General features: G+C 42.5%; 3 protein-coding genes and 1 long non-coding RNA gene across 10 annotated transcripts in view; 1 reads left to right on the forward strand and 3 right to left on the reverse strand.

The window, feature by feature from the left end:
* znrf3 (zinc and ring finger 3) overlaps positions 1 to 9,741 on the reverse strand; it is a 63,894-nt gene extending 54,153 nt beyond the window's left edge. The window contains exon 1 of the mRNA XM_063017881.1: positions 9,345 to 9,741. Within this exon, the coding sequence (XP_062873951.1) occupies positions 9,345 to 9,599 (255 nt within the window). The 5' untranslated portion in view covers positions 9,600 to 9,741. The remainder of the gene's footprint in view (positions 1 to 9,344) is intronic.
* Positions 9,742 to 24,852: 15,111 nt separating this feature from the next.
* On the reverse strand, positions 24,853 to 51,463 carry LOC134335606 (uncharacterized). Of its 4 annotated transcripts, XR_010015625.1 has the most exons (6): positions 51,213 to 51,463; positions 49,365 to 49,435; positions 44,837 to 44,870; positions 43,901 to 43,919; positions 25,170 to 25,286; positions 24,853 to 25,031 (listed from the first exon to the last, which is right to left on the reverse strand). It is a non-coding gene; the product is annotated as an uncharacterized LOC134335606 (long non-coding RNA). The 4 variants fall into 4 exon arrangements; XR_010015626.1 differs by lacking the exon at positions 43,901 to 43,919; XR_010015627.1 differs by lacking the exons at positions 43,901 to 43,919; positions 49,365 to 49,435.
* xbp1 (X-box binding protein 1) lies at positions 27,700 to 31,544 on the forward strand. The gene is given in 6 exon segments (XM_063017856.1): positions 27,700 to 27,949; positions 29,251 to 29,347; positions 29,438 to 29,554; positions 29,662 to 29,718; positions 29,721 to 29,828; positions 30,679 to 31,544. Coding segments are annotated over 6 exon segments (1,095 nt in total). The 5' UTR covers positions 27,700 to 27,806; the 3' UTR covers positions 31,252 to 31,544.
* A 6,613-nt stretch (positions 51,464 to 58,076) lies between the features above and the next one.
* The window catches only part of LOC134335549 (coiled-coil domain-containing protein 60-like), an 18,994-nt gene continuing 4,981 nt past the window's right edge, over positions 58,077 to 72,089 (reverse strand). The window contains exons 2-14 of one of the 4 annotated variants that reach the window (XR_010015611.1): positions 69,508 to 69,584; positions 65,912 to 66,076; positions 65,700 to 65,825; positions 65,505 to 65,609; positions 65,300 to 65,390; positions 64,077 to 64,275; positions 63,151 to 63,244; positions 61,927 to 62,004; positions 61,367 to 61,507; positions 60,443 to 60,532; positions 59,633 to 59,828; positions 58,533 to 58,670; positions 58,325 to 58,406 (exon numbers count right to left, since the gene is read on the reverse strand). Coding sequence is in view for 3 of the 4 variants with exons in the window: in XM_063018101.1 (XP_062874171.1) it covers positions 58,308 to 58,406; positions 59,633 to 59,828; positions 60,443 to 60,532; positions 61,367 to 61,507; positions 61,927 to 62,004; positions 63,151 to 63,244; positions 64,077 to 64,275; positions 65,300 to 65,390; positions 65,505 to 65,609; positions 65,700 to 65,825; positions 65,912 to 66,076; positions 69,508 to 69,584 (1,461 nt within the window). In the remaining variant the exon portion in view is untranslated. Of the gene's footprint in view, positions 58,671 to 59,632; positions 59,829 to 60,442; positions 60,533 to 61,366; positions 61,508 to 61,926; positions 62,005 to 63,150; positions 63,245 to 64,076; positions 64,276 to 65,299; positions 65,391 to 65,504; positions 65,610 to 65,699; positions 65,826 to 65,911; positions 66,077 to 69,507; positions 69,585 to 72,089 lie in introns of all 4 variants that reach the window. The other 3 variants (XM_063018101.1, XM_063018102.1, XM_063018103.1) reach the window with 3 other exon arrangements.

A 72,089-nucleotide genomic window follows, 5' to 3' on the forward strand; every position in this document is an offset into this window, starting at 1 on the left:
ACTCAAAGCAGGTCTGAAGTGAAGAAGCTGATGGATAAGTTACTGTACAGAAGGAAAAATCACGCTGATCACGTCACACACCGACTCACAGATGACAGAAACCGTCCACGTTCACTTAATCACACACGCCAATCACCTCAGCAAACCAGAACGCCTCAAACCTTCAGTACTGGGTGCTACTACTGAATATAAAGGTTCAAACCTTCAGTACTGGATGCTATTCCTGAATATAGAGCCTCAAACCTTCAGTACTGGATGCTATTACTGAATATAGAGCCTCAAACCTTCAGTACTGGATGCTATTCCTGAATATAGAGCCTCAAACCTTCAGTACTGGGTGCTACTACTGAATATAAAGGTTCAAACCTTCAGTACTGGATGCTATTCCTGAATATAGAGCCTCAAACCTTCAGTACTGGATGCTATTCCTGAATATAGAGCCTCAAACCTTCAGTACTGGATGCTATTCCTGAATATAGAGCCTCAAACCTTCAGTACTGGATGCTATTCCTCAATATAGAGCCTCAAACCTTCAGTACTGGATGCTATTCCTGAATATAGAGCCTCAAACCTTCAGTACTGGATGCTACTACTGAATATAAAGGTTCAAACCTTCAGTACTGGATGCTATTCCAGAATTATAGAGACTCAAACCTCCAGTACTGGATGCTATTCCTGAATATAGAGCCTCAAACCTTCAGTACTGGGTGCTACTACTGAATATAAAGGTTCAAACCTTCAGTACTGGATGCTATTCCTGAATATAGAGCCTCAAACCTTCAGTACTGGGTGCTACTACTGAATATAAAGGTTCAAACCTCCAGTACTGGATGCTATTCCTGAATATAGAGCCTCAAACCTTCAGTACTGGGTGCTACTACTGAATATAAAGGTTCAAACCTTCAGTACTGGATGCTATTCCTGAATATAGAGCCTCAAACCTTCAGTACTGGATGCTATTCCTGAATATAGAGCCTCAAACCTTCAGTACTGGGTGCTACTACTGAATATAAAGGTTCAAACCTTCAGTACTGGATGCTATTCCTGAATATAGAGCCTCAAACCTTCAGTACTGGATGCTATTCCTGAATATAGAGCCTCAAACCTTCAGTACTGGATGCTATTCCTGAATATAGAGCCTCAAACCTTCAGTACTGGATGCTATTCCTGAATATAGAGCCTCAAACCTTCAGTACTGGATGCTATTCCTGAATATAGAGCCTCAAACCTTCAGTACTGGATGCTATTCCTGAATATAGAGCCTCAAACCTTCAGTACTGGATGCTATTCCTGAATATAGAGCCTCAAACCTTCAGTACTGGGTGCTATTCCTGAATATAGAGCCTCAAACCTTCAGTACTGGATGCTATTCCTGAATATAGAGCCTCAAACCTTCAGTACTGGGTGCTACTACTGAATATAAAGGTTCAAACCTTCAGTACTGGATGCTATTCCTGAATATAGAGCCTCAAACCTTCAGTACTGGATGCTATTCCTGAATATAGAGCCTCAAACCTTCAGTACTGGATGCTACTACTGAATATAAAGGTTCAAACCTTCAGTACTGGATGCTATTCCAGAATTATAGAGACTCAAACCTTCAGTACTGGATGCTATTCCTGAATATAGAGCCCCAAACCTTCAGTACTGGGTGCTACTACTGAATATAAAGGTTCAAACCTTCAGTACTGGATGCTACTACTGAATATAAAGGTTCAAACCTACAGTACTGGATGCTACTACTGAATATAAAGGTTCAAACCTTCAGTACTGGATGCTATTCCTGAATTTAAAGGTTCAAACCTTCAGTACTGGATGCTACTACTGAATATAAAGGTTCAAACCTTCAGTACTGGATGCAATTCCTGAATATAGAGCCTCAAACCTTCAGTACTGGATGCTACTACTGAATATAAAGGTTCAAACCTTCAGTACTGGATGCTATTCCTGAATTATAAAGGCTCAAACCTTCAGTACTTCAGTTCATCAAACAGAAGAACATCCTGAGACCACCTCCACCACCACCACACTGAACATGGAGAATATTTGGAGTACTAGGGACTAAGATTGTGCCGTTTCTGTCCAAAACAAACCAGAGGAACGTCAGGAAGGTTCCGGTCAGGATTTGGCGCCCGTTACTGTTTGAAATCCCGTGGGTTTGTGCGGTTTGAAGACCCAGGGGTGCAGGTCCGCTCCAGGAGACCCGTCACTGCGCTCCACGGCTATTTTCAGTCTCGTCTGCTAACAGCCAGAGTTCAGAAGGTGAAACATCAGCGGCTTCGTGTTTTATCCTCGTCCAGCCAATTTTCTCAGCACACACACACGAACCGGCCGACACGGGGAGCGTGTGTTTGCTTTGGCCCCGGCGCCGCGCTCGGGGTCTCGGGGTGAGACTAGCAGGCAACATCAGGCCCGACAAGAGGCTTCTGTCCAGGTTCAGCACCGCCAAGGAGATCTCGGTGATACGAATCGTATTTAGGGTGTGATGTCAGGTGCAGAGGAGACGGAACCGACCGCGAGGAGGAAGAACCGCGTCAGCCGGAACAGGAGTCGAAACGGAACCTATTAGGACATCCAAAATCCACTTCAACCAAAAGAACTCTGGATCTTGAACCGGTTCTATTCTGGCTTTTAGAACTTTGGTGCTTTTTAGAGAACCGGTCACGTTTGCACCAGTCTTTGGGAGCCGAGGATGCGCCATCAACAGCACTAACACGATTATAGGAGCGTGTAGATTAACCGTGAGGATTTGCGCTGCTGTTACAGATGTTCGTTCTATGCAAAATGCATCGATCAGCGATCAGTGATATGAGACGACTATGAGTTAAACGTTTGCAGATGTTTAGTTTATTTGTTGGTTTAACAGCATGTCAACACATGGATCAGACACAGCAGCGCTGCTGGAGTTCTTAAACACCTCACTGTCACTGCTGGACTGAGAATAGTCCACCAAACAAAAACATCCAGCCAACAGCGCCCCGTGGGCAGCGTCCTGTGCCCACTGATGAAGGTCTAGAAGATGAGCGACTCAAACAGCAGCAATAGATGAGCGATCGTCTCTGACTTTACATCTACAAGGTGGACCGACTAGGTAGGAGTGTCTAATAGAGTGGACAGTGAGTGGACACGGTATTTAAAAACTCCAGCAGCGCTGCTGTGTCTGATCCACTCATACCAGCACAACACACACTAACACACCACCACCATGTCAGTGTCACTGCAGTGCTGAGAATCATCCAGCACCTAAATAATACCTGCTCTGTGGGGGTCCTGTGGGGGTCCTGACCATTGAAGAACAGGGTGAAAGGGGGCCAACAAAGCATGCAGAGAAACAGATGGACTACAGTCAGTAATTGTAGAACTACAAAGTGCTTCTATATGGTAAGTGGAGCTGATAAAATGGACAGTGAGTGTAGAAACAAGGAGGTGGTTTTAATGTTATAGTATAAAGTATAAAGTGTTTTAATCTGTGTCGGAACCAAAATAACCTTCTAACCTGCCGACACGGCTCGTTTCTTTGCACCATATTGAGGAAACCTCTTTCATCTGTTAACACGGTTATGCTAACGCTACCTGGTTAACAAGTGAGCTGTACCTAATCTGCAGCACTCCATTTATTATTATTATTTCTTTATATTTTGTTTATGCATTTTCTCCCTTTTTTTGCACGTCCAGTTGCCCGATTGCGGGATTGCTTCCTCTCCACCAATGCCGATCCCCGCTCTGACTGAGGAGAACGAAGCTAACCCACGCCCCCTCCGACACATAGACAGCAGCCGTATGCATCGCATCACCTGCATTTTGACGGGTGCATATGCAGAGGTCGTAGTTGCATTGAGCCGAGACTCGATACGATGTATTCGAGATCCCAGCTCTGGTGTTCTAACGTGTGTTTTACTCCTGCACCACCTGAGCGGCCGCTCCATAACGCTTTTAGCGGCGATCAATATTATATGATTTGCTGTTAACTAAAGCTACAGCTGTTGTATTAACTGTGTATGTATGGCCGTATATGAAAAATCCATACCGTACGAGGTCTACAGAACGTACCATCATACCCCCCAGCTCTACAGGATCATGGAATATTTTCTTCCCCAAGTCATGGTCTTTTTGGTTCCGTATCGTTTTAGTCCTCTCCACTCCTGTAGATCAGATGTTTAGTTACACGAGTGAAAATTAAACTAGCAGCCGGATTACCAGTGTTTAATTTGTCAGTATTTACACACGCACACAAAATAAATGTTAACATTTTAAAACTTTATTTATACAGTATATTTGATATGATAAACTGTACAGTCATTGTTGCTTCTCTATGCTCTAAAACCTGGATGACGCGTCACGGTTCGCACTGATATACCCTTGTATACCCTGCGAAGTCCAATATGCTGCGAGAACATTTCCATCACCTGGAACATTTGGTACAGGTGTGTTGGGAGTACACGGCTGACAGACGGGCGTCTCTGGGAGTTTCTGCCGCGAGGTGGCATCACGTTAAACTGGACGTGAACCTAAAGCGAAGCCGAGCGTCTGCGGCTCTCTCGACGTAAAGCCGCGGCGTCTCCCTGCCCGCGCTGAACACACACACGACGAGACTAAACATCAGAACATCCCGGCGGTGGCGTAAAGCGTCCGGCGCAGCCGCTCACACGCTGATCACCACATGTCAGTTTGATGGATGTGATCCACCTCGTCACAGTGGCGCTTTAAAGTGTTCATAATCACATGCTGGTGCGACATCCAGCACACACACACACACGCACACACACACACACACGCTGGGTGGAACCAGTCACAAATAAACCAGGAAAAAAGCCACATTTTTTCACTCCTCTCATGTCGACCACATGAGGTCAAGGCGAAGAAGCCGGAGAGAGGAAGAAAGACGCCGCGTCCTAAACAAAGAGCGCAGCGAATGCGCCGCAGCTCCAGAACGGGTCCCTCACAAACCAGCAAATGCCAGGGTTGCTCTCAGCCATGCAATTAGGCTGCATTTCACAAACGTCCAGACCGGAGCGCCGAAGATAACCGCGGCTCTAAAAATGCCCCCGGATCTAAATCTGAAGAGCGCCGGAGGCTCCAAGTGTTATGCAACGTGCGTGCATTCCACATTTGCTTCCCATCAAAAATCATCCCAGTATAACCGAACGCAGGAGCGTTTCTGCCACGCCGGCCTTCAGGGCACCGACATTTTACATCCATCCACCATCCGACTCTGAGAAACCGGAGCGGACCGAGCACGGTACCCAGGACCTCCCTAATCTCATGTCCTACACACACAGGTCTGCCATGGTGGGCGACCTATCACTGGAAAATCACTCCACGTGGTCAGACAGACAGGTATCACTGTTTACAGTCAAGCCAGCTTTATCTTACCAAGGTCTCACAGGCTGGAGAGCAAATAGGAAGCACCTGATCCGAAGTTCGATCGATCAGAAGATCAGCTTCATGGTCAGAGTTGGGGTATGTTTCTAAGCCCAACAACACTCTGTTGTATAATAAACTCGAGGTTTTACTGCGCAGCAGTAAAATATGCTAGTGCACCACTTCAAGCCCCGAGGTTCCAATCTCAGCGGTGCTATCGGACAGCCAGGCGTCCACACAGACATGAACAGCTATGTCTGACAGGAGGAAGAGGCTGAACGGCCTAGGTATTGGGAAGTGCACCCATCAGGTCCTGAGCCTGGATATAATACCAAGGGTGGCATCAGGAAGGGCTTCTGAAGGTATATAAACCAGAACGGTCCAGAGAGCGACCCCTGAATACACGAGCAGCTGAAAGAAGCTGTATTTGGGTATTACTGCCACGTGTGTGTGTCATGTAACGGCGAAACAGGTGTTTTCTTTCTGTCTATTTATTTCATCTTGAGTTTTAAAGCTAACAAAACCTACACTGTGATGAACACACACCTAGCGAGACGTCCTACCAGCTTCAGGGGCTCGGACCTGAGCGTATCGCTTTTAAAAAACGAAATATAAATATTTGCAGCCAAGTTCTCGTGATCAGGACGTCTGGAGGAGCTCAGAATCAAACAGAACCTTCATGAAAACCCATCCGAACCCACAGTACTGAGTAACTTGTTCCTACAACCCACCTACACTCCACGTGAACCTTTGAGGCTACAGAAGCACATTCAGAAGCTTGATAGGAACCTCAAATCAGAAGTTTGGACAGGTTGTGCAGATGAGCCGTATCCTGCTGTACAGAGGTGCAAAGAGAGCTCAAGGTGCGAGAGCCTCAAAAAGTGAAGACGATCCCACAGGGGCAACAGTTTGGGGATGGCAGTTTCCTGTCCAGGAAGATCCTCACAAGATCCACCCCTGGCCACCAAGTGCTCCAGGATTTGTTGAGCTTGGTGTGAAGGAACTCCAGCAGCCTGAAAACCTTTAGGATTCACTGGGGCATCAGTTTCACTCCAGGTCTCGACCTAAATGGACACAAAATCCCACAGGCGCAGTCCAAAGTCTAGTGAAAATCCATCCCAGAATAAACACGGGGCTCAGCTATGTAACTGCTGGTGCTTTTGGAACGTTTACGTTTAGGTGTCCACATGCTTTAGGCTGTAGGGTGTAGACCTAACAAAGCTGCACAGGTAGGAACGGAATACGAAGCTGCTGGGACACAGAAATCACTGTCTACAGTCGAGCAAGCTTTATCTTACCAAGAGCTCAGAGGCTGGAGAGCAAGAAGGAAGAACCTGATCCAAAACACCTCATGAACTGACATGGTGGTGGTGTGTTAGTGTGTGTTGTGCTGGTATGAGTGGATCAGACACAGCAGTGCTGCTGGAGTTCTTAAACACCTCACTGTCACTGCTGGACTGAGAATAGTCCACCAAACAAAAACATCCAGCCAACAGCGCCCCGTGGGCAGCGTCCTGTGCCCACTGATGAAGGTCTAGAAGATGAGCGACTCAAACAGCAGCAATAGATGAGCGATCGTCTCTGACTTTACATCTACAAGGTGGACCGACTGGGTAGGAGTGTCTAATAGAGTGGACAGTGAGTGGACACGGTGTTTAAAAACTCCAGCAGGGCTGCTGTGTCTGATCCACTCATACCAGCACAACACACACTAACACACCACCACCATGTCAGTGTCACTGCAGTGCTGAGAATCATCCACCACCTAAATAATACCTGCTCTGTGGGGGTCCTGATATGCAGAGAAACAGATGGACTACAGTCAGTAATTGTAGAACTACAAAGTGCTTCTATATGGTAAGTGGAGCTGATAAAATGGACAGTGAGTGTAGAAAGAAGGAGGTGGTTATAATGTTATGGCTGTTATGGTGACATCACAGCCCTTAAAGAAACCTGAACGGAGCCGCAAGTATCCAAAACACACAGAAAAATCTCCTGGAAGTCGTGATTATTGTTTAGACTTCATGAGAACGCACAAGATCCTAAACAGGAACTAAAAAGAACTGAAAAGAAAGTCCAGTGTGCTGAAAAACAAGCTTAATCCCACAATACAGAGACAAAACCGAGCCGAGCTGCTTCGAACTGTGAGATATTCATATTATACCATATAGAAACAGGACAGGGTTTAGAGCGGAACCTTAAAACTGGGTTTAGGGTCGCATATAAAATAAAAAAAGACTTTCAGACTCGCACCTCGTACCAAATGGAAGAATTAGTGGGTTTCTGAACACTGAAAGCACTACAAACGTATTATAAACCAACACAAGGGTTCGGACTGGAGATCAGAGGTCAGAATGATGACCATAATGCACCAGTGGCGTGTCCAGCACACTTCACGGACTCACATTTATCACTATCGAGTCTGAAAACAGTAAAACATCTCAACAAAAGTGTCCTGAACACTTCAGGCCTCACATTTCTGAGGATCCTGCTTGGAAAACCTTGAGGCACCATGAGCAAATTCACGACCGGAACTTTAACAGGGTGTAATAATGCATAAAAATTTGAAGCATCAGTACGATCAGTACAATCAGATGCTCACAACAGTTAGAAATCAATCACAGATCAGATAATCGAATCAAACATGTGTGTAGGGCTTCAGCCAGGAGCTCAGAGGAATATCTGAAGTGATCAGAGTCTAAACAAAACCTAAACACACTTTCTAAATCAGCCAAACTACAAATTATTATAAATTATATATTATAATCGAGTAGGTCAAGCTTCAGGCTGAAGTGTTTCAATCACCGCAGTGAGCGCAACAGCAGAACAATTCCTGCTTTTAAAAACGATCAAATAATAAAATATTAGATTAGATATGACACAGGAGATCAGATGAGGGTCTAAATGTAGAGGAAATAATCACAGCACCAGAAGAGATCATGAAAGGTTCTTCAGAGCTACACGGCAACCAAAACTCTCCTCTAAACGCTTCAATCTAACAAACAAATAAATAATAAACCAGCAAAACATGATTTAAAAAAGCTTAAGTTACTATTAAACCCAGTAAAATGCTTAAAGCGAAGAAGAAAGCACAAGATCAAAGCGGCTTAATCAAAAGCGTTGCTGGGGAAATAACGCAACATTAAAACCAAAACTCGGAGCGGATCTCTTTGATCTCTAAACAAACAAGCAAATTCAGAAGAACAAACAAACACTCCAGTGCCATGTTCATCCAGAAATCAAACAGACGCGTCCTGACCAAAACACCACAAAACCGAAATCCACGTTTCCGATCGAGCTGGAACCAAAAAGTACCGAACCGAAGCGGTTTAGGCTGCACAAGAGTCTACACATTCACAACGTCATGAAATGTGCTCACATGTGCAGAGGAAGAAGTTCCACCCTGAGAAGTCCAGAACGTCCACAACCAGCCTCAGAACTTCAGATCACAAATCAAAAGCAGGTTTATCGCTTCGGAAAACAATCAACGATTCCAAACGTTTTAAATAAAGAGTGTTTGAAGCCATTCAGAGCAGAAGAAAACACACGTCCAACAAGGTCCTGCTCACTGCATGGACTTCTGCTGGACTGAACTGCTGGACTGAACTGGAAATGTTGGTCTACAGAAGCATGTGGACGATCATGGAATCGAACTGAAACGCGTGTGGAGCTTCATGGTGACCAGAACACGTCCAACACACTTCTGAAGCCACATTTCCAAAACAAATACCTCGTTCCTCCAACAAAACACCAACTTGATCAATAATCGTTCTTCAGAATCGTGATCGTCATGTTCAAACGCGCACAGGAATGAAAAGAAAAGCCAGAAGAAGCGACCAAGACCAGCAAAAACACGCAGCCGCGTCAGATCCCTCCAGCTCCACAAACTTTTCCACGCGTGCTCCACAAGCCCACGAGCACGGAGGATCTCCAACACGGAGCTCCAGCATTCAAACCCCCGGGAGAAGAACCAGCTGAAATACCTGCACGATCTCCCCCTCGGCGCTGCTGGTGGCCCCGGCGCGGGAGAAGCGGCCCTGCAGCCCGGTGCTGTAGGTGGTGTAATCCCCGCTCGGACTCGACTCGAACAGCACCACCTCCACGAAGGCCGTGTCCTTGGCCGAAACGCCGAGCAGGAGGCAGAGCAACACCGACCACACCGTCCACACCGAGCCCGGGCACACGAGCACCATCCTCAGTCTCGACCTCATCATCCTCACCGCCGCCACCATCCTCATCCTCACACCTTCATCCTCAACCTCATCTGACCGGCCGGATCCGAGCTGCGGGTTCGAACATCGTTTCCGAATCCAGAGGGAATCAAACAGAGAATCGAAGTGAATCCAGTCAAAAGAAAACAACAGAAGCAGTGGTGCTGGATCAGAGCTGCACTGGTATGAGTACTGGTATTACTGGTGGTATTACTGGTATTAGTACTGGTATTGACAGTGGCATTGCTTCTCTCTTCTCTACTGCTGCTTTCTCACATTTCTCACCATTCTCTCTCTCTCTCTCTCTCTCTCTCTGTTCCTTTGATCTCTGGACACGTGATGTTGTAATAGATTTTTTTTGTCCTTCTCATGTCTCCACCCACCAGATCTAACCCGGCCCGCTTCATTCCTCCTGTTAAGGTCGCACCGCACAGTTCCTCCACGCACGTACCCGACCCTGTTTTACATCCACACCGGACGTGCACCTGTTTTCTAAAGCAAATAAACCATTAAATAATAATAAATCTGAAACATCACAACACTGCAGGAAACTGAGGAGATATAAATGTTCTAACTGCTCTCAGTATAATAACCTTCTCATGGCTGTGAGGGAAGTCGGGATCCAGACCACCTTAAGAGGAACGAACCTCAGCTCGTTATTGACAAGTTTACAGAAGCTACAGGTTCACGTTTTAAAGCCAACACATCCGCGTCCATTGTTTTTCTGGCTTTCTCAGCTCATTAGAGTTCAAAATAGTAATGACAAGATCATTTATAAAACGTGCATCAAAGAACTGAAGTCAAAAGTAAAAAAAAAAGGAATAAAATAAAAGAGGGAAAAAATCAGACACTGTCATTTTATTATTTAGATAATAATAATAATAATAACAATAATAATAACAACAACAACAACAAAACAACAACAATAATAATAATAACAACAACAAAACAACAATAATAATAATAATAATAAATCACTTATTATTATTGTAGCTATTCTTTCTATTATTGTTTCTATTCCTGTTATTCCTATTTTTATTATTATTATTATTATTATTATTATTCCTATTTTTATTATTATTATTATTATTCCTATTTTTATTATTATTATTATTATTCCTATTTTTATTATTATTATTATTCCTATTTTTTATTATTATTATTACTATTACTATTTTTATTATTATTATTCCTATTATTGTTATTACTATGATGATTATTAATCTTATTATTACAATTATTATTATTATTACTATTATTATTATTGTTGTTATTATTATTGTTATTACTACTATAATGATGATGATGATGATGATTATTATTATTATTATTAACAACTTGACAGCAGGTGTCAGTTAAAAGAAACTGAATCATCAATCATCTGTGCCTCCATGCCCCCTCTGCAGGCCAAATTTGGGAAGGTAGAAGGACATGATTCCGTAGCCGTGGTCTCCATGGTGGATGAGCTTGTTACAATACAATACAGCTGCTGAAGAATAATAGTAATAATAAAATAAAATATAATAATAATATACTTTAACATGTTTACGGAGAGCCACGGGCTGCCCTCCGTGATTAACCACCCTTTGTGCAGGCGCTGCAACCGGGCAGCAGAGGCAGTAAGTACAGCAGCGATGAAGCATCCCTGCTTGACTCTCTATCGTGTGTCTGTGTAGGAGTCCGACCGGTTGACAGCACAGCTGAGATTTGAACTCAGATCTCAGTGGTGGTGAACCAGCCCATTAGACCTCTGCGCTACCCATGCGCATAACGCCACTACAGTTGGTATTATGTTCCATCATATCAACCTGGTCAGGTGCCCAACAGGCAAAACTAGCATTGTCTGAGGGTATGGTGATCAAATGGGGTTTCTTATTGCTGCTGCAATTGTGACCTCTGCTGGCTGGTGAGCACTAATTAGGAACACCTATTTATTACAAACATTTATTATTTTATATTCATAAGTTTATAATTATTTTATATGATAGTGGGTGTTCTTCTTTTATGAGTGTAGCAGGAGCAGTAGGGTTGTTTGGATTTTTAAATTCAGTATAATATTAATGAATATTGATAATATTAATAAAAACTATAATAACAATATTAATAAAAATGAAAATGGTAAAAATTATGATGAAAATATCATAATTCATAATATTATTAATAATTAATAATGATAATAAAAGTAAAATATTGACAATAATAAATACTACTAATAGTAGTAGTAGTAATAATAATAATAATAAAGTGGTTAAATATTAAACATGTAAAATGCTGAAATGGTCCTGATATTAAAACACCGAGCTCATCTGTCTCCAGTCTGGATCTGTTCCATCGTCTGGAGTCGGTTTGTTCACAGGAAACCGAGGGTCCCTAATGACTTACTATAATAACAAGGTACAGTGTCTGGGGGGGGGGGCGTCTGAGAACCCCAAATCATCTTTGTACTTCATCACAGGAGCTGAAAGAGGTTTCGGTTAGATCCGCTTCTACATTTTACTTGGTGAGGAAATGATTTTTGGTCTGAACCAACATTATAATACAGACATGTGGGCACTCAGGTGGCGTGGCGGTATATTATACTCGCTTGCTACTGCAGAGATCCAGGGTTCGAATTCACAGCGGTGCTATCAGCCGGTCAGTGAGTCCAGGGAAGCGGAACCCATCGCTATGATAGACGTCGTACAATCAGATCCAGACACATGCAGATTCCACACATGCACCCCTGCATGCGCCTGCTTTCGATAACAACTCGGTCCATGTGTGAACGCTTCAACATGAGCTCCTTCACTCCACCATGTGCTCGTGTTCCTGAACATCAAAGCTCTGCTTCATTTTAGAGTCACCGAGTCTCGGCCGGAGAAGAGAACGTGGAGGCCTCAGACTGACGCTGAACCCTGTCCCCAACTCTGGGGCCACCTTTAACCCCTCAGAAGAACAAAAATGATATTTAATGTTTTACTGTTTTAATTTATTCCAAAAAAAACAGTAGCAGTGTAAAATGTAAAACTAACATATATGACTGTGAGGAGTCAGTATGAACAGATGATGAGTGAGTATAAAGAGTGTAAACTGAAGGCTGGGTGGTGAACAAGGATGGGTGTAAAGCTGTGAGTAAAACACTCAGTATTGTGGAGAGATGTCTACATACCTTTGGCCATATAGTGCTCATCATACAGACATGCTTTTTCTTCTTCTATGTCAGTTACAAGCTAAAGGGAAAATTATTACAGCAGACAATACATAACAGATGGATGGGTGGATGAATAAGTGGATGGATGGACTAATGAATGACAGATAGATAAATAAATGGATAGATTAATGGATGGATTGGTTTGTAGATGGATGGATGGATGGATTGATGGATGGATGGATTGGTTTGTGGATGGATAGATGGATGGATGGATGGATTGGTTTGTGAATGGATGGATGGATGGATTGGTTTGTAGATGGATGGATGGATGGATGGATTGGTTTGTGGATGGATGGATGGATGGATTGGTTTGTGGATGGATAGATGGATGGATTGGTTTGTGGATGGATGGATGGATTGGTTTGTGAATGGATGGATGGATGGATTAGTTTGTAGATGGATGGATGGATGGATGGATTGGTTTGTGAATGGATGGATGGATGGATGGATTGGTTTGTAGATGGATGGATGGATGGATGGATGGATTGGTTTGTGAATGGATGGATGGATGGATGGATTGGTTTGTAGATGGATGGATGGATGGATGGATTGGTTTGTGGATGGATGGATGGATGGATTGGTTTGTGGATGGATAGATGGATGGATTGGTTTGTGGATGGATGGATGGATTGGTTTGTGAATGGATGGATGGATGGATTGGTTTGTAGATGGATGGATGGATGGATGGATTGGTTTGTGGATGGATGGATGGATGGATGGATGGATTGGTTTGTGGATGGATGGATGGATGGATTGGTTTGTGGATGGATGGATGGATGGATTGGTTTGTAGATGGATGGAAGGATGGATTGGTTTGTGGATGGATGGATGGATGGATTGGTTTGTAGATGGATAGAAGGATGGATTGGTTTGTGGATGGATGGATGGATGGATGGATTGGTTTGTGGATGGATGGATGGATGGATGGATTGGTTTGTAGATGGATGGAAGGATGGATTGGTTTGTGGATGGATGGATGGATTGGTTTGTGGATGGATGGATGGATGGATTGGTTTGTGGATGGATGGATGGATTGGTTTGTAGATGGATGGATGGATGGATGGATTGGTTTGTGAATGGATGGATGGATGGATGGATTGGTTTGTGAATGGATGGATGGATGGATGGATGGATTGGTTTGTGGATGGATGGATGGATTGGTTAGTGGATGGATGGATGGATTGGTTTGTAGATGGATGGATGGATGGATGGATTGGTTTGTAGATGGATGGATGGATGGATGGATGGATGGATTGGTTTGTAGATGGATGGATGGATGGATTGGTTTGTGGATGGATGGATGGATGGATTGGTTTGTGAATGGATGGATGGATGGATTGGTTTGTGGATGGATGGATGGATGGATGGATTGGTTTGTGGATGGATGGATGGATTGGTTTGTGGATGGATGGATGGATTGGTTTGTAGATGGATGGATGGATTGGTTTGTAGATGGATGGATGGATGGATGGATTGGTTTGTGGATGGATGGATGGATGGATTGGTTTGTGGATGGATGGATTGGTTTGTAGATGGATGGATTGGTTTGTAGATGGATGGATGAAGGATAGATTAATGGAAGAATGGATACATGGGGGTCGCCTACATGTTGGAGGTTTTGTAGATTTTGTTCTAGATGTTGCCTAAGTTACGTCTCATGTCTGCTTGGAGAACCCCGAGATCTGTTGATCTAATTCCAGACCAAAAATAAAAATCAGAATAATTTTTGGTTTAGAATTGAGTGAAACTGGTCATGGAGACATGGGTTTGTGTCCTCTACAGATGCAATCGGACGTGTCCACATCCTTTCTGATGCTTACTGTGTCGACATGAGTGGTAGAGGAATACAGAAAGAACATCATGTTGAATCCACCACTGACCAGAGGAAAAGTTGCTTTAGACACGTTAAAAGAAGCGGCCAGGAACCATAAAGGAACTGAATCTATTCAGACTGGGACAAAAGGACGGAGTGAAATGACTGACAGCGAGAGACGAAGATCAAGAAGGACAAAGAGATGTTGTGTGGTTCTGAATGAAAGCAGATGTTCCTCTGTGTGTTCAGAAACTTCATAGTTCCAACCACATCAACACACAGCGACCAAAGACGACACGAACGGCACCATCACGCCTCCCTGCTCGACTCCATTTATTTTTCTTTACATGTGTCCCTCATGTTCTCCAGATCTTCTCCACATGCTGCTGCGTTCCTCCTCTCTATTGTACGTGATTCATCCCGAGGCTCATTCTTCTGACCGCTCTGACCAACATCTTCAGAGAGAAAGTACACACCACTATAAAACACTCCAGGCAGGCGTGTGATCCTGGGCCAGATACCGTCCCGTTCCTCTCACACACTCGGAAAAACATCAGATCTGCTATTTGTGAAATCGGAACCCCCAATTTGCCAAGAGTTCCAGAGTATAAACGTTTCAAAACACACAAGAATATTTGCACATCGCAAAACCAGAGGCTGCAAGATGGGAAAATAAGAAATATAATTAGACAGACTGGGATTCATGGGAGGGAAGCGAGGAGAAACATCAGCGCTACTCTGGATGGTCCACAAACCCTGGAGATAATGAAACAGCACCAGTTAAACAGGCGCTGGTGGTGGTGTGATGGTGGTGTGATGGTATTGGGGTGCATCGCTCCATCCAAAGGCGTGAATTTTATTTCTTTGTGATGGGCAACAAACAGTAATATTTCTCAAGAGCAGTTCCTGAAGGGGGCGCTAAAGGTCCTACTAAAATATTCCAGTTTGAACGTTAAACCAGTAACACCAGGATTGGCCTGTAGATGGCGCATCATCTTAGTTATCTTTAAAAATGGTAGTTATTTTTACAGTCATATTAGGGAGTCTTCCAGGTCGTCCAAGAAATCCTGAAATTGGGGGTGGGGTGGTTGGACTTTCCCCACTTCCTGGGAGTCCCCCCACCACACCCCAATCCCAGGATTTCCACTCCTGGCTTTCACTTGTTACTGAGAGAACCATGAATTCCACTTTCTGTCAGAACGTTCTTGAGAAGAACATAAGGTCATCTGTTTGTGAGCTGAAGCTGAGGTGGATTTAGCTTACACAGAAGCACAACGAGGCGGCACGGTGGCTAGGTGGGTAGCACTGTCACCTCACAGCAAGAAGGTCCTGGGATCGATCCGGGTCCTTTCTGTGCTGAGTTTGCATGTGTCTGCCCACGTGTCTGTGTGGGTTTCCTCTGGGAGCTCCGGTTTCCTCCCACAGTCCAAAAACATGCAGTCAGGTTAATTGGAGACACTAAATTGCCCTAGAAGTGAATGGGTGTGTGTGTGTGTGTGTGTGTGGCTGCCCTGTGATGGACTGGCGCCCCGTCCAGGGTGTTACTGTGTGCCTTGCGCACATTGCAAACCTGGGATAGACTCTGAGGTGTTTAAAAACTCCAGCAGCGCTGCTGTGTCTGATCCACTCATACCAGCACAACACACACTAACACACCACCACCATGTCAGTGTCACTGCAGTGCTGAGAATCATCCACCACCTAAATAATACCTGCTCTGTGGTGGTCCTGTGGGGGTCCTGAGTCCTGACCATTGAAGAACAGGGTGAAAGCAGGTTAAAGAAGCATGTAGAGAAATAGATGGACTACAGTCAGTAATTGTAGAACTACAAAGTGCTTCTATATGGTAAGTGGAGCTGATAACATGGACAGTGAGTGTAGAAACAAGGAGGTGGTTTTAATGTTATGGCTGATCGGTGTAAATGTGCGATTGATACCCTGTATGTGAGTGTTCCAGTAGATGGCGCTACTGGCTCTTTTAGGCGGTTTGACCTAAGCAGTGTGTAGATGCCGCCTCACCACAGGATGGCGCTGTGCAACAACAAGACACACTCTGTTAGAGTCGAGGACTAGAACAAACTACAGAATTGTTCTACTGTTCCTCGGTTTGTATTTAAATCCACACAATCAAGCATCACAGAAGAAGCCTCAAAATACAGAGCTCAGGGGTAGCTCAGTGGTTCAGGTACTGGACTATTAATCAGAAGGTTGCCGGTTCAAGCCCCACCACCGCCATGTTTCTTCTGTTGGGCCCCTGAGCAAAGCCCTTAACCCTCAGTTGTATCAGTCATAATTGTAAGAGGATTTAGATCAAAGCATCTGCTAAATGCTGCAAAAATACGGCCAGAAGTATTTGGACACCTGACCAAGAGCTTATCTGACGTCCTATTTAAAACAGAGTGACCTCTGTGTGATCTTTTCAGCTAGAACAACAGCCGCTCTTCTGAGAAGCTTCTCTCAAGGCTTTGAAGTGTGTCTGTGGGAATTTGTGCCCATTCGGTCAATGTGTACGGCTGGACACTGATGTCGATGTTCGGGTTCATTCCAGAGCTGTTGATTCTGTGTGAAGGCCACTAGAGTTTCTTCAAACTGAGCTTTATTCATGTCTTTATAGAGCTCGCACATGCTGGAACGGGAAAGGACCTTCCCTAAACTGTTGCTACAATGTTAGAAGCATGTCATTTCCTTTATATGGTCAAAAGTATTGGGACACCCCTTCTAATGATTGAGTGAGTTTATGTGTTCCAGTCACTAGCAGATGTAATAAATCAATGATATGGAAATGACATGCTTCTGACTTTGCAGCAACAGTTTAGGGAAGGTCCTTCACACAGACTCGTGTGCTTGTGTAATGATCGAGGAGAAGCTGGCTTGTCCTGTGCGCCTGACGTTGGATTATTCAAACAAACATTTACATGTGCGCTCCTCCGTATCTCTGTCTGGCTCCGTAACTTCAACTGACGCACCAACTGTCAGTGTGAATGATGTACAGACCTGCTGTGTAGCCGAAAGTATGTAGACGCCCCCGCTAATTATTCAGGTGTTGCAGCCGCACCCATCACTAACATAATAAATGCCATTAATAAACACGAGCGCTCGGGTGATGCTGTGGTAAATTCTGCTAGTCCACTATGGTGGTGTTATCAGCTGGTCGGGTGTAAATGGATAGATAGACAAACAGACAGATAGCTAGATAGGCAGAAAGACAGACAGACAGACAGATAGATAGATATTTAGACAGACAGGTAAATAAATATATAGACAGATAGACATAGATAGACAGACAGACAGACAGACAGACAGATAGATAGATAGACAGACAGGTAAATAGATATATAGACAGATAGACATAGATAGACAGACAGACAGACAGATAGATAGATATTTAGACAGACAGACAGACAGACAGGTAAATAGATATATAGACAGATAGACAGAGATAGATAGACAGACAGACAGATAGATAGATAAACAGATAGACAGACAGGTAAATAGATAGATAGATAGATAGATAGATAGAGAGAGAGAGAGAGAGAGAGAGAGAGAGAGAGAGAGAGATAGATAGATAGATAGATAGATAGACAGACAGACAGACAGACAGACAGACAGACAGACAGACAGACAGATAGAGATAGATAGATAGATAGACAGACAGACAGACAGAGATAGATAGATAGATAGATAGATAGATAGATAGATAGATAGATAGACAGACAGATAGATAGATAGATAGACAGACAGACAGACAGACAGGTAGGTAGATAGATAGATAGACAGCATAAGCATAGGAATGGGAATACTAGGTATGTATAATAATAATACATAATAATACATGTAGATTATAACATGCAGTCTACATACAGACGATTGAGGGGGGAGGTGGCCAGGTCCCTGTTGTCCGGGGTGCTTTACCTCATTGCGCCCAGTGATTTTGGGGAAACTGGACCCACCGTAAGTCTCGTCTCGCACCCAGTGCGTCCGTTACCAGGATGATGCATCTCAGTGATCTGATTAGAAAAAACCTTAAGCTACGACGCCGGTGAACCTTCTCCAGTCCTGATCAGCTTTCAAGAACAAACTGAACTTTCACCTGATTTGGACGATTTTGTGTGAACCTTCAGCGAATTTTGCCTGTTGTCTGTATTTAAAATGGATGCAAATGATCGTCTGAGTTTTTAAATACCGTGTCCACTCACTGTCCACTCTATTAGACACTCCTACCTAGTTCACCTTGTAGATGTAAAGTCAGAGACGATCGCTCATCTATTGCTGCTGTTTGAGTCGCTCATCTTCTAGACCTTCATCAGTGGGCACAGGACGCTGCCCACGGGGCGCTGTTGGCTGGATATATTTTTGGTTGGTGGACGATTCTCAGTCCAGCAGTGACAGTGAGGTGTTTAAAAACTCCAGCAGCGCTGCTGTGTCTGATCCACTCATACCAGCACAACACACACTAACACACCACCACCATGTCAGTGTCACTGCAGTGCTGCGAATCATCCACCACCTAAATAATACCTGCTCTGTGGTGGTCCTGTGGGGGTCCTGACCATTGAAGAACAGGGTGAAAGGGGGTAACAAAGCATGCAGAGAAACAGATGGAGTACAGTCAGTAATTGTAGAACTACAAAGTGCTTCTATATGGTAAGTGGAGCTGATAAAATGGACAGTGAGTGTAGAAACAAGGAGGTGGTTTTAATGTTATGGCTGATCGGTGTAAGTAAGAACATTAAGATCATGAGCTCAGGAAGCTAATCACGTTACGTTGCATCACTATTCACGCCTATCAAACAATCATTGAGTAATTCTGTTCCATACACACGTTCCTACAGGTCTACACACTGCAACACCCAGAACTTTATAACACTTTATTAACAATGCAGGGTACATCAGAAGAACGTCACATCCTTGTATCCTTACATCCGGATTTACAGAAAGACTCTCCTCACCGAACAGGGTTCAGAAATCTTGGGACGGTCGGAATAGAACCACAAAGATGCAGCTGAGATTCTGCTGGTTCCCTAACAACACTGAGCTCTTTACAAAAGTATGTGGACGCCCCTATTAGATGGAGAGATAAAAAACCTCCTGCTGCTCTGATAACCTGTTAACCTTACAGACTTTCTGTTGTCCATTTTGGCCACGTTTCTAAAACATTTCTGCACAAAAATACGGAACATTTTAGACACCATTTAAAACCACAAACATCTTTTTTTTTTATAAAATGTAATAAAAACATCCTCTCACAATTTGTGATTGCTTAATCTACTATATGGACAAAAGTATTGGGACGTCCCTACTAATTATTGAATTTTCATGTTTCAGACAGAGATATAAAGGATTTTCTATGATTCAGACCTTGCAGCAACAGTTTAGGGAAGGTCATTTCCCATTCCAGCATGATCAAGCTCTAGAAAGACATGAAGAAAATTTAAAGATTTAAAGAAACTCCAGTGTCCTGCACAGAGCCCTGAGCTCTGGAATAAACCAGAACATCAACATCAGTGCCCAACCTTACAAATGCTGTCATTTTTGACTAAATGGGCACAAATTCCCATACACAGACATACTCAGAGGAGCATTCTCAGAGGATCGGCTGCTGTTAATAAATATGAATTAAGAATTAATTATTAAGAATTTTCAAAACAAACTCAATCACTTTCCTACACTGTTGCCTTCCGATGCCTTTTCCAGCATCAAACCAACTTTTTAATGGCGTCAGCAAAAAATGCTCTCACATCATCACCACATGAAAATCTTCTTCCCCTTAAAGCTTCTTTGAGTGTCCAAAAAGGTGGACATCAGATGGAGCTAAATCTGGACTATAAGCGTCTCTCAGACACGCCCGATTACTACTCCTCCACCCTCACTACTTATAACCACAATATAAACGTGAGAAAACTTTTTAAAGATCTATCGTAATAATAACAATAATAAATCTAGATTTCGTACAATGACACCCCAGAGAAGTGACTGATGATCTAGTGTGAACTAGCCTGTAATTATAAAATGACGATGGCCCCCGAGTGAGTTGTGTGGGGATTTGTCAGGGGTCCGGACTTAGTAAGTGAATAAATTGTCGGAATGTTTGACCCAAAGCGCCTGTCACTGGATACTAGACCAGCCTGTAACATTCTAGAGTTCTCTTACACAGTGGGAACTGAGACGGCTGTGCAAACACAAACACCCACAAGGATATCTGCACTCAGATCCCAGCTCTGTATTACACTGGAGAGGGGTGGGAAGAGTACAGCAGGGTGTACACACACACACACACACAGGGTGGAGACCAATCAGACTTGGTAAACATAGCCTAAAGCTCCCCCAGCTGGGCTCCGTCCTGATGTGTGTGTGTGTGTGTGTGTGTGAATGGGTGTGACCCTGCAACACCTTGTCAAATAATACTAACTCCCGTGCAACAGCCGACTCCTTTTACACACACACACACACACACACACACACACTGAGGATGTTGACTGTGGCACCGTCCTGCTAACTGCTAATCATGCATCAAATCTGCAGTATGGGTCTCTGACTGCACACACACACACACACACACACATGTGCACCATGAACGCAGCAGCTCATTTTGCTGAAACGATTTTCTTTTAATGCAGTTTGTTATGACAAAGATGTGAAGGAGAGAAAACAGTTCTGCTGCATCCCAAACTTCATAATACTGTTCCAAAACGTCTCTGCCATAGCTGCAATCTACCATCATTCATTGTCACACATTTAATGATTTGTTTATTATTAGGATTTTAAGGACGGTGATGTTTTAAACGTTGGTTTTATTTACGACAGGACAGGAAGTTACAGGTTCCCATGATCCATTGGTTCAAGTTCAACATCAAACACAGTCACGACCGATTTTGTGTCTCCAGTTCACCTCTCTGGGAATCCACCTCGGAATCGAACCCTGGACCTTCTCACAGCTCTACCCACTGCTCCATTGTGCCTCCCATCTTTAAATGAAGCTAAAAATAAGCTTGAGTATACACCAGTATCTGCTTTACATTTCACCCTTTGAAAGTGAGATCATGTGACCACTTTTTCTTTCTCTTTCGGCTGCTCCTGTATTTGAGCGTCGCCACAGCGGGACGTCCTGCACACCCTCAGACGTAGCCAATCGTGTCTGTGTACACCAGACTGGCTGATAGAACCTCTGAGATTCGAACCTTGGATCCCAGTGGTAGTAGATCATGTGACTAACTTCATGCATTGTTACTGATTATTGATCGTTGGGCTCAAATTATTCATCAGTGTAGATTTGTTTTGTGGGTATACAATCACTGCCTGTAGACCATCTGTTGCCCCGTACATTTTGTAACCCCCCTGTACTCCATTTATTAATTAGTAGGACCCCGACTGACCAGATGATGTTTGGGGTGGTGGACGGTTCTCAGCACTGCACTGAAACTAACATTATAATGACATGATAGTATGTTGTTCTGGTATGTCTTTAGCAGGTGCAGCAGTGTTGTTAGGATTTCTAAATCGTGTTTAAACAAACTGGCCTTTTTATTTGGACCACATACTGTTATGATTGGGGAAGGAAGGACCCAAGGATGCAGAGGAAGTTGGATAAAGGGTTTTATTTACTAAATAATAAACACAATATACAAGAAAATAAACAGAATAACACAAATAACAAAAAGGGGAAGCGCGAGGCGCGAGGCGCGAACCCTGGTCGCTCACCTCCTGGCTGGGAGCTAACGCAGCCTGCCACAGCAGCGCTGAAAGCAAAACCGCTCCCAGCACTAAAGAGGTGAAGCGACCGGGTTCGCGAGGTGGAAAACCTCGCGCTGTTGGCCGGAGAAGGGGGAAAAAACACGGGCTTTTTACAAGCCCGGGTGTTACGGTCGGCAGCAAGGATTGCTGGAACGCAACCGCGTCATTACGCTACAAAACACAGCGGCGCTGTCACCAGCCAAGTTGGCTGGGAAGTGGCCGCTGTAATAGCGCTCCAGACGGCGGAACGCGACGCTGTCACCAGCGGTTTACGCTGGGAGGGGATCGCGTTCCTCTGGGCGCGTTAACAGGATCTCATGGTGGCGGCGGCACGGCGGCTCGACGGCTCGGCGGCAGCGGCCCGACGGCGACCTGAAGGCAGCGACCAGGCGGCGGCGGCGGCACGACAGCGGCGCCTCAAATGGCGGCAGCTTGGCGGCGGCGGCGGCCTGGTGGCGCCCCAATACCGGTGGCCCGGCGGCAGCGGCACAGCGGCGGCGGCACAGTGCGGCGGCACAATCTAGAGATAAAACAAATAAAAAAAAACATAAAAGGGCACCGCAGTGCCAAACAAACTGAAAGAAAGAAAAAGGCCAACAAACACAGAAGATGCGACGGCTGCAGCTCTGCGCCTATCCCTTAAATAGGGGAAGGCACAGGACACAGCTGCAGCGCATTCGCCCTAACGAGCTGGCCAGGTATTTCAGCCAGCTCGTTCACTGCTCTGTAAGGCCTGTGGCGTCAGGGAGAGATGGCACATTCCCCTGACGCCACAGAACCTAACACATACCATGTTTGTGCTGGTTGTAGGTCATCTTCCTGTAGTCTTTAATCAGTGGACAACTCCATAAGCTGCCTCCTCAAATTTAGTGGCGACCAAAAGTCTGAGACCATAAATAAAAATGCTTCTATTTTGTACCTTTCCTGAAATTACTGTATTAATTTATCAAACCAGCTACATAAAGACCATGGAAGATGGTCTGCCATGGACTTTCCTCCTCAGTAGCCTGGCCTAAACCCCACCCAGCATTTAGAGAGGCACTTAAAGACGGAGTAAGCCGAGCATTCGATCACATGACACAAGCGAGGCTGTACAGCGAGGAGATGATGAAGAGTTTAAACGTTCCTCTGGCCGTCAGGGCTCTGTAACACGGTTCTGCTCAGCATGAGGTAATGGAACAACACATCTACTGTTCCCCTGAACGTTCCTCTTGTTGCTGTTTCTTTTTAACACATAAACGGTGCTCTACATCCAAAATACTGCGGTCAAATGTTGCAAAGCAGTGTCACAACCTTCCTGTAAGTCGTTGGAGTATTTGCAGTGAGTTTCATCATCCGGCTGTTTACTGGTCCACACAGACTCGGTTTTAAAGAGAAAGCAGCCGGTACTGGAGGGGGAACTAGTAAAGTCAACAACATTTCTGATGCAATAACTGTGTAAAACTATTAAAAACTGTGCAGTTGTAGACTAAATATAATGGATAAAAACAGAACAAATAAATAAGAAGAAATTAAATCATTTGTACTGTTAATAAAATAATACCCATCATGGAATGTTGGGTATCATGGCAAGTTTTTATAATTTTTTTTTAATATATTTATATTTATAAGCATTTTCTAGAGTGTGTTTGACTTGGACTTTGAGACTTTGGTATTGTGGAGTCATGAACACTGACTTTAGCTGAGGTTACAGATATCTCCAGTTCCTCATCGCCTGGATAAGTTCTCACTAACCACTTTTGTTCAGAATCAATATTATTGATAAGTTTCCTCCATCTGGTGCTCTCACTGTGGTTCGGTGGACTCCTAGAGCCTTAGAAATGGTTTTCTAACCCTTTCCAGATTATAGACAGCTTATTTGGTTGTTCAGTGGCCAGTGTGTTCAGCAAACCTGATCAATATGTTGTTGGACATCCCACTTTGTAAAACATGGATAAATATACTGTAGAACTGTTCCCCCTCTTTTTGCAGCTATAACAGCCTAAACTCCTTATTCAAAAGAGCATTGTGTACAGGTCACTGGAGTTTCTCTACACCAAAGTCATCAGATCACGTCTTTCTGGACCTGGCTATGTCCACGGGGCAGTCATGTGTTTGACGTTGAGAGGCTTTGAGACTCTTTGGTATTGTGGAGTCACGAACATTGACTTCAGCTGAGGTTCCAGTTCCTCACAGCCTGGATAAGTTCCTACATCATAACACAAGGGATAAATATGGAACTGCTTCCCCCTCTTTTTGCAGCTATAACAGCCTAAACTCCTGCGATTTGTGGTCATTTATTCAAAAGAGCATTGTATACAGGTCACTGGAGTTTCTCTATACACCAAAGTCATCAGATCACACCTTTCTGGACCTGGCTATGTCCACAAGGCACAGTCATGCTAAAACAGGATAGTGGACTCCTCAAAGTATGACCCCAAAGTGTGAAAGTGTTATAGACCAAATATAATAAAATAGGATGGAAATTAATACCCATCATGGAATGTTGGGTATCATGGAAAGTGTTTATTTATTTATTTTTAAATTAAACTAATTCTAATGTTTGACTTTGAGAATGTTTTTGTAGCTATAACAGCCTAAACTACTTTCCTCGAGATTTTCTATGTTAAGATTTGTGCTCATTCATTTAAAAGAGCATTGTGTACAGGTCACTGGAGTTTCTCTACACCAAAGTCATCAGATCACGTCTTTCTGGACCTGGCTATGTCCACAGGGCACAGTCATGCTGAAATAGAAAAGTGGATTCCTCAAACTATGACCCCAAAGTGTGAAGCTTATCATTTATTTAAACACAAAAATAGATGTTCCCCTCTTACACGACTAAAACCCTGTTATGACTGGGTCCTACAGTGTGTGTACCCACCTCCAGCAAAAGTAGAGTGAGCTTCATGTCTTCATTTGCATTTTACAACAGTGATTTGTTTATCCTGATTGTCCTGTGCTGAGACACGACCGAGTGAGAGACTCCTCATCACCTGACCTGCAAACACACACACCACCATTCAAATGTTAATTATCCACCACTCGCCCACCGGCGCTTCCATTCCACATGTGATAGCTCAGAGACTCTAATTACAGGTGTGAGCAGCAGTTAGTGACTAGAGGTCTGATTTAATCCTTTGTTAATTGTACACATTATACAGTCAGTCATAAACATTAAAAACAGAAGACGCCAGTTTTAGGTTTCAGTAGTTGGTTTAGTATTTGTGTCTACACTAGAAGGAAAGCCACATGTATCTCCCCTACTTAATATACTTCCAGTGCAAACATTTACCATCCTTTTACTTTAACATTGACGTAAATGAAAAACTGAAAGGCCAGAAAAGTATTCAGTCACAATATTAAATACCGACGTGTATAGGCATCAGAAAGAAACCAAGTGTGTCCCATAAAAGTCTGTGTTCTTATTGTGAACACAACAAAAAACGTACAGACCTACATTACAGGTCGATCCTGAAATATGAGCATAAATGCGGCACGTCTTTAACTGTAACGCTGTACAATACGTTTAATAAAGAGCTTTAAGCCCCGAGCTGACAAATAAAAATATGTAGAATACAGGTACTGTAGTAAAAAAATTCTAAACCAAACACGAGTAGGTAACAGCTAAAGAGAACATAGAGGATGTGAGTATTGAGACAGAATAGGACTGAAAGAAGAAAGGAAAAGGAATAAAGCAGAAAACAAAAGTGACTGAAACTTAAATAATAATAATATGTTTTTAAATTAGAGGAATTTAGCGCTGCCCAACCCCAAACACCCACACCCATTCTGTTACTTATAATTAATATAATTAACTTATTTCTAATGCTATTACGCCCAAAAGTCACTTCATTTAAGACACCGCTCGCTCTAAATTACACCTGCACATAAGTGTGTGAATATTAAAGTGTGTTGTACTGTGATGGATCGACGCCCTTCCATGCCATGGTCCTGCTTCATCTGATGCCAGACTCACCACAATCCTGACCGCGATGAAGCAGCTAATGAAAACAAATAATACATTTAACACAAAGTTCACAGAAGACACAGATCTGTCCCATTAGTTGTCTTTAGTACATCATATGGTCAAAAGTTTATAGCTACCTGACAGTGAGCTTGTGAGACATCCATTTTCTAAACCATGGGCATTACAGTGTTAGTCCCTCTTTGCAGCTATAACAGGATTGTGGTGTGTGTCTGTGCAAGTTTATGCCTATTCATCCAGAAGAGTATTTGTGAGATCAAGCACAGACTAAATAAAAAAGCCTGACTTGTAATTGACATTCCATTTAATCTGCTGAGTTCAGGGCTCTGTGTAGACCACTGGAGCTCCTCAACACCAAACACAAACCATGTCATTATGGAAGTCATGCTGGAACAGGAAGGGGCCTCTTCCAGGCATATCATTAAATAGACCCGTTAACAACCGGTCTGGCTAAAACACCAGAAGTTAATACTGTAGTTAGGAGGTGTATCACATACTTTTGGCCATATAGTGTAAAATATCTAAAATAAGCCACCCAGACTGTTTCTTTATGCTGAGAGGCAACTATGAAGGATCAGACGTAGTTCGAGAAACGCAAACACAACAAGTCTGCCATAAATTAGAATGTAAATGTAAAAGCTTCTGGTATGTAAAGAACTGTACACAGGCAAACAAACTTTACATACTAATGGATATAATAGGTTACTGTGCAGGAAGGAAGCTTCTACTTTAAAGCTCACACCTTAAAGCCAGACTGAAATTTGTTGCTGATGGAAGAGGGTTTTGTAGTCAGATGCTGTGAAGTTGTTGGGTGGGAATTGTTTACATCTTTTGGGGCTCTTTTTCTTCTAGTGGCTTTACAGAAAGTGTGTAAAATAATGAAGACAGACGATTGGCATGAAATTATTTAATATTTGGGACAACTGGGTGCTTTGTGAGGACAGTGACCTAAAACAGACAATGAAGCTGATTTTGGACTGAGGTAAAAGTTTAAAGCCAGCCGTTAAAATGATCTTCTCTCAAAACTTTGATTGTACCAAAAGTATGTGGACTGTTCTGTAATGTTAATCGAGCTGTTATGTTTTCCTTTTGAGAAAATGGTACCAGGTTACTGGAACATATGATGCAAGAGAATGATCTGAAGAAGTGTGCCACCACATTCCATACAACAAACTCATATTAAACACAGAGGAGCCTATAATATAATATACCATACTTACATACCATAATATACTATTATCAGCACTATTATTATATACTGTACTATGTAATATTCTATAGAAAGTTGAATGTAAATTTCATCAGCCTTTTAGACCAATGAGCGATCGAGTGTGAATGACGTAAGCGCCCCGGCAACCAATCACATCGCACCACGATAGTAGATATAAAAAGTGGACCGGCACTCCCCAGTTCAGTCTGTGGGGAAAGAAACGGGGAAGCACTTAGTTCGGGTGGAATAACTATACAAATCTATTTACTTATCCCCAAACTCGACAACACACGGGTCGTCAGGATCCTTACGCCGAATACAAGATGGTTGTAGTAACAGCAGGGCTTGGAGGAGCCCACAAAGTGCTCCTAATTTCATCTTCACAGTGCAGTGATATGGCTGCTCAGCCTCTGAGGAAAAGACAGAGACTCACACATCTGAGTCCTGAGGAAAAAGCACTGAGGAGGTAAATAACACTTATATTCGCATTGTCGATCTTCTATCATTAAAATTGCTAAAAGACTGGTTTTGATGTCGATAAATAGACATAAATGGTTTCGATCGATGTCGGTTAATGTCATTGGGTTGCCAGATTGGTGGTAAGCAGGATTTGATCAAGCTAGGTTGCCAGATTTGGATATATATATATTATATATCCAAATATATATATATATATATATATATATATATATATATATATATATATATATATATATATATATCCATATATATATATATATATATATATCCAAATATATATATATATATATATATATTTATATATATTTAAAAAAACGTTTTTAATCACAATACATTTAAACATGTTATTATATTTATTAGTTATTTTCGTTTCATTATTTGTGTATTTTAGTTTAATACGCAAGTTTTTCTTTACTTAAATTAGTTTGCAGTGATGTACGTATAAATGTATTTTAAATAAATGGAAAAATGACTCTTGTCCAAATAATACGTATTGTTTAAAATAGTTTTACTGTCATTAGATTTATATTAAAAACAGCTTGATTTCTATGTTTAAAATGATTGACTATCATTAAAATCATTATTTTAAACTAGTATTATTCTACAGTTTATTATTCTACCATATGAACCATATAGTTTAAATATATCTTGTAAAGCAAATAAAATAATAGATTAATATATATGAAAAAAAAACATTAAAGGGCTGTAAAATACTATACAATCTGTCGAAATCGACTTAATAATGATAATAATACTTACATAATAATAAAAGTACTAATAAGTGCTGTGTATTAATGAAAGGAAAACAAAAGTACAAATACATAATAAATAATAAATTTGGAGTTTGTACTCTCTCTACCACCCCATACCAAGGAAACAGCTTTTAGTACCCGTTAAATTACTCAATCTGGCAACCTTGACTTGGAATGTGAACTTGCTTTAAGTGCAGGTTTAGACTTTAACCCAGATCCATAAACAGCTTTTTATTTAGACCAGTTTGCACAGCGTTCTCTTATAACTGGAGTGTATGGAAGTTAAAAAGGGATGTGCCAGAATAGCGAGTTAGAGAGGGTACTGAGATTAAATCCCAGTCCAAATCTGGCAACCCGGTTTCAAACCACACCCAAATATGCATATTCAGTTCTGCCTGCGTGGCACCTACATGCTTCTTACATCAGCAGCACATCTTGCTCTTAATTTAGCAATTTTATGCATGTTAAATATATCCGTGTAAAATGAAAATGCAGCTGTTTATTCAGTGTTTAATCTGTATTTGTTTTTCTGTAGGAAACTGAAGAACAGAGTTGCAGCGCAGACAGCCAGAGACAGAAAAAAGGCCAAAATGGGGGAACTGGAGCAGCAGGTCTTGGAGCTGGAACTTGAAGTACGTTGATGATGATCCCATACGTCACATTTTAAATGCTCGTTTTGGAAACGTTGACTGATCTCTGACTTTTTTTTTCTTCTTCTTCAGAATCAGAAGCTTCATCTGGAGAACCAGATGTTGCAGGACAGAACGGGCGATCTTTTAAACGAGAATGAGGAACTGAGACAGAGACTGGGGTTGGACACCCTCGACTCGCAAGAGAAGGTAAAGAACATGTTCACAGACCTGCTAGAATGCCAATGCTTCAAAATACGTTAATGTCGGTGGTCCTTGATGTACTAAATACACCGTTGTTGGCTTTTTCTCACCAGGTGCAGGTGGTGGAGTCCGGTGCGAGCGACATGGTTTTGGTGAACGGGTCTTCTGAGTCCGCAGCACTCAGGCTACGTGTGCCTCCGCAGCAGGTGCAGGCCCAGCGATCATCAAAGCCGAGGAGCTCGCCCTTGATCCTCCAGCTACTGGCACTGCAGACTCTGAGGTGAGCTTCGGTGCAGAGCATCTAATACATGCAAGAACGTACGTACTGCAACGCAGACCTACATGGTGCGAGGAGCCGGAGCCGTTCCTGAAAATCTGGTTCTGATGCGCTAGGGCTGATCTGGTGAATCAGGTTTACCTGGAGGGGGGGGTTCACTCACTAACGTACCTAATCTTGCTTTTGTTGATGGATAAACGATGACGATGATTCTGAAATGAAGCCAAGTGAAGATTTTTACTGGAATAGACGCCAGGAAACCGGTGTGCTAGATGGAAAACCGGCTCGACAGGAAACTAGTTTAAATTTCCCTTAAATGATGCATGCGAGTAACGAACTGATTGTGTAACGATATCCTTGTTTTATGGACGCAATGCAAGAAATGCGACCCGACGGCTAATGCGACACGCATTCCAAACTGGAAAAATGGAATTCGGGTCAAGATTGTTTCTCAAAACAAAATAAAAAAAATTAGAGCTTGTTAATTATAATTTTATGTCTGTTTACTCATTTGATTGTAAACGGGTTGGTTTCGATGGGTGCTTTTGTAGTTAATCTTGGGTGGTGATATGGACCTGGCTGGGTGCCTGAGGGAGGGAGGTCGAATGGGTGTGCGTGCACCACCTGAGCACTGTAAATCTGATCGTTCGGACTGAATCGCACGTCTGCGAGTCCGACTCGAAGCCACGTTGCCGCTTGTCTGAGTATACAGTGTGGCCAAAAGTATATAGACACCCTAATTGATGATTTCTGTAATGGTCAGGTGTCCACTGTGATACTTAGGAGGTGTAGGAATGACGTGTAGTGTCCGAGATGCTGATACTAATCGCCTCGCGTCTCTTCCTCCCCACAGTCTGATCTCTTGCTTGGCATTCTGGACATCATTGACCCGGAACTGTTCCTCGAAGAAGCGGCAGAGCCGAACCCCTCCGAGCAGCTCGTGCTGGTGGAGCCGGCCTCACGTTCGCTACCTGCCGCCTCACCTCCGGCTGTGGGGGCCGCACCAGTTAAGCTGGAAGCCCTTAATGAACTGATCCAGTTCGACCACATCTACACCAGACCGGCGGAGGAGGACGAGGAGGGCGCGTACGGAGCCCGAGACGACCGCGACCCCGGCGCCTTCTCCTCCGAAGACGAGGACGTCGAGGTGGAGATGGAAACCGTCTCCATCAAGGACGAACCCGAGGACGTGGCCGTCCCAGCGACGGACGCCGGCTCCATGGGCGCCGACGACTTCCTGTCCGAGACGTCCGCCGACTTCGGAGGGTACGACGGGGCGCCGTGCTTGTTCAACGACGCGTACAGCGACTCTGGATACGAAAGGTCACCTTCCCCTTTCAGCGACATGTCGTCCCCGCTGTGCTCCGACGCCTCGTGGGAGGACGTGTTCGCTAGCGAACTCTTTCCGCAGCTCATCAGCGTGTGAACCGACCCATTAACACATCAGTGTCATGTAAATGATTAACGTTAGCTACGAAATGTACAGTCGTCTCTATCCAATTAAACCAAAGTAATTCCAGTTAGCTTGCAAATAATCGAATAATCGAATGAATTAAGCTCAGTATTGTTGACCGTGGGGAAGAATCTTTTTAAAGCTATTTATTTGTGTACCTCGTACCAGAGTCTCGTCTTTAATCTGCTCGTGTTGTATAATGTAATTTTATTAGCGCCCTCCTTGTAGAAACATGTATCTACCGCATTAAAAATTTTTGCATTGCATCCCGTGTCTGGACTCTTGCATCACATGACTACACGGTGAACTTTGGTACGTCGAACCCATGACACGTGACTCGTGGTGTCTTGGCTTCAGGCGGTTTAGAGTCATTTGGCCTCACGGCTGTCGTTCTTGCTTTGTAGCACAAGTTCATTCAGGTACGTGTTTACAAATGTACGTTTGGGCAGCCGAGTTGTCTCATACTGCAGCATTACGGTCAGAATTCGGTCAAATTTAGGAACGAAGCCAGTTTTTATTAAGGCATCGTCATGGCCGGTCACTGTGGTCCACTTACCAGACTTGGTACAGCTTGGACCACTTGGTACGCTGGATGCCCTTCTTGATGCGACCCTCCTTATTTGATCCCTGGCTGTGTGGACACCTGACCGCCTGGCCAGTAGCTGATATGTTAAGAACAAGTAGATAGCTGGTCCAGAATTATCAGTAACTATAATACAAATATTTAAATTCATTCATTATCTACATACAGTAGTTTTATCAGCTCCACTTAGCACCATATAGAAGCACTTTGTAGTTCTACAATTACTGACTGTAGTCCATCTGTTTCTCTGCATGCTTTGTTAGTCTCCTTTCACCCTGTTCTTCAATGGCCAGGACCACCACAGAGCAGGTATTATTTAGGTGGTGGATCATTCTCAGCACTGCAGTGACACTGACATGGTGGTGGTGTGTTAGTGTGTGTTGTGCTGGTATGAGTGGATCAGACACAGCAGCGCTGCTGGAGTTTTTAAGCACCTCACTGTCACTGCTGGACCGAGAATCGTCCACCAGCCGACAGCGCCCCGTGGGCAGCGTCCTGTGCCCACTGATGAAGGTCTAGAAGATGACCGACTCAAACAGCAGCAATAGATGAGCGATCGTCTCTGACTTCACATCTACAAGGTGGACCGACTAGGTAGGAGTGTCTAATAGAGTGGACAGTGAGTGGACACGGTGTTTAAAAACTCCAGCAGCACTGCTGGCAGTAATCTTTATGAACTGTGGCATTTCGGGCTGAGAGATTACTTGGCATGACGTGTACCAACTGCTCAAAACAAAATTTAGATACAGATGAACATGTTGATTAGGCAAAGCTAATAATTTAAGTGTATTTAAATTATTATTTGTGAGTATTGCTTTTTCCTGGTCAAGGTTGCCTTACGATGGACTTGGCACAAGGAACACCATTAACAGCAGGGTGCCAAACCATTGCAAGGCTTTGGCCATCAATGCCCCACTCAGGCATAGCTAATCATGTCTCTGTAGACGTCTGGCTGCCTAACAGCACTGCTGAGATTTGAACCCAGACCTCAGCTGTCATGGGCCAGCATAATAGACCACGACCATGACCCAACACACTACACAAGTCCTTATAGTTTTAGGGGCGTCGCCTCTCTAAATTCTGGTTTATCCTGAAGATCAGAAGATCAGAGGGTGTAACCGGCACAGAACAGCAGAAGTGACCCAGTTCAGTTAAGAAGAGGAACGTTCTGTATAGGCGCTCTTGAGCTATTACGCAAGTTCCACTTTTATCTGCGTGTGTTTGAACAGTTCAGCCATCTTGACCTGATCAGTGTTTCGTGTTGGATCGTTCACGCCGGGTCACAGTCGTTATCTAATCTGCTCTTACTGAACTCCAGCATGTGACGAGATCGTCAAGGGCCGTCCAACCCGAGACTGTGATCAAGCCACACCGGTTCTACATCAAACACGCTCTGTAATTATCATAACGATTTTATACAGGCTGAACCACAGTCGCCAGCATGATTACTGGCACCCCAGTAAAGAGTCAACGGAGTGAAAAAGAAATTCAGCTTTTGATTAATTAGTTTAATCCAACCCAGCCTTTAAAAGTTTCAAATGACTCGGACTCGACTCGTGACTCGCAAAAAATGACTTGTGGACAACAAGAGTCAGCAACATTACTTACGTGTGACAATTATATATATATATGATCCGACATCATTCTGATCGTGTCATTTTCTGCTCTCTCAACCCGCAACTCACGCAATGTGTAAATGTTCCGGCCAGCTTCCGGCGTAGTGATGAAGCGTCGCTCCCTACTTAAAATGGTGGAATACCCTACGTAGTGCACTTCACAGGAACGACCGGGGTGAATGGAACGCTCCTACAGAATCGGTGCTGATGGTTGAAAGACGCTTTCTGAACCAATCAGAGCTTCTGATTGTAATTGTTAGTAAGAAACGCTGTTATTTGCATTTATTCGGTTTGCGTCACACAGATGACGTGGTAATGAAACGCTCGATCGGCTTTCTAACCACTTCCTGTTTTACTTCACCACCGGGAAAAGTTTGGAGGTTTTTAATTATAATCACATTTACAAAATAACGGATTCTGTTCCTAATGGGACGCACGCTTATAAATGTAATAGCATCTGGAAGAACAGAAGCTAAGGTGAGCAGTATTATAGATATTTTGCGGTGTGTGGGATTTTGGCCGCTGTGCCATAATTTGCAACGAAAACAAAACTTCTGTTTAGCTTTTAACCGGTACCTAGGAAAGTAAAGGCACGAAGTAAAGCGGCTAAATACACTCGCTAATCTGTTGTTGTTTTTATCTGAACGTACAGAATATTTGTTTATTTCTACGCTACATTTCCAATATATGTTTTGTGTAGATTATATTGACTCGTGACTCGTATTTTGTGACTTCTGAACATCTCTGTTGTGTACCTGGGATACTGAGCATGCATTAAGAGAATTCTCCTGGTACTTCATGGCCTCCATGGTGCTACATGGGCTAATGAGGTTCCCAGGGCCTTTTGAGGAAAAACAACCCCACAACATCATATACCCGCCACCATACTTCACAGTAGGCAGGTTCTTTCAGTGTAGTCGATCCTTCTTTTTACACCAAACCTACCTATAGTGTTTGTTTTTCAAAATCTTAGCTTTGGTTCCAGTTAAGCATAGAATGTGGTTCCAGCTAAAGTTCTTGTAGCGTCTAACAAACTCCAGGTGCTTACGTTTGTGGTTAGATGACAAGACATGACGAGTCTTTTGTCCTGGAAAGTATTCCAAATCCTCTAATGGTAGTGTTGGAGACTCTCTGTAACTCTCAAACTGTAACCATTGGATCTGTAACTGTGGTTCCTCGTGAAGACAAGTTTGTCTATTTATTTACACCCCTAACTGTTGATCTGCACATTTTTAAGCAATAATCTATTTTAAATCATCGTGAATCATGAAACGTCCCCCTCATTTCCCACCTCCGTTTCTCTGTAATATCACACATCATTGTGTTTAGTTTAAAAAACTTCCTGTGAGAGGAACTGAGCTTTGAAGTCGCGATGCGCCGAGTTTCATGTGGGTCGTGATCAGAAACGACGACTGCTGAGGTTCCTTTCATCACAGATCTGATTAAACGATTTCTAGTTCTATTACGTTACGGATGATGATAGAGAAATATAAACACATACTGAGACACTGCATGACCAAAAATATGTGGACATCCCTGTAGTGGATCTGGTCTTTCTGCCCACTGCTAAAAATGTCCAATATCTATAGACAATCACTGTCAGTATAAAAAAGCTCAGTCATTTTGAACATGATGCTGTCGAACCATGAAACGATGCCCTTTTATTGTAGGTGCTGTTATTCCGAAGTGGAATAATCTGAGAGCAACAACTCTATTAAACAATCGATGTCTCTGTCATTTTCTCGCTCATCTCTCAGTGTAATCCTTTCTAACCCCCGATCTGATAAAGAGCAGGATCACTACACGCCCACTCCGACAAGTTTCCAATCTTATTACCTGTCAGTTTTGAGCCGTATGCTATGGTCCAAGTGACTCTCCCCCTCGTATTCCTTCACTCCCGCTGGCGCCCGAAGCAGTCCCCGAAACCGCATATTGCAGCTGCGGCAGAAAGAGACCCCGTCCAACCTTCCCTCCCTCAAATGCAGCCAATTGCATTTGTATGGACGCCTGACCAGGTTGGTGGATCTGCAGGGACGAACACTCACAGTGATGTGCTAGTGTGTTAGACCACTGCGCCACTTGAGCACCCCAGAGATGCATTTTCTAAACTATATGGAAGTGTAAAAACTAGGGCTGTCACACGATTAAAAATTTTAATCGAGATTAATCGCGATTAAAGAACAAAATTAATCGTGATTCAAATTTTTAATCGTGTGACAGCCCTAATATATATGTATTCATCTCAATTCATCGCAAACTAATAATTAAGCAAAATTTGAACAGTTATGCACATTGTTATTGCAAGAACGTGTTTACCAATAAAACATTCATAAAATATGATAAAATTATTAAATCTAAATTCATTGTAGAAAGCACATTATCTGACAAAAGTGAGGATCTTTTCCTGTTCATGACCCTGACACTGAAAACAGGTGCACCAATCATAATGTTTTGATCTAATATAAGGCATCAATAAAGCATCAAAACACAGATATGATTATTTCATAGATCTATTAAGAAAACCCTTTAATACTGTGTTGTGCAGAAAGAATACTGGGAAATACTGTTCTACATTACCATTTAAACACCTATAAATACCTGAAACAGTCAAGTTAGCAAACATTATCTATAAGTAATTGACTGTAGCTATATAAAAAGTGTTAATTAAAACAGTCCATGTAAACGCTTAGTCCATATAAATATCAGATACGAATGTGTTTTTAGAAAACTACAAACATCACAAATATAAATCATGTTTATAACCATGTGATAGAATAACCTGAATAAACTGTAGAGATGAAACATCACACAGTTTCACTTCTCACCGGAGGAGGAGGCAGAGCTACACGGTTTTGATGGACAGCTCTAGCAGCCAATGGAAATACTCGTTACAGAGATCGCGTGATTTCATTCATCTTTTCATCAACACGTAAAAAAAGTGAAAACCGCTAAAAGTAGTTTATCATCGGACAGTTCATGCGCTTTACATCCTAATTCATCTGAAATACAGTTAATTACCACAGAGACACACATGTATGTGGCACAAACAGCCAAATAAAAATAGTTAGATTAAAAATTTTATTCTTGATTAATTTTTTTAATCGCGATTAAAATGAACGCGACAGCCCTAGTAAAAACATATTTGGGTTGGTGTATGCCAGAAGATTGCTAAAGTCAAGTTTGGTGAAGGAGGAGTGATGCTCTGGGGCTAATGGTGCCAGCAGAAACTCTGGCACTGCCAACTTTGTGTTAACAGTTAGTGGAATTAACTTTCCTACACAAAGCTAGATCTGCAGAAATATTTGCTTGGCCTGCATGAAGCCCTAAACCCAACCTTACTCAACAACTTTTGAGATGAACTGAAATGTAGACCAGGAGCAAGAGCTTATCAGCCATCATCACTGACCTATCTAAGGCTCTTGTGGCTTAATGAAAATAAATCCCAGCAGCCATGATTCAAAATGAAGCAGAAAGCTTTCCAGACTATTGAGGCTAGTTTTATCACCAAAGGGAAAACCCCCAGCTCCGTATTAATGGGTATAATTTTGGATATGATGTTGGGTGTGTAGTGTACGCCTGACTGATTCTCTGGCCTTTAAAAAGGGAACTAAAACCACAACATGCACGAACACCAACACAGTATCACATTTCAGCTGTGGGACTTTCTGTCCATGCTATATTTTCCTGCGCTGATGTTGTCGTGTTACCGTACGGTGAAGTCCAGGCTTAAATTGATCCAGGTCAGTAATGTGTAGCTGTCATCACAGCTTGTGTGTCGCTGTATAAACCCTACATAAAGAGGTCATGTTTCTGTCATTAATAGACGGGGAAGGGGAAACCCTCCCAGAGGAACTCAACTGATGTTCCTCCATTAAAATATTGCTAAACATGAGAAATCTAAGGCCTTATAAAACATCACAATATCACTTGTCACACTAAACCAATCTTCCTTGAAAGAACATAGTTGAAGCAAGTAAAGACCCTTTAATTCACCTTTAAGGGGATTAAATTACCATTGAATTAGAAACAGGAAGGAAACATCTATAGGAAGGTACCTTCTTTTCATTAAGGAGTTGTGTATCAGTATTGCTTTCCAAAATTCTGCTCATTAAATTTCCCCATGGTAATTTTACCTCCAGGTAGTTATAGATAGGTGAAATTGGATTGCATTTATTAAAAAGCACATAAAACAGTGGTCAGCTGTTCGAGTCAGGATAGTTATATAATCCATAAACAGGTCTGTTCGAATTAGAAGCTGATGCCACTGACTATCAATCCAGATTTACATCAACTCCGGCTTAAAGGATTACATGTTAGACATAAACTCTATAATCCGAGCCCTAAAGTTGCTGATCACATGAAGCCCATGGAGATCCACCTGTGATCCTGCAACCTCTAATGTATGAAGGAGCTGTTGTGCTTCTGACCATCCAAATTGGCACAAGACGATGGTTTGGCGCCCGAGAGATTCAACAGCAGCCTATCATAACCAGCTCTAGGCCTTTATTACATCTCGACTAATGACTTTTCCTGGCATCCATCAGTCCATTATTGGTCTACTGCTGGAGACTGCAGAGTCTAATGGGATTGTGCTTTATACCACTTCAGCTAGCACCTAGCAATGCGTGTGGTGAAGTTTCTGATGAATCTCTGTTGCATCCAGAGACACTTTGAAGCTGCTAAATATTAGGACCCACTCTATTCTATGGAATATTATCTGATTTTAGTTTAATTTTGCAGGAAGGAAAACACCAAAGATCAGCAAAAATGTGCTCAGAATCAGAGGAAGTTTAACTGCAGATCTCAGCGCATTTCAGCGTCTCACACTGCAGCCTTCCTGTCTCAGAAAAACCTGAATATTTGTACTAGTGTGATCAGGAAATCACACAGAAACCATATACCGAAACACAACCAAAAGTGTGTGGACATCTGACTGAGAGCTAACACAAGTTCCCCCTTAACTACTCTTCTGGGAAAGCTTTCCACCAGATTTTGGAGTGTGTTAGAATTTAGGCCTATTCAGCCACTAATGTAAGACCAGAAGGCCTGGCTCGCAATCAGCCTTCATCTCGAAGGTGTTAAGCAGGGTTGAGGTCATGACAGCTCACTGGAGTTCCTCCACACCAGTCCGGGGGGCACAATCAAACTGGAACCCGGAAAATATTACTCTATATTTAGAGGGTTAAGGCGTTGCTCAAGGGCCCAACAGTGGCAACCTTCTGATTACTGGTTCAACACCTTAACCTTATGCATCAGAAAACTGCTGAAAGTCTTGCAAGTCACGTTACTTTGGCCATGTGATGACGAACACACTTGACAAAGCTGACCGATCTGTCCAGCCAACCATCACAAAGCAATGATAGTGTAGTGACATGACATGGCCCTAAGCCTAAATCTACCACCTCCATAATATAAGTGATTTTATACACACAAACTTTATAATTAGTAGGCCTGTCCATACACTTTTAGCCACAATATAACCACAGTTTTTTAAGCAAAGACAGAATCTATAAGAAGAAATTAGAAACTGAGAATCAGCTCTTTCGATTTCAGCACCTGCAGTCAATGTTTATGGGGGCACTGTGGCAAATCCGTCGGTTTAAACCTACATTTCTATGATTTCCAAATTATCAGTACAAACAATTATCAATAAGTATAAAGTACTTATTTAGCCAAACCCTGAAAGAAAACCCAAATTGTTTCCCTATCTGGAGAGCAAATTCATCTAGATGGGTACAAATCATAAGTACAAGACAACCACCCAAAAATCAGTCTGTCATGGTGTGTCAAGTTGCTGATACACACCGGTCACGGTCTAAAACACACAAATGGTTCTGAACTGGCTAAATCAGCCCAATTACAAATACACTATAGTTACACAAAAGTATTTGGACACCTGACCATAAGCTTGGTATTAAAATAGAGTGAATTTGTATGGCTGGGTGATGTTGGTGTTTCAGTTCATTCCATGGCTGTTAAACAGGGCTAAGGTCAGGACTCTGTGCAGGACACTAGGACACAGACATGATGTCCTTCCCTAAGCTGTAGATGCAAAGTTGGAAGCATTTAATTTCCTTTATATAACAGATTTATTATACCTGTTAGCAAATGTTGTGGCTGAACCATATGGATTCAATAATCAGAAGGGGTGTCCTCATACTTTTGTCCATAAAGTGTTTAAAAGTGCTCTAAAAAGTCCAGTCTGTCCAAGAAAACCAAGATGAACTGTTATAAACCAACATATACAAATTCCACCAAGAGTTCTTGGTGAATAATGATGGTTGTTTAAACTGAAAAAGCTAAAAGATACAAAACAGAACATTAATTGTCCTGTATGTATATTTTTGACCCACAAACGTACATATTGTGTATTTCAATATTTCATTAGAAGAGCAGTTTCGTTTTGAAAGCTCACAGGAAATTCAGAAGCAGAAGTACTTTGAGGTTTTTAGGTGTTGTAGGAAGTGTGAAACCGAGTAGAGGGTGAACAGATGAGACAAAAGTGCAAAATACAGTGGACAAACACGGAAAAAACAGCCCATGTCCACAAATCTACATCAATATTCATGAAGTGCACTGTGTCTGCAGTGTTCCTGCTGTTTCCATTATGCAGAACTGCTGGATGTGTTCAGGTCAGAGTGTGAATGATTCAGACTGGACAAACACAGTCATCAGTACCAAAAATAAAGACTGCTTAAGACCCTAAATTAAAAACACACGGTTGTGCTGGAGACGTGACGTGGGGATTAACGGGGGCAAAAACAACTCACTCATCCTGGATTTAGAAAAAACAGGTTAACTACTCCTACATAGTGTTCAGAAAGTATCCAGACACCTTAATTGTGTTTTGGAAAAGATTATATATAGAAGTAGTTGCCGTTTTTTGGCATCAATTAACTCTTAATCACACAGAATACTGAAGTGTTTTTAGATTTCATAAAACAAAGACTGATATATCTGATTCCACCAAACATCACTTAATGAAATTGGGAGAGTTTATGTTGGTTTTCTTGGACAGATTGGACTTTTCAGAACACTTTCAAAAACTTTATGGACAAAAGTATCGGGACACCCCTTCTGATTATTGAATCCATGTGTTTCGGCCACAACAGTTGCTAACAGGTGTAATAAAACTGTTATATAAAGGAAATTAAGACCTAGACTTACTTGAAAGTCTTGTGAGAAGCTTTCTCAAAAAAAGTGCCTATTCTAGTTGAAAAGATCACACAGAGGTCGCTGCATTTTAATACAAAAAAAAAAAGCTCATGGTCAGGTGTCCAAATACTTTCGCCCATATAGTGCTTTTGTAATTTGGCAATTTGCTTTGCTGTGACACTCCAAACTCTGGTCTGGTGCATCCTGTTTGCTTAAATTATCCTTGAGACGAGTCTAGAACTCAACTGGAGTTGGTTGTTTCTATCTGCATTAAGTAGACACAGTTTAAAAGGCACACCAGAGCCTATTTACACAGCATCGCACTGTCAGGAAAGTACAAACAAACCATAAAGTCTATAAAAGTGTACAGAGATGGGAGAAAAGCAAACTATCTGTACATCACTCCATGAACAAGGTCTTTATTGCAGTGTGGCATGATAGAAGCCACTGTTGAGTATCATTGCTAATGGCATGGAAGTGACTGGTGAAAAACAGACACTACATATCACCTGAGTAATACCAAACTGAAATATGGTGGTGGCAGCATCATACTATGGGGGAATGCACCCAAGTACAAGAGCATATGTTTAAAAAAAGCTCATCCAGAATGCACAAATACTCAAACTGGAATGACTACTCACAAACACTACAGTGGCTTCAGTGGTTTTATGTCCATAGGTTCGGTTCATAGGTGGCTCAGCCAAAGCCCAGCCTTAAACCCCACCGAACATCTGTGGAGAGGCGCTCACCATCTAATCAGACAGAGCGTGAGAGGATCTGCCATGAAGAATAGGATAAACTGCCCAAATCCTGGCGAGCAAAACTTGTAGAGACTTGTTGAGTAGACAAAAGCACACTGCTTTGTTTTCTAACACACCTTCAGGTACAAAGGTGCAAGAACACACACTGGGCAGGTCAAACACCACGCTTTCTTTTCATTTGCATGGAGTACATACAGTGTATCACAAAAGTGAGTACACCCCTCACATTTCTGCAGATATTTAAGTATATCTTTTCATGGGACAACACTGACAAAATGATACTTTGACACAATGAAAAGTAGTCTGTGTGCAGCTTATATAACAGTGTAAATTTATTCTTTCCTCAAAATAACTCAATATACAGCCATTAATGTCTAAACCACCGGCAACAAAAGTGAGTACACCCCTTAGTGAAAGTTCCTGAAGTGTCAATATTTTGTGTGGCCACCATTATTTCCCAGAACTGCCTTAACTCTCCTGGGCATGGAGTTTACCAGAGCTTCACAGGTTGCCACTGGAATGCTTTTCCACTCCTCCATGACGACATCACGGAGCTGGCGGATATTCGAGACTTTGCGCTCCTCCACCTTCCGCTTGAGGATGCCCCAAAGATGTTCTATTGGGTTTAGGTCTGGAGACATGCTTGGCCAGTCCATCACCTTTACCCTCAGCCTCTTCAATAAAGCAGTGGTTGTCTTAGAGGTGTGTTTGGGGTCATTATCATGCTGGAACACTGCCCTGCGACCCAGTTTCCGGAGGGAGGGGATCATGCTCTGCTTCAGTATTTCACAGTACATATTGTTCATGTGTCCCTCAATGAAATGTAACTCCCCAACACCTGCTGCACTCATGCAGCCCCAGACCATGGCATTCCCACCACCATGCTTGACTGTAGGCATGACACACTTATCTTTGTACTCCTCACCTGATTGCCGCCACACATGCTTGAGACCATCTGAACCAAACAAATGAATCTTGGTCTCATCAGACCATAGGACATGGTTCCAGTAATCCATGTCCTTTGTTGACATGTCTTCAGCAAACTGTTTGCGGGCTTTCTTGTGTAGAGACTTCAGAAGAGGCTTCCTTCTGGGGTGACAGCCATGCAGACCAATTTGATGTAGTGTGCGGCGTATGGTCTGAGCACTGACAGGCTGACCCCCCACCTTTTCAATCTCTGCAGCAATGCTGTAAGCACTCCTGCGCCTATCTTTCAAAGACAGCAGTTGGATGTGACGCTGAGCACGTGCACTCAGCTTCTTTGGACGACCAACGCGAGGTCTTTTCTGAGTGGACCCTGCTCTTTTAAAACGCTGGATGATTTTGGCCACTGTGCTGCAGCTCAGTTTCAGGGTGTTGGCAATCTTTTTGTAGCCTTGGCCATCTTCATGTAGCACAACAATTCGTCTTTTAAGATCCTCAGAGAGTTCTTTGCCATGAGGTGCCATGTTGGAACTTTCAGTGACCAGTATGAGAGAGTGTGAGAGCTGTACTACTAAATTGAACACACCTGCTCCCTATGCACACCTGAGACCTAGTAAGACTAACAAATCACATGACATTTTGGAGGGAAAATGACAAGCAGTGCTCAATTTGGACATTTAGGGGTGTAGTCTCTTAGGGGTGTACTCACTTTTGTTGCCGGTGGTTTAGACATTAATGGCTGTATATTGAGTTATTTTGAGGGAAGAATAAATTTACACTGTTATATAAGCTGCACACAGACTACTTTTCATTGTGTCAAAGTGTCATTTTGTCAGTGTTGTCCCATGAAAAGATATACTTAAATATCTGCAGAAATGTGAGGGGTGTACTCACTTTTGTGATACACTGTAAGAGCACTGGGAGTAAAGGCTTCGGCTGCGCAAAACAAACGTCAGAAAGCTCCTAGTCTTTCATCACACCAAAACAACTGGCCGAATTAAACTGGTCTTTTAAAGGTTCTGGTCTGTTTTGGTGCATTTTTTAAATATTTTGAAACGTTATTCTATCGTATCTGATCGTAAACAATATTTACGGTGAACAGAGCAATTTAAAAAAAAGGTTTATCACTGTCACAAGCCATGATAGTGTCTGTCAGTCTGTGGCAGCTTAAAAGAAAACAACCTAATGTTTAGATTATATATAAATACAAGTTAAAAATGTATTAAGTAATTTTAAAAGAAAACACTTGATATGACAATCAAAGAATGTGGTTGTGCATTTGCTTTGTATTTGTAGATCTAGTTGCTTATGTATTCAATTTGTCTTTCATTTTCTAAGCCATTAAGTACAGCGCTACCTTGAAACTCAACGTCAGTTGGTTCTGGGAGTGGCGTTGAGTTAAAAAGTCGTTGAGTTTCAAGGTATTTTTTCCCATAAGGATGTGTGGGAAACCTGTTAATGCGTTCCATGGTCCTGTGGAATAATAACCCCAAATAATGAGGTTGTTTTTGACACTTACACATTGAAAATAACAAAATATAATATAAAAACACTAAAATAAAAAAGCTGATTCTGATTCTCACCATTTCTCAGAAGCTGGAGCTGTAACACAAGTTTAAAAGTGAAACAGGGAGGAGAATCCAGATAAACACAGATACATGTGGAGCTGTAACCCTGGACCTGACGCTTATTCCACACTAATACAGATTCACACGCTGATGAATATGTCAGTTGTAGCCTAGTGGTTAAAGTACTGGATTAGTAAACGAAAGGTCGCTGGTTCAAGCCCCATCTCTGCCAGGTTACAACTGTTGGGCCCTAGAGCAAGGCCCTTTCCATCAATTGCTTAGACAATTTACTGTCACGGTACTTACTTTGGATAAAAGCGTCTGCTAAATGATGAAAATGTAAACGTAAATGATGACGTATCAAGCCGAGCGCTGATTAAAGCAACTGTTCGTTGTTAATTTGAAGTTAAATAAATAAATTTAAAAAAAACAAACTGAACATGTTGAGTTTAAGGGAAACGTCGAGTTTAAAGGTACAAATTTCTCGATGAAGGGCGTCGAGTTACAGAGATTTTAAGTTTAGAGGACGTCGGGTTCAGGGTTGCCAGATATGAGTGACATTAGGTCTATAAAATATAGATATTATGATGCTAATGTGCAGGAGATTGAGAATTTCTTTATTTAAGAAACCAATATGGTGGTACAACTTCACCAAATCCCCAACATTCCTCATTTTAACAGCAGAAAGAGCCATGATCAGAATATTTCCACTATTCTCAAAATCATTAAGATGTTCTTTAGTCTTTATATAAACATTTTGGTCAAGAAATGTGTAATAAAGAGAAAGAAGGAAGCTGTAAGCAATGAAAGAAGAGAATGGAGCTAAATGAAGCGAGACGGGGGCACAGTGAACTGAGAAGAACTGAGTAGAAGAGTTGAGGATTGAACGAGGGAACGAGGGAGGCCAAGGGGGAGGGAAGGACGTCATTCATGACTTATTCCGTCGCTCACCATGGTTGCACTTCCTGTCGATGTGGCAAGTCTCCTTCCCAGTCAGCCATGTGGAAGATCGTTTACACACACACACACACACACACACACAGAGGCTGTTTATCACTTGACAGGATCCCCCACATTTACATCCACGTACGAAGAGCAAATTCGATCCCTGCCAAACTAAAGGATTTACGTAAAGAATGACTTTAAGTCATTGAAATGCGTCCTGTGACCTACAGTGCTGGGATATATCCAAATAAAACCAAGGTTCCAATTTGCTTTAATCATCATTACCTGCCAAAACTAAATAAAAATGCTCCCAAAAAGGACAACACTATTAAATAATGATCACTTAAAATCAGCATAACATTTTTAAAATACTGACGTTTTGCCTTTGTGTGAAGTCACCAGTCAGTGATGGATTCTCAATGACAGCTTGACCACATACAGAGACGGTGACTGTTAAAACCCTCTGTATTAAGTAAACACACTAAAGTTTACTAAACATCTGTATTTCATCTGTTCACAGCAACAACAGTCTTAAAAGTCGAGTGTAAAGATCAAGTGTGTGTGTGTGTTGGGTGTTATCTGACACAACCCACATCTACAGTCATAACAGTCACTGGCATCCATTAAACAGGATGGTGTTTGATTAAACACTGATAGCTTTCCTTTCTTTCAGGACGTGTGTGTATGTTTGGATTTCAGATATGGGGGAAAGAACCCATGGCCTCTCCTCATGGCCCCAATTCTGCGTCTATGTTTGGCTTTAAGAAAACATTTGCTTATGTTTAAACGTCTGCTATAAACCTTGACCATGAGTAAAAGATTAAAGGTATGGAAGTACATCCTGCCTTGACCTTCCAGCTGCAACCCTGACGAGGGCACGAAGACTGAAGGCTGTTTCTAGATTTACCTAACATCGAAAATGCAGCTCAGGGGACCAATTTAGCTCCTACAAGCACAAAAATGTATATATTGTAAGTTTGTTGGCAATATGCCCCATCAAAGTCAATGTTAGCAAGCTACACCAACTAACTAGAGATTTGCACTAATCTAATCTGTCTAGTTCAGCATCCAAATTGCTTGTTTGCACTATTCGGCTAAATGCTTATTCACTGGCATTCATACATTTCTAATTTACAATTCTCAGCAATGCCAGGTGCCTGGTTGGCATTTTAGCAAGCACTTAAGCAATAGTACAGGATGTCCTTAAGAAAATGCGCCATACAACAATTTAAAGGATTAAAAGTCCCTACAGACCCCACAGATTGTAATAATTATTTTAAATGCTCGGACAGATTGACACAAGTTTCTGCATAACGTTGGCTCAACATTTCATTCATTTCATCCGTTCAGTCGCATCCGACTCTCGGTCACTTTATGGATCATTGTACTCCACGCCTTTCTGTCTTTCACCGCTTCTTTCAATTCTGCAATTGGCATATTCATTGTTGTCGTAATCTTGTCAAGCCATCTTATTCTTTGGCGGCCTCTTCTCCTTTTTCCACTGACTTTTCCGAGCATCACTGACGTTTCTAAGGAGTTAGCGCGCATCACATGGCCAAAATATGAGAGTTGTTGTTTGGTAATTTTGCCCTCTAATGACGTTTTCGGTTTGACTCGGTCCAGAACTGCCTTGTTCGTCATCATGGCAGTCCAAGGTACTCTTAGCATTCTTCTCCAGCACCATAATTCGAAAGCATCAACTTTTCTCCTCTCAGCTTTCCTGAGCGTCCAGCTTTCGCAACCGTACATCATTATAGGGAAGACGATTGCGTTTACCAGTCTGCCTTTTGTTTCAATGCTAATATCCCTGCTCTTCCAGATTTTTTCCATTCCCTGCATTGCGATCCTGCCAAGCGTGATTCGTCTCTTGATCTCGGGTGTCGATTCCCCGCTGCGGTCGATTTTAGCTCCAAGGAAAATGAATTCTTGAACAGGCTCGATTACCTCGTTGTTGATTTTTATCTTCACTGTGCCATTTCCTGCCGTGGTCATAACTTTTGTTTTTTTGATGTTCAAGTACAGTCCCACTCGCTCGCTTTCCTCTTGCACTCTACGGACAAGGTAGTCGAGGTCCTTCTCACTCTCCGCTAACAGGGTTGTATCGTCCGCGTATCGAAGGTTGTTGATGTTTCTGCCACCGATTTTGACTCCAATTTCAGATTCGTTCAAATTGCATTGCCTCATGATCATTTCTGCGTACAGGTTGAACAGGGCTGGTGATAGAATGCATCCTTGTCGAACTCCTTTCCCAATTTCAAACCACTCCGTGTTCCCACAGGTTGTCCTGACCGTTGCTTCTTGATTGTTGTAAAGTGATCTTATGAGTTGCTCAATGTGTTCAGGGACGCCCATTTGTTTCAGGCACATCCATAGCTTTTCATGCTCAACGCAGTCAAAAGCTTTACTGTAGTCAATGAAACACATGTACATGTCCTTTTGGTATTCCCGTGTCTTCTCCATGATCCAGCGCAGGTTCGCGATTTGATCTCTAGTGCCGCGACCCTTTCGAAAACCGGCTTGGACGTCCGGCAGTTCCCGTTCGACAATCTGCGCGATACGTTTCTGAATACACTTCAGAAGGATTTTACTCGCGTGAGATATAAGGGCGATAATACGATAGTTAGAACATTCTTGCATATCGCCTCTTTTAGGAATAGTGACGAAAACTGATCTCGTCCAGTCTTTGGGCCATGATTTAGTGGACCAGATCTTTTGACAAAGCTCGGTTAGGATCTTGGTTGGCACTGGTTTTAATAGTTCGGCTGGTAGATGGTCGATGCCCGAAGCTTTCCTGTTTGGTAATTGTTCCAGTGCCCATACGACTTCTTCCTCAAGAATGCACGGTTCTTGTTCGGCCTGATTATCTTGTTCCAATGGTTTGCCTGTTCGATCATCGGAGTACAGCTCTTCCGTATATTCTCGCCATCTTCGCCTGATTTGTTCTTCTTCTTGTAATAACTTTCCATCCTGGTCTTTGATGGCCATTGCCTTGCGTGGTGCAAACGGTACCCTGGTCTGCTTCACATAGCTAAAAAGAGCTCGAGTATGACCTTGCTTATTTGCTTCTTCTAGCTTAGCGCACTGATCGTTCCAGTAGTTTTCCTTATCTCGTCTAGTTTCCCTTTGAAATTTCGCATTTAGCTGTCTGAATTCGATGTTGTTACCAGCAGCTTTGGCTTCTCGGCGCTTGTTGGCGATTCTGATGGATTCATCTGATAACCATTGGGGTCTTTTCCCTGTTTTTTTAAAAGGGATGATTTGTTCCGCTGTATCTCGAGTGATGGCTTTGATTTCCTCCCAGAGTTCGTCGGAGTCTTTTCCAATAGTGCTGAGCACTTCGAATCTGTTCTTAACTTCAACGGCATAACGTGGAGGAATGTTATCTGTATCAAGGCGACGTGTTGCTGCAGGCCTTTTGATGTTGCTGAAACGGAGTTTAATTTTTGCGACCAGGAGTTGGTGATCGGAGCCGCAATCTGCTCCAGGAGATGTTTTTATGGCCAATATTGAGCTTTTCCATCGCTGTTGACACAGAAAGTAGTCGATTTGATTTCTATTCACACCGTTTGGTGCCGTCCATGTGTATAAACGACGCTTCGGTTGTTCAAACCATGTGTTCATGATCGATAAGCGGTTTTCCGTGCAGCATTGGACCAGACGGTCGCCTGCATCATTTCGCTTTCCCAAGCCGAATTTGCCAACGACTGGTAGATCTTCTCTGGAGCCGACTTTTGCATTAAAGTCACCAGTTATGAAAATGACGTCCTTAGCGGGGATCTGATCGATTGCTTGTTGGAGATCAGTGAAGAAGTTTTCAACGTCCTTTTCCACCGCGTCAGTTGTGGGCGCATAAGCTTGCAAAATTGTAGTCGAGCAAGGTTTCCCATCGATGCGTATGGATATGATCCTGTCGTTGACTGCATTAAAACCCCGGACGGCTTTGGTGACTGCCTTGTTTGCGATGAATGCTACTCCATTTCGCCTGATTTTATCATTGCCGGAATAGAAAACGGTATAGTTGTCGCTGTTGAAATAGCCGTTTCCTGTCCAGTGAAGTTCACTGATGCCTAACAAGTCGACGTTGAGCCGTTGCATTTCGTTTTTTACAATTTCCAGTTTGCCCGTGCTCATACCACGAACATTCCATGTCCCAATATTATGAGTTCTTGATAAGCGCAGACGGGTCCTTTCGCTTGAGACTGCATCAGCAGGCTGGAGTCCAGATGGATTTGTCCTGCCCGCGTCATAAGTGCCTGAGCTACTCGAACAACATCGTTGCTCTTCCCTGGTAGCTTGGTGAGTACCTTCTGGCCAGTATTTCGGCAAAAATAGTGGAGTAGTTTGCCATTGCTTTCTCCACCCCTCCCCATTTATCCGGGCTTGGGACCGGCGTGCAGCAGTTTCCAGTCACACGGCTGGGCTCAACATTTAATGCATGACAAAAAATAGTGGTACCAATACTGGGCTACAAGTGCAAAAATCATTAATTTATATTAGATAAATTAATTCACAATATAATAGAATAGATATTTACCATCTGGTGCTAAGGACTGAACCCGTGACCCTAGAGTTGTGCAGCACCAACAGTATCTGCTGCATGTGGCACTAAAGTTCATTAACAGAGTTATTATTGTCATACATATCAAGTATCAAGAACGTGTTCAGTGCTGTCGTGGGTCCTGACATAACTCCATTAAAAAAAATGGTCCAGTCCATTGCAGGGCATGACACATTCACCTATTCACTAACTCAGTCACACCTAGGGGGGGCAAATTTTGAGCACTTTCGACATATTTGGGAAGGAAAGACGTGTCAAAAGCAGCTGATTTAGACACAAGTACATGCTAAACTTTACATACACAACGCTGAGGTTTAAACCCACGTCCTGAAGTTGTGAAGCACTCTGTTATACACACCCAAAACTTGTGCGTTACCCACAATATCTACTGTGCAACCTCTGTTGTGACATATTCTGCCAAATCACTCAGTCCTGTTATGTTTTTAGATGTTTTCACAATTGATTCAGATCCTCATTGAGAACTGTCACCCACGGCAAACCCCTAACAATAGAAACAATATGTGGCCTTTACAATGACGTAGTTCTGAAACTTCAGAAACACAGTTTTAGAAGCGGAGGAGGTTGAGATAGCAAAATCCTTCCAGTATATAAAACAGCATTTGTTGTCTCATCCTGGAAGTTCCCAGTTTGTCATTTTTATCCCAGTCACCAAATAATTCATTTTAACCACTTGTGTCACTTGTTTCTTTATGAGTGCCAGACACACTTTATGCCACAGATTTAGAACCCCTACTCTACAGGCAACAAAACTGGACCAGGAAAAAATGACGAGGGGTGTTTAAACATTTGCTTCAAACTGTGCCAAGTATTTGGCACATATCAGATTTTCAGCGGTCATAACATTTATAAAAGTTTGGACTCTGCTAGTCATATGTTTACATTTACATTTTCGACATTTAGTAGATGCTTTTATCCAAAGCGACTTACAGTACTGTGACAGTATACCGTCTAAGCAATTGAGGGTAAAGGACCTTGCTCAAGGGCCCAACAGTGGCAACCTGGCAGTGGTGGGGCTTGAACCAGCAACCTTTGGATTTTACTAGTCCAGTACCTTAACCACTAGGCTACAACTGCCCTTTACATATTACATGTTGGCTCGTTTTTCTAAGTAAAAATAAGTCAACATTTTCCATAGTAAACAAACCATAGTGCATGATTTCTATTTTTTGGCTGAATTTAACACCGGAATGTGCCAAAACTTAAGCACATGCCACATTCGGTATTTAGTATTAAATTGATATTTGATCAGAATCAGAATCTTTATTATTCGCCAAGTACCAGATGTACAAGGAATTTCTCTGGGTGCAGGTGTCAACATATACACATCTAATTAAATAATAGAAAAAAACACTATATATATTAATTGTGCAATAGAGGTTTACAAGTCCATAAGGTGCATTAACTGCATAAGGGAAAAATGCATTAAAATGTGTTTAAATGTAGTTAATAAACAACAATTGTGCTTTTTAATGTGAAAAAAGTTAGTTTTCTTGTAGAGGGTGTGTTTACTTATCCTTATATTCAAAACCAACCGAATTTGGAATCTTATGTCCATAGTGGTGTCCAAACTTTCAGTGTACAGTAGAATATATTAAATATTAAATGTAAATTATTGTAAATATTGATGACTGAAGTTCCCCACGTAATTTAATAGCGTTAGCTTCCTGGCTAATACACTTCATAACAAAGTAAACAAACATGACGTTCATTTTTATTAAAATAAGAAATAAACATATACGTTATAATGAAGTGTTATATGTTAGAATAAACGTGATATAAACGAGTTTTGTTGATATTACGAACCTTTTACAGACATTAGTAGATGATGTTTGTTATGTTGGATACTGTATACTGAAGCGCTCGTGCTGCTGCTGCTGCTTCATGCGCGTGAACAGATTCAAATTTTCAAATTTTAACGGCTCTCAACTGTATCGAGCCGCCGCCATGTTTAATATACCGGTTTAATCTCAAACTACCACTAAAACTATTTAAATAAATATAATAATGTTAATTTAATTATACAGCGCCATCCACAGTCTGCTTCTGACAATATAAATGCGCCTGAACGGGTCGTTTTAAACCATTAAAGGTACAGTCATTAATTTTTAGTCAGAAAAGCAGCCCTCTGTCTGGATTACCTCATTGTAAACTCCCAAACATTAAACATCACATTACAAACATTTTGGAAAACATCATGTCATTTATCTTTGTAAGTTTTACAACACATACGTTTGCTATACCTGCATTTAACAAACTGTGAGTGTGTGTGTATACACACTATTTGGCCAAATGCATTTGGACACCCGACCATGAGCTTACTGGACATCACAAACAAATGGTATTAATATACTGTAGAACAACTTCTATGTCACTCTTCTGAGAAGACTTCTTACAAGACCCACTATGTCTGTGGGAATTTGTGCCTATTCAGTCCAATGGCTGGGCACTGATGGTCATGAAAGCCTCAACTGATGTTCCAGTTTATTTCAAAGTTGTTCAAGGCTCTGTGCAGGCCCGGGCAACTTGCTGTTATTAAAGGAACAATGAATTCTATGTTTTTTTTTTATGGGAATAATATAAGATCATGAATATGTGAGATGAAGCTGGTATAATTGGGTTATACAGCAAGACAGACATATCTAAGTGGTCAAAAATAAGCAGAATTACAAATGTGTGTAACCTAATAAAACAATTCCATAAAGAAAAGTGGAGCTTAACCAAATGTGTTTTGTTTTTACCAAAGTTATTTAGTGTGACAAATATGCAGTGACAAAGGATTAGAGTGGGTGAAAATTAAAGATGAAACAAAGGGGTGGTACTTTGAAATGTAAGGAAGGTATCAATCACGCTTGGACCAACACTCACTCAGCGTTGGAAATGTGAAGCTGATGTAGCCTCCAGCAACAAAAGTCGCACAAACTCGTTCTAACAGAAATAATTAATAAAAATATAAATTAATTACTTAAAGACACAGTTCTGAATTCCAATTCCTTTATCTTCTGGCTTCAGTAGTGTTTACTGTAAGAAATGATTAAATGAAACACATTTCAGTTTCTATTATCTTTTAATAGTGATTTTATGAATACATTTAGCTAATATTTATTTATTAATTAATGTTTTTATATTTGTATTATTTACATTTTAAATGTACATTACTTTTTGTAATCAGTTGTTTCTGGAGTACCTACTTTTCCAATCATTCTTTATCTAATACTGTTAAATAAATATGTACACATTCATTTCATTCCAGCAGTTGACGCAGTTGAGCATATGACCTTGAAGTCAAAGTTAAGGTCACCTCATACTATGGTCTGACCCTAAAACTCAAGATCAGATTGATCACATGCAGGACAAACGCAATTTATTCAGAATTACCCCAAGTTCAACTTCTGAATCTCATCAGAATCATTTGGTTTATTCGTTATAAAATAACGACTTGAGAAACGTAGTATGTGTGAAGAAATGAATTGCCAAAAGTATGTGGACACCCAAACAAGGAGGTGGTTTTAATAGTATGATTTTAATGTTATGTACTTTAGTGTGGCAAATCCTTGATAAGAGGCAATAAGAAAATTTAATTGTATAGATTATTTTAACAAAAATGTAGTAACGTGTCTAAATGTCTTTAAAAAAAGCATGATTTGACCTGAATTGCTTCATTAAACTGCATTTAATAAGTTATAAATCAAGAATGAAAGTAAGTGAATACAAGTGAATTACAAGTATGACTTAGCTACAGTTAGGGCACTCAGGTGGCACAGTGGTCTTATACCCACCTCGCCAAGGCTTGAGTCTCAAATCATGTGCTTAACAGACACGTTTGATGGCCTAATAAATGGGAGGGCAAATGGAGAATCACCTTCCATTCTGAATGCTGGTAGCCTCTAGGTCTAATCAAATGGGTAAGTATGTGCTGCCTTGTGATGGATTGGCACCCTGTTGAGCGGGTGTGTTCCTACCTTCCTCTCAGTGGTTTCAGGTGGAGCCGGACCCACCACCACCCTAACCAGGATGAACCAAAAATAAATGGACTGCAAATGCAATAAACATTCTGACTGCAGTGAGCAGGATCAGACTCATACCATTTATCGTCATGTTTAGCACAATACTTTAACCAGCTCACAGACCAAGAGTACTGGTCATTATGCCTTTATTTTTAGCTGGGGGACTCTTCTGATGAGGGCTCATGGGAAATCCAAATATAAAAACTCACACATGTTCAAGTTCTCTGGTGTACATGGCCTGTAAGTACAGTAAATATTGGACTTTTCACTGAAGTCAGATAGTTGTGGTGTTGATATAATGAGAGAGGGAGGTCCAAGGACATGTTGAACACACACACACACACACACACACACACACCCACACACACACACAGTCTCTTATTCATAAATACACACACGTTGGAACAAAGTTCAACACTTAAATAAAAAAAACACACAAAGACTTAGTCATAAATACACACATGCTGGCACAAAGTTCATTTAAGAACACACACACACACACACACACACACACACACACACACACACAGAATTATACCACAATCAAATTTATATCTACTACTGTGATAAAGTATTGGCTCCCTTTCTATCACTTATTCTGATCATTAAACAAACTACAATATTCCAAAAGAGAAAAAAATAAATAAAAATGAATTTTTAGTAAAACACCCACATTATCCTGAAATAAAACACGTCCAGGCTTGACTTTACCCCACAGAATACACTGTATATCTTATTTTGAACCTTGAACTCTTGAAGTCAGGCAGTTTTTAACAGGAGGAGTTTTATCACGTGGACCAAGGAAATGTTAAATAAACAAGTCTGAAATGCAGTTTCTTATGCTGTAGGACTCCACCAATCTACGATGAACCACAATAAGAGCCACTATATTTAAGAAAACACATCCAGGAGCTAATTACAACTCATGTTAATTAAAAAGAAAAAAAGACAACAGATAGACAGACGAGGAACGAAGGTACAACAAAGTCCACCCCTATTAAAAATGTTTTGAGGAGAATGTAAGATCATCTGTCTGCGGGATGAAGCTGAGGGTGTATTCGGGTAAACAAGACAATGTTAGTAGTTACAAAAGGTTCCCTTCTAAATGACTGACAGACATGAAACCTGAATGTTGAAGTGGCGTCGCCCAAGTCCTGACTTGTATGGAATGCATTGTATGGATTTTTAAGTTCCATATCATTGTAATGATTTAATATACACTGATCAGCCATAACATTAAAACCACCTCCTTGTTTCTACACTCACTGTCCATTTTATCAGCTCCACTTACCATATAGAAGCACTTTGTAGTTCTACAATTACTGACTGTAGTTTATTTGTTTCTCTACATACTTATTTAACCTGCTTTCACCCTGTTCTTCAATGGTCAGGACCCCCACACTACCACCACAGAGCAGGTATTATTTAGGTGGTGGATCATTCACAGTGGTCTAATGCTATACCCACCTCGCCAAGGCTTGAGTGTCAAATCTGGTGCTCAACAGACACGTTTGATGGCCTAATAAATGAGAGGGCAAATGGAGAGTCACCTTCTGTTGTGCGTCTGAGGCACTGGTGCAAGTGGTGGAGGAATACAGAAGGTGTAGCGTGGTCCTCCACACACGTCCTGAGGCTCACAGTTATTCTGAAAATACTTAATATAACAAGCTGATGAGAATTTGATGATAAAATGATGGTCTGTGATCCTGAAAGGACAAAGTCTAAGAACCTAGAGGTGCATTGTGGACGAGGATTGTACTTTTTATTTTTAAAATTCTCCAGATGACAAACATGATAATGATTCACAATGTTTTCCTGTTCGATCAAATCTGCCAGTAAACTTTCATTATTGCTTCAGTGTTGCCTGCTGGGAAATTACCTTCACTCAGATCCACCACCCTGTAATCACACTCAGGGGTGCGGGGAACAGGGGAACAGGATTTGGGCATGTTAGGATTCACTTACAGAAAGGCATTCCAGAAATTTCACAATCCGCTCACCCTCCCCGCCCCCGTTAGGCCCCCCGGGTGCCTCGGTGCTCTTTAACCCTTTTTCCATGTTCGTCTGCAAGTTCCAGCTTATCAGACGTGGATAAGAAAAGTCGCTCTGACTTTGGACGTTGTTCTGTTGCTAAAAGTGCAGCGAAACCCTTAAAGCTGGGTCCAAAAGTCTCAGTGCATTAATAATCAACAACAGAAAGATAAATCGTTTCTAATGCATCAATCTTACTTTAATTTGGTGGATGAACTTGGTGTACAGGGGTGGGGTGGAATTTATTGTGTGTGTGTGTGTGTGTGTGTGTGACCCCACTGTGTGGAATGTGTTCATTAGATTGGTCACAGTGGGTTTTTTTTGTCTAGTCATCATTTTTAATAAACATTCAACCCTGGACAGATAACCAAATCATCACAGAGAACATTTAATCACAGATTCACATTCACTTAGGAGCAATTTGGAGCAGCCAACCCACCTTTTGCATGCTTTTGTAAAGATACCAGAGTACCACAAATGAACCAAAGTAAAAAATAAAGCTTGTGAGACAGTGGGCAAACCCAGGTCTGTGAAGCTGCAACACTGTTCCATCTATCAACAGACTTGTATTACAGTTTGGATTAATGAATGAATAAATATATAAATGCATCTAAGCTCCTACAATGCATCCACGCATATCAACCTACCAGTATGGAGTCTGTAGATGCGCTAGTTCCTGTGTTGGACTCACCCAACCCCCTCGGTAGAGCTTCTGCATGACTTTCGTAGTCATGAGAGGGGGTTCTGTCTGGTCACCGGTGAAGGGCCCCACAGATTGGTGATACTGGGGGAATATTGTTTGACAGAACACACACAGCTTTGTTCCCAATGTAAGCCAGCAGACACCAAAGTGCAAAAACTTTTTTCAGTGAATGATTTGCTTATTTTAAAGACCTTCTAATGCTTCAATCCAGCCCTCGCATTGAGAACTCTCTCATTCTGGTCCAGGATGGTTTTAAATGGGACATTAAAGCTTCTTTTGGATTAAAATCACTCAGTTCTTCAAGACGGTGGCAATCTACACCTCAGCCTACTCTTCAGAACTTCCTATAAAGCTGAAATCCAAATAATTTCAGCATTATGTGCTAGAGCATTATTATCTGTCATTCAGCTGCTGTTGGGCCCTTAAACGAGGCCCTTGAGGACAGCGGTAGCTCAGCAGTTCAGGTACTGGACTAGTAATCATGAGGTTGCTGGTTCAAGCCCCACCATCCCTCCCCCTGAGCAAAGCCCTTAACCCACAATTGCTTGAACTGTATTCAGTGATAATTAATAAGTAGTTTGGGATATACGTCTATACGTACGTATATATCACAACTGAAGGCTAATTTTGCAAATAGGGACAGTTGTTAAAGTTCCAAAGAAGCTTAATAACTGTAAAAAAAGAAACCCTTGTAATGTTTATCTATTAAAACCTTAATGAAGAAAATAGTATAGTAACATACTGTATATAATACTGGAGATAGCAGTTCATACCCCTGATGTTAAAACAACAAACACACAAGTTCATCATTCCAACACACACCAGGTTATCAAAACAGGATGTGTCTCGCTTCAGCAGCTTCAGTGTTTGTAAAAGCAGATGTGTACAAACACAAATAAAACAGAAAGAACAAACCAGAATAGACATAAGAAATACACTATATGAACAAAAGTATTGGGACACCACTTCTAATTATTAAATGCATGTGTTTCGGCCACAGTCGTTGCTAACTGGAGTAAAAAATGGTTTATATAAAGGAAATATGTGTTTTATATTTATATATGCTTCCAGCTTGGCAGCTACAGTGTAGGGAAGGCCCTTACCTGTTCTAGCATGACTGCGCTCTACATTTACATTTTTGGCATTTAGCAGACGCCTTTATCCAAAGCGACTTACAGTACTGTGACGGTATATACTCTGAGCAATTGAGTGTTAAGGGCCTTGCTCAAGGGGCCCAAAACCAGTGGTGGGGCTTGAACCAGCAACCTTTTGATTACTAGTCCAGAACTCTATGCTATGCTACAACTACGCGCTATAAAGACATGAAGAAAAGCTCAGTTTAAAAATCAAGAAGCTCCAGTGTCCTGCACAGAGACCCTGACCTCAGCCCTACTCAACAGCTCTGAGATGAACCGGAACACCGACTGAATGATCAGTACCCAGCCATAAAAATGCAGTCATCTTTTGACTAAACTGGCACAAATTCCCATACACAGACATACCACAGTATTGTAAAAAACCTTTTGGGAGGAGATGCTGCTGTTTTAGTACTGTATTTTAATAGGGCAGTTGTAGCCTATCGGTTAAGGTACTGGACTAGTAAGCAGAAGGTTGCTGGTTCAAACCCCACCACTGCCAGGTTGCCACTGTTTAACCACCATTTTCTTAGACTGTAAGTCGCTTTGGATAAAAGCATCTGCATCTGAAATGGAATGTCTGCCAAGCTCATGCTCAGGTGTCCAAATACTTTTGACAATATCGTATGTTTAACATCTTTGTTATTAATCTTAAGAATTTCCTGATAGCGAATGGAATTAACTGACAGAACGGTTTTACTGGTGAGGTTTAATTTACAGGGCTGCGTTCCATCAGCTAAACTCTCTCAGCAATTTAATTAGTGAACTGGCTAATTTAGGAACAAGCGGTTGATATTTGTAGTTAATTCCTTTATTTACTTTTGTGTGTTGTGTCCCTGTTTTAAGATCATTAAACAAAAATATAACATTATAAATCATTCAGTATGGAGACGTACGTTAACAGCAGCGGCAGCTTGAAAGAAGGTGAATACTTTTTCACACCTCTGCATTTATGTTCTAAAATAACCCGGCGTCTCAGATGGTGCCGCATAAATAGAACATACGTTACTGATCCGAGCGGGAACTATCTGTCGGGTTTAACGCTGTTCGGCAGGTCGACCTTGCTCTGCAGCCAGGCGTCGTACTCGTCTGCAGGCATCTTCACTACGTTCCTCCTCACTATCTACAGGAGATACAGAGAGAGGAACAGCAGCACACCCTTAAAATAAACACGCTCAGTCAGTTTATCTACAGTAACTGCTTCGTTTATCTGCTACACCTTCCTTACAGGTGCACATTGTAGGATTACCGTTCCTGACGGAAGTCCGTCTGCCCCCCGTAGTCCCCTGCATCTCATCCTCATGGAACAGGACCACACAGGAACCACTTTAAATAAAAGCAGCTAAATACAGGAACATCCTTAAACTGACCGAGGTGACAGTTGACCCTTTAACAGACGAAACAACACAGGCGTGGTCTCAGGGCAGGACTCCGAATGTCCTCGAGTGGCCCAGACTCTGTAAAGATATCTGATAGAGTTTGAAAGGCTCTGCCATGAAGAACAAAGCTTGTAGAGACGCATCCAAACGACCTACAGGTGTAATCGCTGCCAAAGGAGCGTCTACAGAGTTTATAAAGAATTAAAGGGTCTGAATACTTTTCTAAGTGTCAGAGATTTCAGTTTTTGATGTTTAATTGTAAATATAGTCAAAGCAATTCATTGTGTGTGTTACCTGAGTGCATAAATGAGTGTATCCGAGTACTGTGTGTGTGTACTAAATGTATTAATGTGTGTATCTTAGTGTGTTTATGTATGTACATCTCAGAGTGTTTGTGCAAGTGTGTGTGTGAGTGTGTGTGTGTGTGTGTGTGTAGGGGAAGGGGGCCAAACTTTCCCAGTGAAACCAGTTTGCTCAGTTTGCATTCAGGCAAACCACAAGTTTCCTTGTGTAAGCTTCTGGCGCCGCCTTGTGGCGAAGCGATAAAATTACAATTCAGCCCTTTTTATCCCACCATTACAATTCCTCTGCTGCTTGCACTACCCCCCTGCTGGCCGAAGAGGGCTGCAGACTAGCACCCACCAGCAGTCAATTCTCACAGTTACACTATGCCCCAGGTCTTCCTTCATTGCTCGTACTGGTACCTGGACCAGACAGCAGGAATCACTGTTTTAGCACCAGTGAGATGAAACCCAATCCAACCTTCACTTGCTCAGACACTGCTTTATTCTGAGCACCCAGGACAGCCAGGTCGGTAGTACAAGTGAGACTCGGACTCTCTAGGTGTGCCACACACACTACTAAGGTGCAGTTTGGAACACAGCCTTTATTAACATCAATCTTTACTCAAAAATCACTCACAAGATTCCACACAATTCACACACGTGCACTTGTAAGTGTTAAGACTGACCTCAATAGCCACACACAGGTCGGGGCAGCAGAGCTCCCAGGGTGGAAGTGTGTTCAGGACCCTGAGGAAAGTCTGTGGTCGGATACGCAGCGTTTCCTCCTGAGTAAAATGGTTCAGCTTGTCTAACACACACTGCAACTTCCTGCTGGAGTGTGTGAGATCACTGCTGGTGAGACTGCTGATTAACGACGAGAGCCTACACACACACACACACACAGGGATAAACATACATTACATGGACAAAAGTATTGGGACAGCCTTTCTAATAATGAATTCATGTGTTTTAGGCACAGCAGTAACTAACAGCAAATCAATATAATGTGTGCAATAATAATAATATTAGTATTATAATTTTCTCTACTGTGATAATACATTCAATAGTACATATAATAATATATTCACCTGTATATCTTGTTCATACCACTGCCTGTATCCTGTAAATAATGTATATCGTAGATACTGTACATCCTGCACTTGCTGCTTATTGCACTTCTGGTTAGATGCTAAACTGCATTTCGTTGCCTTGTGCTTGTACATGTATAATGACAAAGTTGAATCTAATCTAATCTAATCTAATCTAATACTGAGTACGGTGTTCTGTTTTGCACCATTCAAACCCTGCGTATATATCCACATGACCACGTAAATAATCTATATTTCATGTATAACAATGACAATTAAGTCTATCTTTATCTTTAAATCAATAATCTGGGTTCTAACCCATTTTAAAGTGGAAGCAGTGAGCATGTGTACCCAGATTAGCCTTATTTATTTAATATTTTAATGTGGCCTTGTTTATTTTACACAGACCAGTGGGTGCTGTACGGTGTTCCTGGGGTGTCTTCAGTCCCCCGTACTCCTGATTTTAAGGTCACACCCATCACTGTGGCGGAGAAACATCTGCAGAGGAACACAATGGACAAACCTGGGGTGTATTTGGTTCATGCAGCAGGACAGAGATTAAAAATACTTTTAAGAATTAAAAATACTGCATACAAGCAACACAAAATCCAACAGACACAGAAACAGTTTATTTCCGAATGCTATTAAACTTATTAATAACTAGAGCTGACCTGTTTACATGCCACGCTGCACTTCACACATACTGTATTACACTGTCATTTCATTTCTAATGTTTATTACTCATTGTGTGTATCTAAGAGTAGGTATGTGAGTATGAGTACGTGTGTGTACAGGTATAAAAGTGTATGTGTATGTACTAAATGTATTAGTGTGCAGGTCAGTGTTTATGAGTGTGTATGTGTTTGCTTTCACTGAGGAAAGTTTGCCCAATAACACACACACACACACACACACACACACACACACACACACACACACACACACACAGCACAATTTGAAGTCATTAAAACTTCAAGTTTTGTGCTGTAAGCTTCTGGCGCCGCCTTGTGGCAAAGCGATAAAATTACATCCCAGTCTTGGTGAGCTTTTTTTCTTTTATTTCTTTTGAAATTAATAAAATTCACGACGAAAACACAATTTTCTAACCTCATTTTCGTATTTATTTTTGTGTATATGCAAACTTTTGCCTAGCAGGTTAAAATGTGTGCAATATTAGTTTAGTCTGTATACTGTAATGTACATTGTAGAGAGCTACCAACAGCCGGAAGCCAATTTTATATGTGTGTCTAAATCCGGACATCGTCCAGCACAATAAAAACACAATAATCAGAAAGGGGGGCGATTACTTTCTCACAGACATATTAGTTTTACCTGGTACTGCGATTAAGAGCGTCCGATAAATTCTGTCTCAGTTCTACTGCTCTCGCTTCAAACGTCGTCTTCATCTTGTCCAGCACGGCCTCCTTCCTGAGGCTGGACAGCGAGGATTCAGAGGGACGCTCAGGCTGGGAACTGGTCATGATGAAACACAAACAACAACAAATAATGATTCTCACAAAGATTTACAAAACATCAGCAAACCAACTAGAACTACAGCAATGAATTATAAACATTTATTATACAATATATAGACAAAGGTATTGGGACGCCTCTTCTGATTATTGAATTTATGTGTTTCAGCCAGAACAGTTACTAACAGCTGTAATAAAATAATGACAAAGAAAATGATGTGCTTTTGACTTTGCAGCAACAGTTTAGGGAAGGCCCTTGATTGTGTCCCTGTGCCCCCACCACGCATCATATAAACTGTCTGAACGCTCAGCTGTGTCTTCAAGTGGCCTCAGAAATGCTGGATGACTGTTAGCATAAAGGTTTAAAGTTTGTACTTCAGACTTCTGACCATCACGGTTTGTGTTTGTGGTAAATCTCACCTTCCTGGTTGGTGTGACTCTATCTTCTCTGTATCGGTGTCGTTCTGACTGGGAACTGCAGCTCTGACTGCCATAAAGCTGGAAATGGAATAAACACACACACACACACACACACACACATTAATTGTTACCAAAAGCTTTAGGCTGGTCAGGGTCATGATGGGTCCAGTGCAAACGCTGAGCTTAGGGTAAGACCACACCCTGGACATGCTGCCAACCAATCACTGGGCATCACTGACTCACAAATTCACTCACTCACACCTAACAACAGTTTCTCTGGTTCTGCAAGGTGTGAGAAAAACAAAGTACCTGGAGAATACGTGCATGGACACACTGAGGAAACACGGTGTGAGAACACAGTAAGAGAACATGGTGAGAACAGTGAGAACATTGTAAGAACATGGTGGAAGCACGGTGAGGGAACACGGTGAGAACATGGTGAGGACTCAGTGAACACGGTGGGAACACAGTAAGGTAACATGGTGAGGGATCACGGTGAGGAAACACAATGAGGGAACACAGCAAGAACATGGTAGGAACACTGTGAGAACACAGTGAAAACATGGTAGGAACACAGTAAGAGAACTTCGTGAGAACATTGTGGGAACACGGTGAAAACACAGTGATGGAACACGGTGAGGGAACACGGTGAGGGAACACAGTGAGAACATGGTAGGAACACTGTGAGAACACAGTGAAAACATGGTAGGAACACAGTAAGAGAACTTCGTGAGAACATTGTGGGAACACTGTGAAAACACGGTGAGGGAACACGGTGAGGGATCATAGTGAGGGAACACAGTGAGAACATGGTAGGAACACAGTAAGAGAACTTGGTGAGAACATTGTGGGAACACTGTGAAAACATGGTGAGGGATCGTAGTAAGGGATCACAGTGAGAACATGGTAAGAAGATGGTGGGAACATGGTGAACATGAAGGAACACAGGGAGAACATTGTAAGAACACAGTGAGAACATGGTGAGAACATGCAGAAACGCCCATGCTCAGCTGACGGACGTGACTCTCTAACCCACGTCTCTAAGAACCATGTTGATGTGCATCACCCACCCCAACACCCTCTCCCAGCTGCTCCTCCATACCGCACCTCCCACCGCCCGGTATCCGAGTGAATTTGGATGCACTGTGACCCTGACCAGGATGAAGTGGTTCATGAGAACGCATGAATGTGCTGTGTTGTGGTGAGGAGGGATGTGATGTTTACCCGACCGTGTGTGGATCAGAACTGTCGTCCAAGCGTGATCCATAAAGCTCCTTATGAACGCTCTGGTGGACCTCGTCCAGCAACTTCTGCAGGTCTGAAACATACACACACACACACACACACACACACACACACACACACACACACACACACACACACACACAGGGGACAAAAGTATTGGGACACTGCTTCTATTATTACATTTATGTGTTTCAGCCACAACAGTTGCTAACAGGTGTAATTAATAAATTATATATATAAAGGACTTTAAATGCTTCCAGCTTTGCAGCAACAGTTTAGGGAAGGCCCTTTCCTGTTCCAGTATGACTGTGACTAAAAGCAAGGCTAAACTGCTCTATAGATGTACATGCTCCTGTTCTGCATTCCCACCACAAAACAATTAATCCTGAAGCTGTTTACAACAAAACTAACCAATGGTGGTCAATTATTGGCTTTTAAATAATAAATCTGCATCCCTAGAGTACTTCTGCCTTCTGCCGTACACACCTCGACCCTGTCCAGGCTAAAGACGTTAACTAAAAATCGAGAGTTTAGAAACCACACTATAAAAGTGAAGCTACATCTCCCTCTGCTGGTCAAAATCTGTAACTTCAGCTCTGTCATTCTGATCGGTTCGTCCAAAATATCACAATCAAGTTGCTGTTTGTGTGTTTTTAACCTCGCAGATTGTAATATGTTTAAAACACACTCAAGAGATTTTAGAAAAACACATTTATTTTAAGTTTATTTGGACAAAGAAATGAGGAACAGTTGTAGAAACCATGGAAATCCCCCTATAACAGCATGTAAACCTTTAACTGTAATACAGAAGCTTTATGACGTTTCTCAGATGATAAATGAGCTAATAAAATACTGCGATCCGATTGGTGTGGAATAATTAACCGGGTCAGTCCTGTGTGACGTACATTTAGAAACCGGAGGATCCGCCTCAGACATGATGACACTTGTCGACTCGCTCTCTTCAGTGGAAACAGTGACATCACAAGATGACATGTTGCCTAGCGACGATGCGGTACCCATGGATGATGAGGATGTTACACCGAGGGTGAAAGACTTTTGGGTCGAAGAGGCCAGACGAGCCACCCTGAACACAGACCGCAGAGACTGAGAGAGACGAGAGAGAAAAAACTCAATCTGTTCATCTTCTGCTTTATCTATTAATCCATTCATCCATCCATCCATCTATGCAACTGTCCAGTCGTCCATCCGTCTAGCCCATCTATTCATGCATCCATACATCCACAAACCAATCCATCCAACCACCCATCCATACAAACCATCCGTCCATCCATTTATACAATCCATCCCTACTTCCAAACCATCCATCTGTTTATCTACACTATCAACAACCATTCAAAGCGTCCATCCAAACTGTCCATCCAAACCGTCCATCCGTTCATTCAAAGCGTCCATCCAAAGCGTCCATCCATCCAAAGTGTCCATCCAAACTGTCCATCCAAACCGTCCATCCGTTCATTCAAACCGTCCATCCAAACCGTCCATCCGTTCCTCTATCCAAACCGTCCATCTGTTCATTCAAACCATCCATCAGTCCATCAAAACCATTCATCCGTCTGTCTATTTATGCAAACCATCCATCCATCAGACCAAACCATTCATCCAAACAGTCCATCCGTTCCTCCATCCCAACCACCCATCCGTCAGTCCAAACCTTCCCTCCATCCATCCATCCAAACCATCCATCCATCCATCCAAACCATCCCTCCATCCATCCATCCAAACCTTCCCTCCATCCATCCATCCATCCAAACCTTCCCTCCATCCATCCATCCATCCATCCATCCAAACCATCCATCCAAACCATCCCTCCATCCATCCATCCATCCATCCAAACCATCCATCCATCCATCTATCCAAACCTTCCCTCCATCCATCCATCCATCCATCCATCCAAACCTTCCCTCCATCCATCCATCCATCCAAACCATCCATCCATCCATCCATCCAAACCTTCCCTCCATCCATCCATCCATCCAAACCATCCATCCATCCATCCATCCAAACCATCCATCCATCCATCCAAATGGTCCATCCAAACCATCCCTCCGTGCAAACCATCCATCCGTCCATACACAAACCAATCTATCCAGCTACTTGTATCAACTACCTTGGGTGGAGAAATAAAGCGTTCCCACTCGGTCTGAATCACCTTCTCTCTGTTCTGAGTTTTCAGAGTAGATCTACTCCTGCCTGAATATCTTGAAGATCAACAAAGAAAGAAAGAGAAAGAGTTTTTGGACATCCACCATGAAACATTCCACCCAAAATCACCGATAGTAATTTGGTGTTCATATATCAGTGAAACTAGGTACTTAGCATCCCAGCAGGAAGCCACTGGTCCAAAACCTCCAGACCGGTCCAGACTGAGAGACTCCAGAAGCCAACACAGACAGCACAGCTGGCGATACACACACGCCCTACAGGAACAGAGAACATGAGACCTGACACACCCGGTGGAGAGAGAACGACAGCAACGGGTAACAGTGGGTGTAGTGAAGGTGCCTCACTCGGGTAAACCTTGTGGCTGATCCGAGGCCAGAGACTGGTGGACTGGAGTGAAGGGGCGTGGCGTCTGGCTCCGTCTCTTCCTGCTTCGTCTGGACAGCGATGAGGAACCGCGTCCATCAGCAGACCTGATCAGAGATGCTACATGTTTAACCATGTACATGTGTGGTGGAAATGAAAGCCTGAGAGTAAAACAGTAAACAGGCGACGTTACATCTCGTCCTCGTCGTCCGTGTCCGAGTCAGAGACGCTGGACGGCGGCCGAAGCTCGCCGCATCTCCGCTCCTCTTTCTTCCTCCTCCTTTCTGTCTTCTGTTCCTCCTGTTCCTGGAGGAGTTGGTAGTAGCTACAACCTCGCTTCACTGCAGAAACCAGCTTCCTAGAGGACAAATCCCCACAGTTACACTCCTCATACCAGATTCCATCTTCATTTATTAACAGCAGTTTTCCCACCAGTGCTGGAACGTTCTGAATCGTTCCATGACCCCCAACGACCACCACCAAGAAACTCCATTCAGCATCATAATTAAAGCACCAATCAGGGACCATCAGACACCAAAAAATAAAATCAGCCAGCATTAACCATCAAACACTTTTATATTGATAAACTACGTCTGCATTTTATATATTTTATATTAGCCCACATCTGCTGAGATCCGGGTTCGAATCGATGAACTTGGCGTCCTGAATTTTGCTGCAGCCCTGACCAGGACGCCAGGACAAAACGGTCCATGAAAATAAGATAAAAAAAAAAAGTGTTAGTGTTTGATGGTGGGCAGTTGTAGCCTAGTGGTTAAGGTACTGGACTAGTAATCAAAAGGTTGCTAGTTCAAGCCCCACCACTGCCAGGTTGCTGCTACTGGGCCCTTAACCCTCAATTGCTCAGACTGTATACTGTAACTGTACTGTAATTCGCTTTGGAAGAAGGCATCTACTAAATGCCAAAAATTTACCTCACTTGCACGTCTTTGTCTTTGTAGAGGAAACCGGAGCTCCCGGAGGAAACTCACACAGACACGGGAAGAACATGCAAACTCCACACAGAAAGGACCCGAACCGCTCCTCCTGGTAATGGAACCCAGGACCTTCTCGCTGTGAGGAGACAGTGCTACCCACCAAGTCATCATACCGCCTGGTCACTCATGCTCGAGGCGTCTGAATACTTTCTACTGATTGACTGCAGGGCAGCACCGTGACACATTCAGCGTTTATAATTCCCCTCTCAGTTTCATAAATGTCAGGCGGTTCGTGATGCCCAGAGAGGACGAGAAAGGCCTGCTGGGTAACAACATGTTTTATTCTTCTCATGCAGGGACCAAATGCCAGCTGTAAAGCCTGCCAGTCTTAAACTTGGCATGAGAGAGAAAACAGACAGAAAGGTCGGGCACAGAGACACACCGTCACTCAGTTTCAGACTCGGTGGATAAACCTGGTGTCCACAAAGAAATGACACAGACGCCCTGTTAGAAATCTGACCGCGGTATATAAATCATCATAAATCTGTAAATCGGGTAGCACTGTCACATCACAGCGAGAAGGTCATGGGTTCGATTCCCAAGTAGAGGGGGTCCTTTCTGTGTGGAGTTTGCATGTTCTCCCATTGTGTCTATGTGGGTTTCCTCCGGGTGAACCGGTTGCTTCCTGCAGTCCAAAGACAGCAGTGGTTAAGGTACTGGAGTACTAATCAGAAGGTTGCTGGTTTGAGTCCCACCACCTCCAGTTTGCCACCGTTGGGCCCCTGAACGAGACCCTTAACCCTCAACTGCTCGACTTGTATTGAGTCGTAATTATAAGTCACTTTGGAAGAGCGTTTTTGCTACGGCATAAATGTAAATAATGTAAATAATGAAGATGTTATAGTCGCAAGCCGTAGCCTAGTGGTTAGGGTACTGGACTAGTAATCAGAAGGTCGCTGGTTCAAGCCCCACCACTGCCAAGTTGCTGCTGTTGGGCCCTTGAGCAAGGCCCTTAACCCTCAATTGCTTAATTGTAACTGTAATGTAAGTCGCTTTGGATAAAGGCGTCTCCTCAATGCCAAATATGTAAATGTAGTCTCAATGAGGGGCCACAAGTATTTGGACGCCTGACCATGAGCATTGATCTTTCCTGCTAGAACAGCAGCCGCTTCTCACAAGACTTTGGAGTGTGTCTGTGGTCATTTGTGCCCATTTGGTCAAGAAAGTCTCAGTTGGTGTTCCAGTTCCATTATGCACATGAGCAGGTCAGGTGTCCACCTATTTCACTACGGCTCTTATTCACTGAGCGAGGAGGGTTGTTTTTTTAATTTATTTATTTATTTATTTATTTATTATGTATTTTATTTTATTCGACCCGGCCGACACCCCGCTGCACCCGTCCAGCGTCCGTACTGTCGCAGCAATCACGCTTTCATTCCTCACTTACTGCGCATTGTCATTCCGAGCGATTACAGGCGTATTTTTTTTCCAAAGCCTTTTTAAACTCGCCTGCATCTCGCCGTAATGACTGGCTGACGGCTGTTCCTTTCATCACAGGAGGCTCCGAATCAAATGTACTGGAATGATTCGAGCTATTTTGAGCTCCGTCTTGAAAAATGACAAATCCCCACGGCGACAACACAACAAACGCCGTTCCTACAACAGATCGGGCTCGAGCCGCGGCGCGCCGCTATCGATTTACTGAGCACGTGCGAGGGACTGGCGCGTTAACGACTGATCTCATGTGGTGTTTTACCCACACCCAGCGCAAACATGCGTGTAATTAATATAATTCTATAAAATAAAACATCATATGGTTATAATTGTGTAGCATGTTGACCGGGCCGCTCTGCACAAAGCACATGGACGAGAGACGAAGGAGAGACAGTTTTTTTTTTTTTTTCATTTGATTTATGTATTTTCTTCTAATTTATCGTAGTCAATTTGTCTTCCGCTGCTGGTGGATCCCTGATTGTAGGTGAGGAGGGTATATTGCTGCTCACGCCTCCTCCGACCCGCATCCAGCCCTTAGCGGAATCCTTTTCCACCCATGCATTCTGCACAGGCGCCTCTCTATCTGCTAATCAGGGTCCTTACACAGCATTTCAAGACCCCACCCACATAGTCCGGTCATCTTGCCCTAGCAGAAACGTGTCTGACCGCTGGATGGCGCCCAGCCGACCGGTGGCAATGTCGAGTTTCGAACCGAGGAGTTCAGAATCTCGGCGCTGGTGTGCTAGCGGAATATCCCTCTGTGCCACCTGGGCGTGAGAGACAGGTCTTCTAATCTAACATCAGTGCCACCAGTGCTCTATAAAGTCAACGGGCACAAATTCCCACAGATAGTAAAGTAGTAAAGGCTGCATTAGGAGTCAGACATCAAAGTGAACATCAAAGACATCAACACATAAACCATGTCTGTTAGCCCACGTCTGCCAAGATACGGGTTCGAATAAATAGTGACTGGCACATTGTTAAGGGTATTGCTGCCTTACGCTCAGTTTTTCTTGGTGGAACCGGACCTGCTGTGACCCTGACCAGGATACCACGACGTTTTATAGGTGATTGCCGTTGAATGAAGGTGTTTGTAAACACCGATGTCAGTGGACGCTGGTGTTTGATGGTGGATGCGGCTTTTAAACGATGCACAGAATAATGCACTACACAGACAGCTGCAAGGGCGTGGCATCTCCCAAAATACGCCCGATATTTTGGAATGGGATGTCCAGCAAGCTCGCGGTCAGGTGTCCAAATACTTTTGTTCCAATCATTGTCACAGGAAAATAACAGCTGCAGCCTGGCGCTCCCTGACGACGGCATGGAAACGAAAACACATTCTGATGCCAAAACCAACCTGGAGCGCCGCAGATGCCTCCGGAGGGCGTCGGTGTCGCCTCTGTTCTGGATCTGCAGCCACCTTGGAGGCGAATTCTGCAGAAATAAACCAATAAATAACATAAGGTACATAAAGTAAGTACATAAGGAGCTGTGGTTGCCTCCCACAGTCCAAAGACAGCAGCGGTAGCTCAGTGATTAAGGTACTGGAGTAGAAAGGGAAAGGAAATGGCTTTTCCCAAAATGTTACCACATATGGAAGCATGTAGTTTATTTAACATCAGTGAAAATCTGGGGTGTCCCAATACTTTTGACCATGTATCCTGGGAACTTCCATTTCTAGCTCATGAAGACCAACTACCAACTGGCTGGTTGATGCCAATCAGCTTTGTGCGCCCATAACAACCAACCAAAGACCAGAAGAACAAAAACAAACCAGTTGACGCTTATCAAAGGTCACGGGTGCGAGCAAGCGTCCCAAAGTGAGACGTTTAAGAAGTAGCTCAGTCAGTTAATTTATAGACGGTTTAATTACCATACATTTCACATCCTGTTGTTTTCGGCCCGGGTGTGACCTCGTGTGCATACGAGACCGAGCAGTGACCCGTGCTGACCTCATACCGTGTTTTCTCCTGAAGGGTTCAGAGGGTGAGAGGATGATGAGGGTGCCAATGTTTGGTGCTTATTGAATAAAGTAACAGTGCAGGGTCAGTTTGTGCCAGCTTGCTATATGCTGACCTGCGTGGTCATAAAGGGCGACGTCGTTCATACAGGACAGGACCAACACGAGTTTGGCATTGAAGTGCGGGTCACACCTTTGTGCCATAGGCGGCAGGTTGAGAACCTCGACGAGTTCAATCAGTTTCTGTGAGGTGACAACCGTGCCATTCTGCCGAATCGGTGCCAACTCCGCCCCCCAGGACGATATATGTTTAAATGTATATGAAATGAACTTTAACATCTTTTTTAATTGAGTAAAGTGTCCTGCACATTTATCTAACTGCAAATTTAGGATATATCATTTAAAATGCTCATAAAACCACCATAACACTAAATAAAATCCATCAGAAATGTAGAATAATGAGATTAAAATCCATGTTTTAGTCCCTCAGTCCTGTTACCCTCACATATTCATCCTTCTGATAATAAACATGTGAGAATATTCTCATCAATCAGATCATATTTAGAACAGAAATGTTCATGATCTGTACCTACAGAAGGTCACGTGAAGAGCATTAGTAGGTTCTCCCTTTCCCCCTGTATGTTTGATAATATTGTACCTCTGACTGAGAAGATTCATCTACACATTCATTCCTGTTACCTACACGTACATTCCTGTTACCTAAACGCTCATTCCTGTTACCTACACGTTCATTCCTGTTACCTAAACGTTCATTCCTGTTACCTACACGTACATTCCTGTCATTCCTGTTACCTACACGTACATTCCTGTCATTCCTGTTACCTACACGTACATTCCTGTTACCTACACGTACATTCCTGTCATTCCTGTTACCTAAACGTTCATTCCCGTTACCTACACGTACATTCCTATCATTCCTGTTACCTAAGCGTTCATTCCTGTTACCTAAACGTTCTTTCCCGTTACCTACACGTACATTCCTGTCATTCCTGTTACCTAAATGTACATTCCTGTTACCTAAACGTACATTCCTGTTACCTAAACGTTCATTCCTGTTACCTAAACGTACATTCCTGTCATTCCTGTTACCTAAACGTACATTCCTGTTACCTAAACTTACATTCCTGTTACCTAAACGTACATTCCTGTTACCTAAATGTACATTCCCGTTACCTACTCGTACATTCCTGTTACCTAAACGTTCATTCCTGTTACCTAAACGTACATTCCTGTCATTCCTGTTACCTAAACGTACATTCCTGTCATTCCTGTTACCTAAACGTACATTCCCGTTACCTACACGTACATTCCTGTTACCTAAACGTTCATTCCCGTTACCTACACGTACATTCCTGTTACCTAAACGTACATTCCTGTCATTCCTGTTACCTAAACGTACATTCCTGTTACCTAAACGTTCATTCCCGTCACCTACACGTACATTCCTGTTATTCCTGTTACCTAAACGTTCATTCCTGTTACCTAAACGTTCATTCCTGTTAACAAAATTTTTTCTTGGTTGTTTTTTGTTCAGTGTTCGAGCTTTTAGCATGTTCTCCATGCTGCTATATTTAATCTATTTACTACAGTAATTCTAGGTTAAAAACTCAGTCCTGTTACTCTCAGTCCTGTTACTCTCAGTCCTGTTACTCATATACAGCTCATCTTCCACTTAGAAAAAAAATCAAACGAAGGTGCCTGAGATTCGACCAAAACACATTCTGAATAAGTAAGTGTGTGTGTTACTAGATTCAGTGCAGTTACTACACGTAAATAGCTCCCATTAGGTGGAACGACCCCGAACGTTTCAGCACGGCAGGCGTCGTCTTTGTAGAAAAATGAGTGACGTGCTAGCGGCCTCGAGGGCGTCGACCGCGGCTCGGTTCAGACGGAGGACTTTCCTCCGGCCGATTTCTCCCTCGTCTCCCTCGCCTTCACCTCCTGATAGATGATCCCAT

Source organism: Trichomycterus rosablanca, chromosome 21 (genome assembly GCF_030014385.1).
Source record: "Trichomycterus rosablanca isolate fTriRos1 chromosome 21, fTriRos1.hap1, whole genome shotgun sequence".
Taxonomy (NCBI): domain Eukaryota; kingdom Metazoa; phylum Chordata; class Actinopteri; order Siluriformes; family Trichomycteridae; genus Trichomycterus; species Trichomycterus rosablanca.